Below are 72,089 nucleotides of genomic sequence, written 5' to 3' on the forward strand. Positions count from 1 at the left end.
TACACGGGTCACGATATTTAGTAATTAATTCGAATATTATATATTAAACTATATATAAATTATTAGACTGTTAACTGTGGACTATCGACTATGGACTAATAACATTGGACAATTAAAATGAATTAAAAATATTGATTATAACATATGAAACTAAACAATTCTTCAAGTTTGCCACTTGCTTTCGTCTTAAACCTCATTTGTATCTTCACGATTACATTCTGCGTTCAAACCTTTCATGATTCTTGAAAACACCTCAATCGATAGGATGAATCAACCGCACTTCATCTAAGGAAGGAAAGATGTATGCATATAGTTATGCACCTGAGAAACTCTCGGTAACTGAGTAAAAGTTTAACACGTAGCTGCGTCAAATCTTTTGGCATTTATTAGCAAAAATAACTTTGCGATCCCTTTTCAAAGTAGCAAATTTTGTCACAGCTTCAGCAAATCAACTTCGACTTTTCGTTCGAAACAACCTTATTATCACCTTGACTTATATGTATGTTCTTTTATTGTTACCGGGGAACCTTCTATATGCCACCATATTACCGTCAGCGTTTAATCATCTAAAAACACAATTCTCTTGAAATCACCTCGGACCGATAACTAATGATTCAGATATGGTAGCAGTAAATGTAGAGGAATCGGCAATCAGTACTTTGAAAACTCACAGCATGTCTACATCAACAGTTATATGTATAACATTTATCTTTTAGAATAATGATCGTTCATTCTGAAATTTTGAAAAGCACCCAGCCTACGAATTAATACATTGAACTTTGAAAAAGCTGAATGAAGCAGCATAAACTGTAGATAACCGTAAACGACCTTAATTGTCGAAAGTTTGATGATAGAGAATAATATGTTGGAAAAGCTCAGAAACGTTGGAAACTGGAAAACGAATAGAGTTAACCATGAAGGAGACCAAGGACAAATACAAGGACCATACCATATATTCAAAGAATCCAGGTAATTCTGGATCCGATGAAATCTTCAACGAATATCTTGCTCCGTACTCATGTTAAAATCTTGCGGAAAATCTTCCTCATCAACCATCGAACTTAGAAATTCAAAATATCATCATAAATATCTTCGATATTTCTGAAGATATTTTCATAAATATTCTCGTCCAAAATTATTTATCTCTTTGTGCTATCTATATTACATCATAAAGGAAACTACTTTAGTTTCTAAAATTCTTTAAAATTCGAGTTTAAATTATGAATGTTTTTGAAGTAGTGTTGGGAATTGATGCATGAATTAGTATAATATAACGACACTTGATCAACGTGATTATATTACAGTAAGTCATGCTAAGTTTCTAATGGAACGTAATGATTCACAGATCATAACATCATCATGTGCCATGTTACACGACTCGTTCATTCTACTTCACCTCCGAACATATCAAGAAAATATATTCTTGATAGTTCTATTCTCAGTGATTCTGGTAATTTGACAAATCAAATCGTGCCATTACGATTTCCTTCTTAGAACATTAACAATGTTCATTCCGAAGTTTATATCTACGAATTCTGAACCATTACAAGCGGTGTTTAATCGCAAGAAGAAGAAACGAAGGGACAAAACTCCAAAATATAAGAGAAAATATAAAGCCCAATAACAACACGGAGGTTACAAACCATGGATATAAATACGAATAACAATATAAAGACATGATATAATTAAGAATAGTGTTACCCCAAGGTAATAGTAGGAGTAAACAGATTCTTCTGATGGAAGATTGAAAAGAAGGATGACAGAAATGATAATTAAGAAAACATCAATGATTAGAACGGGATTAAGCATTTCACAATCTTTTGGATGTATGAACTAAGAAAGAAAGTATAGGAATGGTGAGAATAATGAAACGGAAGAGTTTGATTTATAATGGAAATATCAGACAGAGTAATCGAGGCAGATCACGGTATTTAATTATAGAGATCTTAATTTCCATAAATTCCGAAGAATCAGATCTTATAGATCTTCAAGATTTTCTTTTAAATCCCTTGAATTATGGAATTCAACCAAGGCAACGTCAAAAGTTAAGACGCACCTTATTTTCTAAATTCAACCCTCTACGTCAAAAGCTATGACGCACCATATCTTCTAAATTCAACCATGACTACATTAAAAATAAAGACGAATATCTATTACCTTATCTCCATCTTTTGTGATAGCTTCACTCGTACGCTTCGAGTAATCGAATCGTTTTATCCAAATTATTCAATAATGATAAAACTGTATTTATCAACTCATATTCGTCAGGAAAACATATTTATTGTTAGCCATGACGACCTCACTCAAATTTCGGGATGAAATTTCTTTTACGGGTAGGTACTGTGACGACCCGGGAATTTTCGACCAAATTTAAACTTAACCTTTATATAATTTCGACACGATAAGCTAAGTCTGTAATATTGAAGTCTCAAAAACTTTGAACTATGTTCATGTATACATTTATCCTTCGACTGCTCTCGACGATTCACGAACCACTATTTGTAAATAGATACATATATTTGTAGAATACATGAATTTAAAATATAAGTTGAAATAATATATGACGTAATTGTTAGAATTAATAATGTAAAATAAAATAATATATAATAACTATTATTTAAAAAATAACTATATATGTAAATAATGTATAATTAATATATATATATATATATATATATATATATATATATAGTTTTGAATTTATTTTGTAAGCAACAATAACGCTCAATTGTCATTCGCTCGATAATAAGTAAGTTAAAATCAAACTTATGTAATTTTGATATAAACGGTGATCCAAAAATAAGTTATATGAATTATAGCTTTGTTAAAAATATAATTAGAACCTATTTGATTAATTGTAACATTTAGTATTTTTACTTGGGGTTGGGAGCTAATAATTAATTTAATTTTTATTTAAATAATTGTATATAATTAATGACCAATTTTACACCCTAAAAGACTAAAATAAATAAAGTTATTTAATTTAAAATTTTAGGATTTTTCTGAAAACCTTTATCCTCCACTGAGTAACAACGGACACCGATATAATAGAACTGTCGGTAGATATATTTTCAAGTTTGATGATTATTATTATATATTAATTATTATGAGTTGTATGTCCACTTTCTATTTGTCTATCTAATTATGAGATTCATAACATCCGTGAACTGATTGATTGAGGATACAATATATTACTGTGTCATATTCCAATCATGTAATACTGCTTTTCCTTATTTCTCACTATCTCTTCTCTATATAGATAACATGAGAGATTGTAACACAATAAAAAAAAATCACACCCATACTCACTACCTTGTTTCCATTAATTCGATCACCATCCACTACCACCCTCAACAACCACCACCCAAACATAACCACCGTGAGATCACCATGATAACCACCTACGTAATATTTTTTTTCTTCCTGTTTCTTGTTCAAACCCACCACACCATCAATCATCTTGTTTAAACTTTAAGTTTCTACTCTAGTTTGGTTCAAATGTTAACATCAACCGCCACCATTTTGATTACCTAAAACGAATGTCCTCACTTCTATTTCATTCAATAAACCAAAAACCCATTTGCAAATTGCTATAAACTGCAGCTGCCATCTTCCTTTTCTGCTATAGTTCTATTCCTTTTCGCTGCTACCATTCTTATCCGTTTCTGTTTTGCTGTTCGAATGCCACACAAACCCACACCACAACTTCAACAGCTACTTCTACTATGTTCTTCTATTGGTTCATATTTTTTGATCCCTGCTGCTACAGCTATTCATCTTTCTGTTTATTCTTCAACCGAACCAAACCCACTTGAATATTTAAAGGGATAGTGGACAAATAAATAACCCCACTTGAATATTTAAAGGGATAGTGGACTACATGCTGTGACCTCTTTAAATATCTTGTCCAATTCCATTATCATATTTTTTTTTTTAGTAAACTAACAGCCATCACCAAATTTTTTTTATACATATATCGCTGCTGCCCACTTTTCAATTATGAATCATCCCCGTTACCTTTTGTTTTAAATAAATCGAAACCAGTTGGGCCAAATCTTGTTTGAATTATCATCAGACTTTGCTAAATATATCTGGGCCGAGGATTTCATTTTAAAACTTTGGGCTGTAAACTTATTTTGTCTTTTGGGCCGAGATCTTTAAGATTGCTGCTATAGTATGGTAAATAATACGAGGTTGCTACTGCATATAATGATGTACATGATACGTGATAACGATGGTGTAAAGTAAAGATGACGATGAAGATTAGAAACAATGATGAATGAAGAAATGTTAACTGCTCGCTACCCTTTTATTTTCCTATTTCTCATGTTTTCCAAAGTCATGTATAATGATACATGACATGAGGTTGAATGATGACATGATAGTTGTGATATTAAGAATGATGATGATAATCAGTTAGTAATTAAATGATAATAATTAGATAATGATAATTAGATGATGATAGGGGTTAAGTAATGATAATGGTGATGATCATGAGGAATGACATGATGTTTGATGTTAATGAGAATGATAAAACGGGTTCATATATTTATGAAATAATCGCGCAATTGAAAATAGAAACAAGCTTATGGGTCAATGGTTGGGAAGGGAGTTGTTTAACGAGAGGTCTTGGGTTCGAACCCAGGCCAATGCAGTCTGTTTTTAGCTTTTCCCATTTGAGGTAGTTAATTATTCATTTTATCATTAATATCTTATTATTATTATTATTATTATTATTATTATTATTATTATTATTATTATTATTATTATTATTATTATTATTATTGTTATTATTATTATTATTATTATTATTGTTATTATTATTATTATTAAGTATTAAGTATTATTATCAAAATTATTATTATTTTCATTATCATTATTATTAAATTTTTCATCTTCATTAAAACTACTAATATTATCATTATTTTTATTATTATTGTCAGTACTATCATTTTATGAATATTAATATTTTTTTCTATGAAAATTACTATTATTATTAACTTTATGAATATTATTATTATTATTATTATTATCATCATTATTTTTTTTCATTAAAATTATTATTAACATTATTTATCTAATGTACATAAAATAAAAATAGCTAATTAAAGTATTAATGAAACACATAATTTACTAAAATAACAATTAATAATAATATAAATAAATTGTTCGATTACGAATATATGTATTAATATATATACCTGATATAGGTTCGTGAATCCGAGGCCAACCCTGCATTGTTCAATATTGTCATATGTATTTTTACTACAAAATACACTAGGTGAGTTTCATTTGATCCCTTTTACTCTTTACGTTTTTGGGCTGAGAATACATGCAAATGCTTTATTAACTGTTTTACAATATTTATATGCGTGTGTTTCATTTGCCTTTTTACCCTTTATATTTTTGGGCTGAGAATACATGCGCAATTTTTATAAATGTTTTTACGAAATAGACACAAGTAATCAAAACTACATTATATGGTTGAATGATCGAAATCGAATATTCCCCTTTTTTATTAAGTCTGGTAATCTAAGAATTAGGGAACAGACACCCTAATTGACGCAAACTCTAAAGATAGATCTATCGGGCCCAACAAGCCCTATCCAAAGTAGCGGATGCTTTAGTACTTCGAAATTTATATCATGTCCGATGGAGGATCCCGGAATGATGGGGATATTCTTACATGCAACTTGTTAAGGTCGGTTACCAGGTGTTCAATCCATATGAATGATATTTTTGTCTCTATGCATGGGACGTATGTTTATGAGAAATGGAAATATGAAATCTTGTGGTCTATTAAAAATTATGAAATGATTATTTATGCTAAACTAATGAACTCACCAACCTTTTGGTTGACACTTGAAAGCATGTTTATTCTCAGGTACGAAAGAAATCTTCCGCTGTGCATTTGATCATTTTAAAGATATTACTTGGAGTCATTCATGACATATTTCAAAAGACGTTGCATTCGAGTCGTTGAGTTTATCAAGATCATTATTAAGTCAATTATAGTTGGATATATTATGAAATGGTATGCATATCTGTCAACTTTAGATGTAATGAAAGATTGTCTTTTCAAAATGAATGCAATTTTTGTAAAATGTATCATATAGAGGTCAAGTACCTCGCGATGTAATCAACTGTTGTGAATCGTTTATATCGATATGGACTTCGTCCGGATGGATTAGGACGGGTCCTTTCATTTTATGTGTATAGTTTATTGTTAATACACTTAATGATATACTTAATTATCATTTTATCATGTTAAACATAATGTATTAATATATCTTAATACAATGCATATGTTTTTATGTTAATTAAGACGTTATTACGTCGATAACCGTTACATATATATCTTGTTTCAAATTCCTTAATTTAGTAGTCTCATTTTATGTATATAACCCATTGTTAATATACATAATGAGATACTTACTTATCATTGTATCATGTTAAATATATACATATGTTCATATATATATCATCATGTTGTTTTTACAAGTTTTAACGTTCGTGAATCGTCGGACAAACTGGGTGGTCAAACGTTTACATAAAATCTGTTTCAATTAATCAAGTCTTAACAAGTTTGATTGCTTAACATGTTGGAAACATTTATATATATGTAAATATCAATCTCAAATATATACATATATTTATATACATATCTTATTTACAAATAGTGGTTCGTGAATCGTCCGAAAATGTCGAAGGTTACATGAACAAAGTTCCAAATTTTTGAATTTCAACTTAACAGACTTTGCTTATCGTGTCGAGATCATATAAATATTAAGTTTAAATTTGGTCGGAAATTTCCGGGTCATCACAGTATCTACCCGTTAAAGAAATTTCGTCCCGAAATTTGGTTAAGGAAAGTTTGATAACGAAAACCAGAATATTCTCGTATCAAGGAATATGATATAACTTGAATTCTCATCATGAATTCGATTGTTCCTATAATCATTATTAAGGAAATAGATTAATGGAGTATTTTGAATACCTTGAATGAGTCGAGTTCCGTTTATGAATAGCACGAGTTCAATAAATATAGAGTTTTTCATCTTTGCGAAAATATGGATAGAATAATTCGATTACGCGAAGAGTATGAATGAAGCTATCGTAAAAGATGGAATTGACAAAATAAAGTTTCGTCTTAACTTTTGACGTAGTCATAGTTGATTTCCGAATTTCAAGGAATGTAAAGAAAATCTTTGAAATTTATATAAGATTTGATTCTTCGGGATTTAAGGAAATTAGGATCCTCTTTAATTAAATCCGGTAACCTACCTCGATTGCTTTGTCTGATATTACCCCTATAAATTGACCTTTTCCGTCTCATTATTTCCACCATCCTTACCTTCTTCCTCAATTCATACATTCAAAAGATTGTGGAAATGCTCAATCCAATTCTAGTTCTTGACCTAATATTGACGTTCGCCACCATTATCCTTCTTTTCTAGCTCCCACCGAAGGAAACTATTTATTTCTATTATGCTCTCGGGATTGTTGTATTTATCATTCTCCCGTGTCTTTATATTGCTATACGCATTGATATACACGGTTTGTAATTTCTGTATTGTTATTGTGCTTTATATTTTGGAGCTCCATGCTTTTGCTTTCTCTTTTCGACTTTTAAGTAAAGCGATCAAGACATCTCGAATATGTAGGTATGAAATTTCGAATGAACATAACTAATGTTCTAAGCAGAAAGGAATTGTAATAGCATGATTTAATTTGGTAAAATACCGGTATCACGGAAAAGATAGAAATATCAAGAAAATATGTTCTTGATATGTTTAGAGGTTAAATAGAATGAAAGGATCGTGTAACATGGCATATGATGACGGTATAATTTGTGAATCATCACGTTCCATTAGAAACTAAGCATGACTTACTGTAATATAACCACGTTGATCAGGCGTCATTATATTATACTAACTCATGTTTCAATTCCAAACACTACTTCAAAACATTCATAATTTAAACTCGGAGTTTATAGAAATTTAGAAACTTAAACAGTTTCCTATAAGATGTAATACGGATAGCACGAAGAGATAAATAATTTTGGACAAGAATATTTATGAAAATATCCTCAGAAATATTGAGGATATTTATGATGATATTTTTGGAATTTCTAAGATCGAAGGTTGATGAGGAAAATTCTTTCGCAAGAATATAGAATAAGTAGGGAGCAAGATATTCGCTAAAGATTTCATCGGATATAGAATTATCTGGATTCTTTATGTACAAGTTTAGTCCTTATGATTTGTTCACCATCTCCTTCATAGTTTTGCTTAATCCGCTTTCCAGTATCAATTTTTCTGTTGAGCGTTTCCAACACTCTATTCTCTATCGTCAAACTTTTGACTGTTAAGGTCATTTACAGTTTTTGCTGCTTCATCAGCATTTTCAAACGCGGAGAGCTAATTCGCAGGTTGAGTGCTTTTCAGAATTTCAGAATTGGAGTTCGTAAGTCCAGGAGATAGACGTCATATGTATATATGTAACTGTTGACGTAGAAACACTGCGGAAATAATGATTGATGCTTCCCGGAATTGGTATGGCAGCTATCATTACAAGGCGTTTGATGAGTACATGATAAAATTTCAAGGAATAAATATAGTAATTTCTAGAGAGGTTTAAGTTGCAGAGTAACGGAGTCACTGGTACGTTTACCGCTAATATGGTGGAACATAAAAGGTTCCCCGGTAACAACTATAGAAAGACAATCGTATATGTCAAGGTTTAATTAAGGCTTGTCCGAATAAAAAGTTGAAGTTGACTTACTGAAGGTGTGACAAAACTGGATACTTGAAAAGGAAATGCAAAGTTATTTTCAGTAATAATAATGCCGAAGGATTTATTACGGATACGTGTTAAAGTCTTACTTAGATTTTGAGAGCTTTCCAAGTGTATGACTATAAGTATAACTCTTTTCTTCTATCGATATTGTGTGGTTGGTTCATCTTCTCGTTTGTTCAATAGTTGAGGTGTTGTCAAAAATCATGAAGGGTTTGAACGTAGGTTGTAATCGTTGATATACATGTGATGTTTAAAATGAATTCATTTAGGATTTTGAATTTATTTCTGGGTTTTATGAATAAGAGTGATGTTCTATTACAGTTTTGAATTCAATGTATGATTTTGAAAGGTGTAAGAATCTAAGAGTGATGTCATCTGTTATGTCTTGGATTCTGATCTGTCAAAATCAGAATATGTAATTGAATATGAATGAAAATGGTTGTTCTGATTTCTATGGAAGAATGTATATCGTTGTGAAAGTAGTGAGTATAGATAATGAATATCGAATAATTGAAGAGTGTATAGTGTAACATATTAATTGTGAACTTAAATATTTCTCTATGGAAGATGTTAGTGTTCGTGGAATTCTTGTGAACTTCGTAAGGTACGAATGATATTTTCCAAAAAGTTTCAGGTACATCTTAAATGAAAGTGTAAAATCAAACTTATAAATGAATAATACACTTGGTTTATTAGGGGGTAGAATTCTTTGAGGTGATGCAGAGATTTAGGTTGTTAACGAAGGATGTATATCATGGCATTTTAGTAATGTGAATTAATCGAGTAGTATTTACCCTTCAAAATTCACACGTATCAGATTAGTATGAAAAGATATAATATGATTTCAAAATTCATATATAAAATATATATATATATATATATATATATATATATATATATATATAAATTCTTTGGAATGAATGAGTAAATATTTCATAACCCGAGAGTATAATATTCTTATTGGTGATTGATGTGTTGATATCTGCTGTGGTTATGGAACTTGTGGAGCATGTGGTACTGTAGGTGTTGCTGATGATGGTGAAACTGCTGGTGATACAGGTGCTATTGATGGGGGTACTAGTGATGCCGGTGGTGTTGCTGGTGCTTGTAAGTTGTGCACCATATTCTCCAGATTGATTACTCGATCGCGAAGTTCGTTGACTTCTTCTATTACTTCGGGATGATGGGCGGTCAGAATGAGCGGATGAATAAGGTTTAGAATAGTAGATATGATATAATCGTTGCGAGCTATTCTGGAAATGAGGGTGAAGATGGTGTTTCGGACAGGTTCGCCGGTAAGTGCTTCAAGTTCTTCGCTAAGAGGGAAATTTGGTAGATGGAAGGGATCGCCTTCTTCTTGTCTCCACTGATTAAGCCGACTACGAACCCATCCCCAATTCAACCAGAATTGGTGATTGCTGATTGGTTGGTCCATCCCGGTTATACTGCTTTCGGAGCTCAGGTAGAAATCCATATCGGAATAGCTGTCGGAATCTGAGGAACTTGAACTAGTTGCAGGATTCATCTTACACAGTTAGATAAAGGATTTTTGATATGAAATGATTTTTGGATATCGGATGATATTCTATTTGCATAGAATACCTATATAAAGTACAAAGGAACCCGCAAATTACGGAGGAATTTTCGGAAGCTGTCAGACAAAGGTTACAGTATCAGATATGCTAAGATATGAATTTATCTATACACTATCTATGCAATAAATACAGTAAGACGTGTCTAGACTTAAGAATGATAAATAGGTTATTTTCGACAAGAAATGATAAGCAAAACTTTTTGACATGCAGACACGGTCGAAGTCTAGACTTACTAATGCATCATAACAACTATCAGTTAGACACACTAATGCAAGGCCTGGTTCGCTAAGACCAACGCTCTGATACCAACTGAAATGGCCCGTCCAAATCTATATGAACGAATACAATAACATTTGGTCCCATTGCGAGGTATTGACCTCTATATGATACGTTTTACAAACATTGCATTCGTTTTTAAAAGACAACTTTCATTACAATGATAGTTGACAAGTATGCATACCATTTCACAATATAACTAAACTATAAATGACTTAATCTGTCATTTACTTAATAATATAATATTTTTGAACTCAACGACTAGAATGCAACGTCTTTAGAAATATGTCAAGAATGACTCCACGTAATATCTTTAATTTGAGCAAATGCACAGCGGAAGATTTCTTTCATACCTGAGAATAAACATGCTTAAAAGTGTCAACCAAAAGGTTGGTGAGTTCATTAGTTTATCATAAATATTCATTTCTAACAATTTAATAGACCACAAGATTTTCATTTTCATTTTCATAAACATTATACAGGCATTTCGCAATCTGCATAAAGATAAAAATCATTCATATGGTGAACGCCTGGTAACCGAACTAACAAGATGCATATAAAATATCCCCCGCATACAGGAATTTCGCAATCTGCATACTATATACCGGCCGTCGCAATCAGTATATATCAATCGAAGTACTAAAACATTCGTAACCCGAATGGGACGTGTTAAGGTCCATAGATCTATCTTTAGGATTCGCGTCAATTAGGGGCCATTTCCCTAATTCTTAGACTACCAAGCAAAAAAGGGGCGATATTTGGTATTCGTAATCCAACCATAGAATATAGTTTAAGTACTTGTGTCCATTTCGTAAAATAGTTTATAAAAACAATGCATGTATTCTCAGCCCAAAAATATATATATAAAAAGGGAGTAATGAAACTCACTTTCACAAATTTTCAATTCGTGGAAAATCAGACTTAGCCACGGATTGATTCACGAACCTATAACAATTATATACATATATATATCAAAGTATGATAGAAATATATTCATATCATATTTTTTATTTACGTGTTGATGATTTAAGTTGTCAAGTTAGCAGTCCAACGTTAGTAATCCAATGTTAGCAGTCCAATGTTTGTAGTCCATATATATAGTCCAATATATCAATATATATCACCCTGGAATTTAATCAAAGCGTATTGTCTAAGACTCAATCACCAACCATTGTACAACTATTGTCTTTGAAGTAATCTCGACGTATTGTGTACATGTGTCTTATGATTTATCTGACGTATTGTATATGTATTGTCTAAGACTCAATCACAACCCATTGTACAACTATTGTCTTTGAAGTAATCTCGATGTATTGTATACATGTGTCTTACGATTTATCTGACGTATTGTATATGTATTGTCTAAGACTCAATCACGACCCATTGTACAACTATTGTCTTTGAAGTAATCTCGACGTATTGTGTACATGTGTCTTACGATTTATCCGACGTATTGTATATGTATTGTCTCGGGATTAACCAAGACTAGTATAGTACAAGGAAAATAGTCAAGACATGTATAAATACATGTATAATACAAAAAAAGTTAGCTAGGATATGGTTAACATAGATTTTATAAAAACAATCCCGTAGTCATTTTAGCCATTTTTAACCAATATTTTTTTTGCCCATAACTTCTTCGTTACAAATCGGTTTTGAGTGAATCAAATTGCTATGGTTTTGTAATGAACTCTAATTTATTAAACTAATCTGAAAAAGTGGTGGTTTATAGTCGGAGTTACAAGTTACAAGTCTATTTATAAAGAGTAGTCATATCTGTCGAAAGAACGATACCTTGATGACCATTTTGGAAAAAAAAAACATGTTTCTACTTTGAGTTTAACCACTATTTTTAGATATATTATTATGTTCATATTAAATATCATTTTTTCAGAAAACAAACTTTAAATTCAAAGTTTAAGATAGTTTTTTTTTTAATTATCCAACCCGAAACAGCCCCCGGTTTTACTATGACGACGTATGTCCAGTTTTACGGTGTTCTTCGTGTTTTCAAGTTTTAAATCCTTATGTTAGCATATCATATAGATATAGTACATGTTTGAAGTTGTTTTTAAAGTCAAGTTAGAAGTATTAAGTTTATTTGCGAACAAGTTTAGAATTAACTAAACTATGTTCTAGTGATTACAAGTTATTTTCTTCGAATAAGATAGTTATATATGTAAGAATCGAGCAAGGCTATGAACATCATTACTACCTCAAGTTTAGTAGGTAAACCTACTATAAATGACAAAAATTAATCTTGAGCTTCAAAGGATCTTTGATGGCTTGGAAGTTCTTGAAGTAGAATCATGGAATGAAAACAAGTTCAAGTAAGATTACTACTTGATTAAAGATAGTTATATTTATAGAAATTGAATCAAAGCTTGCATATAAATATTACCTTGATTTAGAATAATAACCTACCATAAATTACAATAGTTTCTTGATCTTAGATGATTACTTGGAATGGACTAGAAAGATTAAAAGTAATCTTGCAAACTTGAAAGGATTTTCGAATTGTTTTTGAAGTGTTCTTCCTATGATAATTATAGCTTGATTCTTGAAGTATTTTTTGATGAATATGATGATTAGTTTACTGAAAATTTCATTCTTGAGGGTGTGTGTGTATTTTGAGAGAGAATTAGAAAGAAAATTAGAAATGAAATGAAGTGAATGGTGAGTGGTGAGTGGTGAGTGGAGTTAAAGGAGTTCTTGTTTTGTTTTCTTGCTCATAAGTCATGCTAGTTGTCTAATGGTTGGTTCCAAATCTTTGTTGAATAATTTAGGGCTGCTAAGAGCTGATCATTTGAGTGTATATACCAATAGTATATACATCTAGAAGCTGGGTATTATACGGGTGAAAATACCGTATGAATACGAGTAGAATTCTTAATGAAAATGAATGGGAATACAATTATAACTATCTTTGTTAAGTATAAGTATTTTGATATATGTCTTTAAGTCTTTCAAATGTGTACTAATACTTCTTAATACATTACATATATATACATTTTAATTAAGTCGTTATTTCGTCGTTAATCGTTACATATATATATTGTTTCGAAACCCTTAAGTTAGTAGTCTCATTTTATGTATATAGTTCATTGTTAATACACTTAATGATATACTTAATTATCATTTTATCATGTTAAACATAATGTATTAATATATCTTAATACAATACATATGTTTTTATGTTAATTAAGACGTTATTACGTCGATAACCGTTACATATATATCTTGTTTCGAATTCCTTAATTTATTAGTCTCATTTTATGTATATAACCCATTGTTAATATACTTAATGAGATACTTACTTATCATTGTATCATGTTAAATATATACATATGTTCTTATATATATCATCATGTTGTTTTTACAAGTTTTAACGTTCGTGAATCGTCGGACAAACTGGGTGGTCAAACGTTTACATAAAATCCGTTTCAATTAATCAAGTCTTAACAAGTTTTATTGCTTAACATGTTGGAAACATTTATATATATGTAAATATCAATCTCAAATATATACATATATTTATATACATTTCTTATTTTCAAATAGTGGTTCGTGAATCGTCCGAAAAAGTCGAAGGTTACATGAACACAGACTTTGCTTATCGTCAACTTAACAGACTTTGCTTATCGTGTCGAGATTATATAAATATTAAGTTTAAATTTGGTCGGAAATTTTCGGGTCGTCACAGAATTATTATCTGAATCATTATTATTGTTATAGGTTCGTGAATCCAAGGACGACGGCCATATTTTTAATAAGTTGAAAACTTATTATTAATATACTTTTACTACCGTGAGTATATAGTCCCATTTTTAAACTATAAAAATATTTTGGGATGAGAATACATGCATTTTATGTTTTACGCTATAGACACAAGTACTTAAAATATATTCTACGTTGAGTTGTACCACCTTTCATATCTTCCCTAATAGCTTGGTAACTAATATTTACATGTTGTAAGAACATGTAAGCGCGAATCCTATTGATAGATCTATCAGTTTTGACAACCCCAACCGGGCTAGTCGCTCTAGTATCGTAAACGGTTGCATAATACTTCATTTTTACTACATTTGGAACAGTTTAGGGAGATTTCATAATAAAGGGAATATGCCACATTATTGGTTAAGTATGGTTACCGAAGCGCTCAACAACTTATAGAATATCGTTATTGAAATGTTTATAACTATGAAATCTTGTGGTCTATAATTATATCGATGCTAGCTTTAAACCTATATATCTCACCAACCTTTGTGTTGACTGTTTAAGCATGTTTATTCTCAGGTCCTTAAGAAAGTCTTCCGCTGTTGCATTATCTGAGCAAGCTGCGCATGGAGTCTCATGCTTTTGTTTAAATGAAGTGTTGCATTCAATAAAACCATTGTCATGTAATATATTCGACTTTTATGTCACGTGTGTAGTATTTGTAAACCGATGTAATATGGGGATTATTCCTTAAATAATCGCCCACTTGTTTAAAACATGCATTATGTATAATAATGGTGTGTTTTTTTATAAAACAAATGCAATATTTTCTAAAAACGTATCATATAGAGGTCAAATACCTCGCTATGGGACCAATGAATAGCGTACTGCGTTTATAGTAATATGGATGGGTCGTTTTAGATTCCGACTGTTGGTTTGCAGCCACTTATGTCTGAGATTGGCCAGGTTAATGCTAGGATTTGGTTTAGTGCAAAGGTTGTTAAGAGAGGAGCAGGTGAGAGTTTTGTCCCGTATGACCCGATGGTTGGTCAGTTGATGGATGTAGAGCAACAGCATGAGGCACCTCACACTGAGGCGTCGAGTAGCCGATCTAGGAGTGGTAGGAGAGGTGGTCATGGTGGTTCGGATGATTTGTCGAGGGTGATTGAGATGATGACTGTCATGAACACTAATCAGGGTCATATGTCCACTATGATGGGAGATCATCACCGAGAGTTACTGCCTAAGCACCAGGAGGATAGGACTGAGTTTGATGCATTTAGGAGGGAGACTACCTATGAGTTGGAGCGTATTGATTATTCAGTTCAGTGGGGAGTTCATAATGATGAGAGGTTCTATAGCCACTATCCGAGTTCTGACCCCTTTTAGCCCACCTACTATGAGCCGCCACCATATTATACTCCAGATGTTGCCTATCCACCAGCACATTATGATCGCACCTATGCTCTAGCCCATATCCAGCCTGCCGCTGACATTGATGAGGATGATGAGGAGTAGGGGATGTTGAGACCCCTGTGATGATTTTATTGGCTATGTTATGTTTGAGACATTATTATTATTATTTACACTCTGGTCTGTAATAACATTAACTATATTTAATTATCGTATGCTTGGGAACTTTTTATGATTATTATATATATATATGTGTTTGCTTGATTTATTATCATGTATATATGCGATGACGATTGAAGGACGAACAGGTTTAGAAGCAAAAGATGCTTCTTGTCTACGTTTAAAGCTCGAAAAAGGGGAGAATTACTTTTTCTCACTTACACTTATTTTCATTTTATTTATTTCATGCAATGAGGACATTGCAACTTTCTAAGTGTGGGGTGGGAGATGACTAAATGATTGAGTTAAAGTTAAAGTATTTGAAAAATGGGTACAAAATTTAAATTTGTGAAGTATAAATTCTTAGTCAAACTTATGTCTTTTTATCTAACTTAATCTTAATGCTAATAAAGAACTATTCTCAATTTCGAGATCGGATTACTTGTTTAAGATAAGAATTTAAAAGCCAAAAATTGTGAAACGAGTGCAGAATGGCTATAATAATCATGGACCACTAAGGCATCAAAAGAGTCCAAATACGGGCCAATTTAGAAAAAATTGCTAAAAGCAATTGCTATAAAAAGGAAAAAGAGCCCAATGAAGGCCAGCAAAAGAAAAGAGTTCCAATGAGAACCATACACTTATAAAATTCTCTAGAACACAAAAGAGTCCAATGATGACCAAACTGTAGAAATCTGATTTAATAAACATTAGGACTGCTTATATTCCTTGGTCTGGTTCAGACTAGTTCTTTTAATAATAAAAGCTAACTTATAATTAGACATTTGTTTGACTTTGCATTTTGCTCAAATTTTCTATACCCATTTAAAATTTGTTTCAGATTATTTATCCCCATTTAAAATAATATGATAAATTTACTTGAGGACAAGTAAAAGTTCAAGTGTGGGGTATTTGATAACTCCTAAATTATACAGTATTTTGATAATATTTTGAGGAGTTCTCTCGGTAATTTAAAGTCATTTTAATGCCAAAATACACTAAAATGGGTAAAAAAAAAAGAAGGGAAAATAGGTATTTCTCATATTTTGTTTACGTTATGTGCAAAATCGGAACAAAAACAGTGAAAAAAATGAAGAATGTGAGATGAAGCCGCCAGCCTGTGGGCTATAAAGCCGCTGGCTTCCTCAAAGATATCTAGAATGTTCCAGATTTGATTGTAAAAGGTGCTAAACTTGGAGCCAAATAAAAGTGAAGTAAAGCCGCCGGCTACACACTGAAGTTGCCGGCCTAATGAACACAGTTTCTCAACTTATCGACCAAGTTTAAGTAAAAATGGAAACAAGATCAGAAAGATTTGCCGGATCAATAAAGCCACCGGCCTGGCCTCAAAGCCGCCGGCTTAAGTTAGACGGTTACGCGTTTTAAACTTACGGATCAAGTATTACTTGGAGGAGAATTCACCACCGCAGGGAAGCTGTCGGCTTCACCCTGAATCCGCCAGCTTGGGCAACCATCTTGAAACATTATAAATATAGGCCTTAGGCCAGAGTTTTAGAGGCAGTTCAATTTTCTTTACTTTTCAGCATAAAAATACGAATTAGTTAGTCCTTTATTTCTTTTCAGCATTCAAGTTCATTAATCAATTGTTTGGTTTTCAATTTCTTCTATGTCAGTATGATTCTTTATCTTATTTCTTATCCTTTATTTTTTTTCTTTAATTATGGGCTAACAGCCTTACATATGCTTGAATCATGTAACATTTCGTGATTAATTGCCTAAATAATTAAATTGTATGAAAGAAAACAGAAATCCAGATTTGGGACATGAAGCTGCCGGCTTCATGGACCAAAGCCGCCGGCTTTATCTGGTATTTTTTGTATTCGTAAGTTATTTATGCTCAGATTAAATTAAAAAGTATTAGGTGGAGTTATTCAACAACTTCAACGAAGTCGTCGGCTTCGTTGATAAAGTCACCGGCTTTATATGCTAAAAACAGAATTTATGTTTTGACCAAATCTCTGGAATTATTGTTAAGTTTTATGTCTGATTAAAGCACCACCATTAGATTAATCTGGTTTACATCAATCAATTATTATTAGGATTTAACTAGAACATCACTAGGTTTAAAACTTGATAAACTTAAACATAATCGGATTGATTTAGTTGTGAGGATTATAGCTAGTAACTATAATTGGGGTTTGGTTAATCATACTAAATTCCTTATCAGGTCTTAATACAAGCAAGAAGTCTAGCCATCTATTTTAGGATTAACCTGATCAATTAATCTTGAAGTAGATATTCTTAGGTCAATTATTAATCTGAGTTTGATCTTAATTCAAAAAGGCAATTGTGAATGAAGTGTGAAAGATTCAAGCATGTGTTCTTTTTATCATCGTTTATCTTTTCTAGTTATTTATCTGCAATTTATTTGTTATTTTGTTTAATTGTTATTTAAAGTTTAAAACCCAAATTTATATTCTAAAATCCACTCGTTCTTTTGGGACGAACTTTAACTTACCTAATACTAAACTACATCTGATCGTGTTTTGTTGCTCGTTAGGATGTTAAAAGTAAACCGTAAATTAAGATTTCATAAATTTAAAAGTAGATTAAAAAGGCACGCATTATTGCACACACTTTTGACACATCATGTAGTTTCACTACATCTGGATCATTCAAAATCTTCAGAGTATTTGATACTCTATATATTAACAGTCATAATGTGATGACCCGGATTTTTCCGACTATTTTATTATACTATTTACATAATTTAATAATTCTGACATGATAAACAATGAATTTTAATAAGTCGTGAACCTCCGGAAAGAGTTTTATATAAGCATTTGACTACCCTTTTATTCCTACGATTCACGAACGTTATAACTTGTATTAATTATATATATATATATATATATATATATATATATATATATATATATATATATATATAACTTGAAAATATGATAATTAAATATCTCATTAAATATATTAACAAGGTATTATATATACATTTTCATACTATTAATTTAAAGAGTTTTTGGACAATATATATGTTACTTTTTAAACGACATAATTAATTTATGTTAAAATATATTTACATACAATGTATTATGAGTATAAATACATCCTTAAAAATATTGAATACACTTAATAATATACAAATATAGATAAGGGATAGCTATATTTGTATTTATATTCATTTTTCTCAAGAATTCTACTCGTATTTATACGGTATTTATATAGTATTTATACGGTATTTATACGCGTATTATATGTAGCTTCTAGAAGTATTTACTATTGGTATATACCAATAGAAATCTACAATTACGTATTTATACGGTATTTATACGCGTATTATACGCAGCTTCTAGAAATATTTACTGTTGGTATATACGAATAGTAATCTACAATTATTGATGTATTATGTCATGCACTACCTAATGGTTTTTAACTCATCTTCGATATTTTTCACTAAAAACCAAATTTATGAGCCTATAAATAAGCACCATTTCTAACTCATTTTTACACATTCATTTTCCAAATTTTACTTACAATTTTCACACACACTTGCAAGAACTCTCTCATTTTTTGTTCTACTACTTCTTTCCAGCAACTTTACATTCTAAACTTGAGGTAAAAACTCTACTTCAACTCTTGTTCAATACATATGTTTATAGCTATCTATATAAGAGTTTATAAACTAGAACATAGTTTAGTTGATTCTAAACTTGTTTGAAAAACTAATCTAATCTTTCTAAATTAACTCTAATAACACTTATTTACATGTATTATGATGTTATATTAAGTTAATATAAGAACTTATAACTTGTACATATGAAGAACACCTTGAAACTTAACATATATCGTTTAATCTCCATTCGGTAAAAAGCGGGCTGTTTTGGGTTGGGAATTAAAAACCTATCTTAGACTTTGAGTTCGAGGCTAAGGCTTTGGAAATATGTTAATATATGTAATTAAGACTTCCAGTAATTTTTTCATGATTTTAGACAAAGTGGAAGTATTTTATCAAAAATCATATATCGGGTGGATGCCGGGATTCTTCCAAATCTGACCACCGGTAAAAAAAGAGGGTAAAACTCTAAAGATTACTACTTGGGCTGAAATTTTCGAATTGGTTTTGAAAAATTAACTTCTTAAGAAATCCATAGCAATGGGATTCACTTTAAACGGAGTTGTAATGAATATTTGGTGAGCAAAACAAAATCAGCTAAAATTAACTTTATATGGACGAAATTTATATTATAAAAACTATATTAACCATATCCTTGCTAACTTTTCCTATATCCTATATATATTTGGACATGTTATCATTAGTGTAACAAAATATTATAATCTTGGTTAATTCCGAGATTGTATATATATAATAATCTTGGTACGTTCCATGACAATACGTATACAATACGTTCGGATAAATCGAAAGACACCATGTACACAATACGTCTGGATTAATTCTAAGACAATACGCTTACCATGGGTCATGATTGAGTCTATAAAAATACGTATACAATACGCCGTGGGGTAATTCTAAGATTATATATACATACCGATTATTGGACTGTTGGACTATTGGACTATTGGACTATTGGACTATTGGACTATATTTGGACTACTAACAAAGGACTACTAACAAAGGACAACTAACAAAGGACTACTAACATAAAAATGTTAAAAATTAATATATAAGTATTCTATGAACTTGCTTTATTTTATTCATATGTCGTATTATTATCTGAATCATTATTATTATTATAGGTTCGTGAATCCAAGGACGACGGCCATATTTTTAATAAGTTGAAAACTTATTATTAATATACTTTTACTACCGTGAGTATATTGTCCCATTTTTAAACTCTAAAAATATTTTGGGATGAGAATACATGCATTTTATGTTTTACGCTATGGAAACAAGTACTTAAAATATATTCTACGTTGAGTTGCACCACCTTGCATATCTTCCCTAATAGCTTGGTTACTAATATTTACATATTGTAAGAACATGTAAGCGCGAATCCTATTGATAGATTTATTGGGTTTGACAACCCCAACCGGGCTAGTCGCTCTAGTATCGTAAACGGTTGCATAGTACTTCGTTTTTACTACACTTGATACAGTGTAGGGAGATTTCATAATAAAGGGAATATGTCACATTATTTGTTAAGTATGGTTACCGAAGCGCTCAACAACTTATAGAATATCTTTATTGAAATGTTTATAACTATGAAATCTTGTGGACTATATTTATATCGATGCTAGCTTTAAACCTATATATCTCACCAACCTTTGTGTTGACTGTTTAAGCATGTTTATTCTCAGGTCCTTAAGAAAGTCTTCCGCTGTTGCATTATCTGAGCAAGCTGTGCATGGAGTCTCATGCTTTTGTTTAAATAAAGTGTTGCATTCAATAAAACCATTGTCATGTAATATATTCAACTGTTATGGCACGTATGTAGTATTTGTCAACCGATGTAATATGGGGATTATTCCTTAAATAATCGCCCACTTGTTTAAAACATGCATTATGTATAATAATGGTGTGTTTTTTTATGAAACGAATGCAATATTTTCTAAAAACGTATCATATAGAGGTCAAATACCTCGCTATGGGACCAATGAATAACATACTGCATTTATAGTAATATGGAAGGGTCATTTCAGTTGGTATCAGAGTAGAGGTCTTAGCGAACCAGGAATTGCATTAGTGTGTCTAACCGGTGTTTGTTAGGATGCATTAGTGAGTCTGGACTTTGACCGTGTCTGTTTTGAAAACCATTGCTTATCATTTTTGGTAGGAAATTGAATATTTTAACATGTAAATGTTATGTGGTATATTACTAACGTACTAGTTATTATCTGATAGATGTTTGCATTTAGCTTCGAATTAGTATTCACTTTTAGCGACTCCGAAATCGAGTCCAAATCTTCAGTAAAAGTATCGATCATCAATTTGTCTGATGATGATGAAGACCCGAAAGAGGACAAATTTTGGGAAGATTCACAATTTCCGAAAGAACCGGAAGTGAAAGAACCTAAAAACGATCCTGAGGAGGAGTAGGAAGTAAAAGAGATTACTGAGAAAGAATTTAAAAAGGGAAAGGAACCTGTAGTCACCAAACCAAAATTTCCAAATCCGGAAATTAATAAAGCATTTGTTGTACAAAATGCTCTTGACATTTCTACACCTAATCATCTTTGTCTTACCAACTCTATTGAGGTATCAAGTACCTCAGAACCTCGACCAAGATATAAACGTACCGCTCGAATAAGCGTTATGCCAGTACCTGATAACAAGAGGCCCCACCGTTTTTAAAACCATTTCCGCTGCGACATCACTTCACGCGTTGTATAATATTATCTAGTGTGCTTTACTTTATCCTACATATGTTTTATGTAAAATAAATTTTTGTGAATAAGTGGTATTGTATCGTTGTACCATAATGCATTGAAGAATAAAGCGTGAAATGATAATGCATTAGTTTTTCATGATAGAATATTATTTGGATGATAGTAGTTAATTGTTGTACTAAGCTATTAAGTATGAACTTTAACGGGTAGGCAATAACCTAGAAATAATTATAAAATGCTAATAAGAAGAAAAGGCTTTTATAATAATTGGTTCATATTATTAATATGCCACGATGTACCATTAATTACTCACTACATCTTTAATGTTCTATGTGATTAATTATCTTATATGTTTATTGAAGAAACATGGCTCGATTGAATCGAATGACGGAACAAGAAATTGAGGAGCTTATCAACCAAAGCGTAAATGACCGAATGCTTTGGGTCGAAGTGGCAAGAGCAGCAGCAAACAACACAAACCCTCGTGTTGGATGCACATATAAAGCATTTCAAGGTTGCAAACCTTCATCATTCAGCGGAACAGAAGGATCAGTCGGTTTAACCCGATGGTTCAAAAAGCTGGAGTCTGTATTTAAAATTAGTGGTTGTGCGGAAGGGGATAGGATAAAGTATGCTTCATGCACATTACAAGATGGTGCACTTACATGGAGGAAAAACTATGTAAAAGCTGTAGGGGGCGATGCAGCATATGATACTCCTTGGGAGGAGTTGAAAAATATGCTAATCAACGAATACTGCCCAAGGAACGAGGTTAGGAAGATGGAAGCCGACTTACGTAATCTGAAAGTTGTCGGCACGGAACTTACCAACTATAACAGGCGATTCACGGAATTAGCCTTGTTATGTCCTGAATTGGTACCAACTGAAGAGCGAAAGATTGAATTGTACAAGGATGGTCTGCCAAAAAAATCAAGGCCAATGTTACAGCATCCAAACTTAAGACAATTCATGAAGCTATCACCATGGCAAACGATCTAATGGATCAGATTATTCTGGATAAGAACGCATCAAATACTGATGCCAAGGTATCAGATAACAAAAGAAAGTGGGATAGAAACCGTGATCGAGGTAACCAACAACAATCTCTCAAGAAACAGGAAACTACGTAAGGTGCGGGTAGTGGTTCAAGCTCGGGTTACAAAGGATGAAATCCCTTATGTAACAGATGCCACAAACATCACTCTGGTTTTTGTAATGTGGTGTGCAAAAATTGTGATCGAAGGGGTCATCTTGCTGAAGATTGTAGGGTTCTCGTTACAAATACAAATGGCACCAAGACTCCTGCAACCAACGCAAATAGAACTGTCCTGGCTATTGTTACTTGTTACGGGTGTGGGAAACAGGGTCATATTAAGAGCCAGTGCCCGAATCCAGAGAAGAATAATGGATCTGCACGTGGAAGAGCGTTTAATATTAATGCTAGAGAGGCGTATGAAGACCCGGAGCTTGTTACAGGTACGTTTACCATTAATAACTTATCAGCATCTATAATATTTGATACTGGTGCCGATAGAAGTTACATGTGTAGAGACTTTTACGCTAAATTGAATTATTAATCATTACCTCTAGATGCTAAGTACATGATTGAGTTAGCTAATGGTAAACTAATTAAAGCCGATAAAATTTGCCGTGATTGTAAAATAAATTTAACCGGAGAAACGTTTAAAATTGATTTAATACCCGTAGAATTAGGAAGTTTTGACGTAATAGTTGGCATGGACTGGATGTTCAAAATAGGAGCTAAAGTTGTGTGTGCCAAGAAGGCAATTCACATTCCACGTAAGAATAAAACGTTAGTAATGATTTATGGAGAGAAGGGTAACTCAAAGCTAAAACTCATTAGCTGTTTGAAAGCCCAAAAGTTCTTGAATAAAGGGTGCTATGCTATCTTAGCACATGTTAATAAAGTCGAAATGAAGGAGAAAGAGAAGAGCATCAACGATGTGCCTGTGGTAAGAGATTTTCCTGAAGTCTTTCCGGAAGAGTTACCTGGATTACCTCCATTTAGATCTGTAGAATTTCAAATAGATCTAGTACCAGGAGCTGCACCAGTGGCTCGTTCTCCATACAGACTTGCACCGTCTGAGATAAAAGAGTTACAAAGCCAGTTAGAAGAACTACTGGACCGTGGATTCATTCGACCGAGCACTTCACCTTGGGGTGCTCTGATTTTATTCGTTAATAAGAAAGATAGATCCATCTGCATGTGTATAGATTACCGTGAACTAAACAAGTTAACTATCAAGAATTGGTACCCATTACCTAGAATTGACGACTTGTTTGATCAGCTGCAAGGATCACGTGTTTACTCCAAGATCGATCTAAGATCGGGTTATCATCTGTTGCGGGTTAAAGACGAAGATATTCCGAAAACCGCATTTCGGACACGCTACGGTCATTATGAATTTTTAGTCAAGCCGTTCGGGTTGACCAACGCACCAGCTGTATTCATGGACCTCATGAATAGGGTATTCAGTCCGTACTTAGATAAGTTTGTTATCGTCTTTATTGATGACATTCTTATTTATTCTAAGAATGAAACAGAACATGAACAACATTTAAGGTTGGTGCTGGAACTGTTAAAGAAAGAACAGTTATACGCAAAGTTTTCCAAGTGCACCTTTTGGCTGAAGGAAGTACAGTTCCTTGGTCATATTGTCAGCAGTGAAAGAATTCAGGTTGATCCAGCCAAGATTGAAGCTATTGAAAAGTAGGAGACCCCAAAGACCCCAATGCAAATGTGACGACTCGGATTTTTCCGACTACTTGATTATACTATCTACATGATTTAATAATTTCGACTTGATAAGCAATGAATTTTAATAAGTCTGGAACCTCCAGAAAGAGTTTTACACAAGCTTTTGGTCACCCTTTTATTCCTACGATTCACGGACGTCATAACTTGTATGTATATATATGTATATATATATATATATATATATATATATATATATATATATATATATATATATATATATATATATATATATTTAACTTGAAAATATGATAATTAAATATCTCATTAAGTATATTAACAAGGTATTATATATACATTCGCATACTACTAATTTAAAGAGTTTTTGAACAGTATATATGTTATTTTTTAAACGACGAAATTAACTTATGTTAAAATGTATTTACATACAATGTATTATGTTAAAATGTATTTACATACAATGAGTATAAACACACTTAATAATATACAAATACAGATAAGGGATAGCTATATTCGTATTTCCGTTCATTTTTCTCAAGAATGCTACTTGTATGTATACGGTATTTATACGGTATTTATACGCGTATTATACGCAGCTTCTAGAAGTATTTACTATTGGTATATACCAATAGAAATATGCATGATTGATATATTATGTCATGCATGACATTATCACTCTTATTATGTCATGCATGACAACATCAATTTAACTTTACTTGATATTAGTCAAAAATGGACAACATAAGTTGTCTATAAATACCCTAAAAACGTTTTTATGCATACACCCATTTTTCCATTCCATTTTCTCATTCATACTCTCTAAATTCTCTCTCAAAATACTCCCATCTTCATACTAGATCATCCCCAAGCATTTTCTTCATCTTTTAGCTTCAAAAACAATCTATAATCATCATATAAGAAGCAATCAAGAACACTTACTTTGATTCAAGTTTTGCTTCCAAGTTTGGTATCTTTAAGTACCAATTCAAGGAGTTTTTCAAGCTCTAGAAATCCTCTTCATATTCAGCTACTTATCTTTCTTAAATCAAGGTATTAGCCCTACCAAAACTCTTGTTCAATTCATATGATTATAGCTATATATATAAGAATTCATAACTAATAACTACTAGAACATAGTTTAGTTAATTTTAAACTTATTTGGAAAACTAATCTAATCTTTCTAACTTAACGCTAATAACACTTATTTATATGTATTATGATGTTATATTAAGATATTATAAGAACTTATAACTTGCACATATGAAGAACACCTTAAAAACTATATTAACCATATCCTTGCTAACTTTTCCTATATCCTATATATATTTGGACATGTTATCATTAGATTCCGAGATTGTACATATATAATAATCTTGGTACATTCCATGACAATACGTAAACAATACGTTTTGATAAATCCTAAGTCAATACGTCTCTGGATTGATGCAAGACAATATGTACATAATACGCCGTGGGGTAATTCTAAGATTATATATATACCGATTATTGGACTGTTGGACTTTTCGGACTATTTTGGACTTTTTGGACTATTTTGGACTACTACCAATGGACTACTAACATAAAATGTTAAAAATTATTATATAAGTATTCTATGAACTTGCTATATTAATTTTGTTCACATGTATTATTATCTGAATCGTTATTATTGTTATAGGTTCGTGAATCCAAGGACGTCGGCTGTATTTTAATAAGTTGGAAACTTGTTAAAACTATACTTTTACGACAGTGAGTATATAGTCCCATTTTTAACTCTATAAATATTTTGGGATGAGAATTCATGCAGCTTTTGTTTTTCAAAATAGACACAAGTACTTAAATATTTATTCTATATTGAGTTGTACCTTTGTATATATCCCTAATTGTCTAGTAACTATTTGTTACATATGGTTAATATGTAAGCGCGAATCCTATTGATAGATCTATCGGGTTTGACAACCCTACTCGGGCTAGTTAGCACTAGTTCATAACGGGTGTTTAGTACTTCGTTTTACTACACTTGGTACGGTGTAGAGATAACTTTGAAAAGGGAATATGCACGGAAAACATCTGTTAAGTATAGTTACTGGGTGCTCAACAACATATAGAATATCTTTTCAGAAACGTTTATAACATGAAATCTTGTGGTCTATTATTATATCTTATGCTGGTTTTAAAACCTATATCTCACCAACCTTTGTGTTGACAGTTTAAGCATGTTTATTCTCAGGTCTTTAAAAGTCTTCCGCTGATTGCTTGCTCATGGTGTTGCGTGGTGTCATTCATGCTTGTGTTTAAAGAAAGTTGCATTCTAATAAACGTTATCTTTGTCATGTAATATATTTGGCTATTATGGCCACGTTGTAATATTCCAAAACTTATGTATTCGGGGATCATTTCTCAAATGATCGCCCACATGTTTAAAACTTTCATTTATCTATGAAAGGTTTGGTCGTTATGAAATAAGAATGCAATATTTTATAAAACGTATCATATAGAGGTCAAATACCTCGCTATTGAGATCAATGAATAACGTACCTCGTTTATAGTAATATGGATGGGTCGTTTCAGTTAGTATCAGAGCAGAGGTCTTAGCGAACCAGAAATTGCATTAGTGTGTCTGACCGGTATTTGTTAGGATGCATTAGTGAGTCTGGACTTTGACCGAACTTGTTTTTGAAAACTATTGCTTATCATTTTTGGTCGGAAATTGAATATTATAGCATGTAAATATTATGTGATATATCTCTAATGTGGTAGTTAATGTGTGATAGATGTCTACTTCTAGCACCAATCTCATTATCACAATCAGTGACTCCGAAGATGAATCTCCAGCAAAGGTACCAGTCATCGACTTATCTGATGACGATGATCCGAAGGAAATTATCTATATAACTGATGACAATGATGACCTGGAGTTGGATGCATTTTGGGAAGATTCACAAATCCCAGAGGAACCGAAGGAGGAACCTGAGGAGAACGAAGTAAAAGAAATTACAGAGGCAGAATTTAATAAGGAAAAGGAACTTGTGGTCCGCCCACCATAATTTCCTGATCCGGAGTATAATAAAAGATTTATTGCTAAAAGTGAACCTAACACTTCTACCCCTAGTCATCCTCCTGTTATTAACTCTATTGAGGCACCATCCCGACCAAGGTACAAACATACCGCTAGAATGAGAACGATGTCAGTAGCTGAGACGCGAAAACTCTTTGGTTTCCCAGATCCCGCAGATTTCCCAGATTTGTCCCAAAACAATAAGAAGTCTCGTCATTTTTAATCTGTCCCATCAGCTGCCATACTTCACGTCTTGTATAATAGTTATCGTGTGCTATATTTTATCTTACCTATGCTTTATGTAAAATAGTGGTATTGTATTTTTGTAAAATATTGTACCAAAATTTTAAGCGTGAAGTACTTATGTATTAAGTTTTTCATGATAGAATATTATCTTGATTGTAGTAGTTAATTTGTGTACTGGCTATTAAGTATGAACTTTAACGGGTAGGTACTACCTGAACTGCAATTATAAAATGCCAATAAGAAGAAAAAGGCTTTTATAAAAATTAGTTCATATTATTAGTATGCTACAAAATACTATTAACTACTTATAATATTCTATATATGATTAATTTATATCATTTGGCTATTTTTGAAGGAAATGGCTCCAGTTAACAAACAGCACATGAACATGAGCGAGGAAGATTTTCGTAGTTTTCTTACTGCAAATGTAACTGCGGTATTGGATGCACTTAACAAAAACAACCAGTCAGGGTCTAGCAGTGGAACTCATCATGGTACAACAGAAAACCGTGTAAGATGTTCCTACAAAACTTTCATGAGTTGTAAACCCCATGAATTTGAAGGAACGGAAGGTCCAGTTAGACTAAAGCGTTGGATTGAAAAAGTAGAAGCTGTTTTTGCTATAAGTAATTGTGCAGAAGAAGACCGCGTAAAATACGCTTCTCATACTTTTAAAAATAACTCTTTAACATGGTGGAATACCTACCTAGCAAACGTGGGGGAGAATACTGAAATGTCCCGTTCTTATTGATTAAAAACGTTCCATATTAATTGATTTCGTTGCGAGGTTTTGACCTCTATATGAGACGTTTTTCAAAGACTGCATTCATTTTTAAAACAAACCATAACCTTTATTTCATAAATAAAGGTTTAAAAAGCTTTACGTAGATTATCAAATAATGATAATCTAAAATATCCTGTTTACACACGACCATTACATAATGGTTTACAATACAAATATGTTACATCGAAATCAGTTTCTTGAATGCAGTTTTTACACAATATCATACAAACATGGACTCCAAATCTTGTCCTTATTTTAGTATGCAACAGCGGAAGCTCTTAATATTCACCTGAGAATAAACATGCTTTAAACGTCAACAAAAATGTTGGTGAGTTATAGGTTTAACCTATATATATCAAATCGTAACAATAGACCACAAGATTTCATATTTCAATACACATCCCATACATAGAGATAAAAATCATTCATATGGTGAACACCTGGTAACCGACAATAACAAGATGCATATATAAGAATATCCCCATCATTCCGGGACACCCTTCGGATATGATATAAATTTCGAAGTACTAAAGCATCCGGTACTTTGGATGGGGTTTGTTAGGCCCAATAGATCTATCTTTAGGATTCGCGTCAATTAGGGTGTCTGTTCCCTAATTCTTAGATTACCAGACTTAATAAAAAGGGGCATATTCGATTTCGATAATTCAACCATAGAATGTAGTTTCACGTACTTGTGTCTATTTTGTAAATCATTTATAAAACCTGCATGTATTCTCATCCCAAAAATATTAGATTTTAAAAGTGGGACTATAACTCACTTTCACAGATTTTTACTTCGTCGGGAAGTAAGACTTGGCCACTGGTTGATTCACGAACCTATAACAATATATACATATATATCAAAGTATGTTCAAAATATATTTACAACACTTTTAATATATTTTGATGTTTTAAGTTTATTAAGTCAGCTGTCCTCGTTAGTAACCTACAACTAGTTGTCCACAGTTAGATGTACAGAAATAAATCGATAAATATTATCTTGAATCAATCCACGACCCAGTGTATACGTATCTCAGTATTGATCACAACTCAAACTATATATATTTTGGAATCAACCTCAACCCTGTATAGCTAACTCCAACATTCACATATAGAGTGTCTATGGTTGTTCCGAAATATATATAGATGTGTCGACATGATAGGTCGAAACATTGTATACGTGTCTATGGTATCTCAAGATTACATAATATATAATACAAGTTGATTAAGTTATGGTTGGAATAGATTTGTTACCAATTTTCACGTAGCTAAAATGAGAAAAATTATCCAATCTTGTTTTACCCATAACTTCTTCATTTTAAATCCGTTTTGAGTGAATCAAATTGCTATGGTTTCAAATTGAACTCTATTTTATGAATCTAAACAAAAAAAGTATAGGTTTCTAGTCGGAAAAATAAGTTACAAGTCGTTTTTGTAAAGGTAGTCATTTCAGTCGAAAGAACGACGTCTAGATGACCATTTTAGAAAACATACTTCCACTTTGAGTTTAACCATAATTTTTGGATATAGTTTCATGTTCATAATAAAAATCATTTTCTCAGAATAACAACTTTTAAATCAAAGTTTATCATAGTTTTTAATTAACTAACCCAAAACAGCCTGCGGTGTTACTACGACGGCGTAAATCCGGTTTTACGGTATTTTTCGTGTTTCCAGGTTTTAAATCATTAAGTTAGCATATCATATAGATATAGAACATGTGTTTGGTTGATTTTAAAAGTCAATTTAGAAGGATTAACTTTTGTTTGCGAACAAGTTTAGAATTAACTAAACTATGTTCTAGTGATTACAAGTTTAAACCTTCGAATAAGATAGCTTTATATGTATGAATCGAATGATGTTATGAACATCATTACTACCTTAAGTTCCTTGGATGAACCTACTGGAAAAGAGAAAAATGGATCTAGCTTCAATGGATCCTTGGATGGCTCAAAGTTCTTGAAGCAAAATCATGACACGAAAACAAGTTCAAGTAAGATCATCACTTGAAATAAGATTGTTATAGTTATAGAAATTGGACCAAAGTTTGAATATGATTATTACCTTGTATTAGAATGATAACCTACTGTAAGAAACAAAGATTTCTTGAGGTTGGATGATCACCTTACAAGATTGGAAGTGAGCTAGCAAACTTGAAAGTATTCTTGATTTTATGAAACTAGAACTTTTGGAATTTATGAAGAACACTTAGAACTTGAAGATAGAACTTGAGAGAGTTCAATTAGATGAAGAAAATTGAAGAATGAAAGTGTTTGTAGGTGTTTTTGGTCGTTGGTGTATGGATTAGATATAAAGGATATGTAATTTTGTTTTCATGTAAATAAGTCATGAATGATTACTCATATTTTTGTAATCTTATGAGATATTTCATGCTAGTTGCCAAATGATGGTTCCCACATGTGTTAGGTGACTCACATGGGCTGCTAAGAGCAGATCATTGGAGTGTATATACCAATAGTACATACATCTAAAAGCTGTGTATTGTACGAGTACGAATACGGGTGCATACGAGTAGAATTGTTGATGAAACTGAACGAGAATGTAATTGTAAGCATTTTTGTTAAGTAGAAGTATTTTGATAAGTGTATTGAAGTCTTTAAAAAGTGTATAAATACATATTAAAACACTACATGTATATACATTTTAACTGAGTCGTTAAGTCATCGTTAGTCGTTACATGTAAGTGTTGTTTTGAAACCTTTAGGTTAACGATCTTGTTAAATGTTGTTAACCCAATGTTTATAATATCAAAAGAGATTTTAAATTATTATATTATCATGATATTATGATGTACGAATATCTCTTAATATGATATATATACATTAAATGTCGTTACAACGATAAACATTACATATATGTCTCGTTTCAAAATCATTAAGTTAGTAGTCTTGTTTTTACATATGTAGTTCATTGTTAATATAATTAATGATATGTTTACTTATCATAATATCATGTTAACTATATATATAACCATATATATGTCATCATATAGTTTTTTACAAGTTTTAACGTTCGTGAATCACCGGTCAACTTGGGTGGTCAATTGTCTATATGAAACCTATTTCAATTAATCAAGTCTTAACAAGTTTGATTGCTTAACATGTTGGAAACATTTAATCATGTAAATATCAATCTCAATTAATATATATAAACATGGAAAAGTTCGGGTCACTACAGTACCTACCCGTTAAATAAATTTCGTCCCGAAATTTTAAGCTGTTGAAGGTGTTGACGAATCTTCTGGAAATAGATGCGGGTATTTCTTCTTCATCTGATCTTCACGCTCCCAGGTGAACTCGGGTCCTCTACGAGCATTCCATCGAACCTTAACAATTGGTATCTTGTTTTTCTTAAGTCTTTTAACCTCACGATCCATTATTTTGACGGGTTCTTCGATGAATTGGAGTTTTTCGTTGATTTGGATTTCATCTAACGGAATAGTGAGATCTTCTTTAGCAAAACATTTCTTCAAATTCGAGACGTGGAAAGTGTTATGTACAGCCGCGAGTTGTTGAGGTAACTCAAGTCGGTAAGCTACTGGTCCGACACGATCAATAATCTTGAATGGTCCAATATACCTTGGATTTAATTTCCCTCATTTACCAAATCGAACAACGCCTTTCCAAGGTGAAACTTTAAGCATGACCATCTCTCCAATTTCAAATTCTATATCTTTTATTTTAATGTCAGCGTAGATCTTTTGTCGACTTTGGGCGGTTTTCAACCGTTGTTGAATTTGGATGATCTTCTCGGTAGTTTCTTGTATAATCTCCGGACCCGTAATCTGTCTATCCCCCACCTCACTCCAACAAATCGGAGACCTGCACTTTCTACCATAAAGTGCTTCAAACGGCGCCATCTCAATGCTTGAATGGTAGCTGTTGTTGTAGGAAAATTCTGCTAACGGTAGATGTCGATCCCAACTGTTTCCGAAATCAAAAACACATGCTCGTAGCATGTCTTCAAGCGTTTGTATCGTCCTTTCGCTCTGCCCATCAGTTTGTGGATGATAGGCAGTACTCATGTCTAGACGAGTTCCTAATGCTTGCTGTAATGTCTGCCAGAATCTTGAAATAAATCTGCCATCCCTATCAGAGATAATAGAGATTGGTATTCCATGTCTGGAGACGACTTCCTTCAAATACAGTCGTGCTAACTTCTCCATCTTGTCATCTTCTCTTATTGGTAGGAAGTGTGCTGATTTGGTGAGACGATCAACTATTACCCAAATAGTATCAAAACCACTTGCAGTCCTTGGCAATTTAGTGATGAAATCCATGGTAATGTTTTCCCATTTCCATTCCGGGATTTCGGGTTGTTGAAGTAGACCTGATGGTTTCTGATGCTCAGCTTTGACCTTAGAACACGTCAAACATTCTCCTACGTATTTAGCAACATCGGCTTTCATACCCGGCCACCAAAAATGTTTCTTGAGATCCTTGTACATCTTCCCCGTTCCAGGATGTATTGAGTATCTGGTTTTATGAGCTTCTCTAAGTACCATTTCTCTCATATCTCCAAATTTTGGTACCCAAATCCTTTCAGCCCTATACCGGGTTCCGTCTTCCCGAATATTAAGATGCTTCTCCGATCCTTTGGGTATTTCATCCTTTAAATTTCCCTCTTTTAAAACTCCTTGTTGCGCCTCCTTTATTTGAGTAGTAATGTTATTATGAATCATTATATTCATAGATTTTACTCGAATGGGTTCTCTATCCTTCCTGCTCAAGGCATCGGCTACCACATTTGCCTTCCCCGGGTGGTAACGAATCTCAAAATCATAATCATTCAATAATTCAATCCACCTACGCTGCCTCATATTCAGTTGTTTCTGATTAAATATGTGTTGAAGACTTTTGTGGTCGGTATATATAATACTTTTGACCCCATATAAGTAGTGCCTCCAAGTCTTTAATGCAAAAACAACCGCGCCTAATTCCAAATCATGCGTCGTATAATTTTGTTCGTGAATCTTCAATTGTCTAGACGCATAAGCAATCACCTTCGTTCGTTGCATTAATACACAACCGAGACCTTGCTTTGATGCGTCACAATAAATCACAAAATCATCATTCCCTTCAGGCAATGACAATATAGGTGCCGTAGTTAGCTTTTTCTTCAATAACTGAAACGCTTTCTCTTGTTCATCATTCCATTCAAATTTCTTCCCTTTATGCGTTAATGCAGTCAAGGGTTTTGCTATTCTGGAAAAGTCTTGGATGAACCTTCTGTAGTAACCAGCTAGTCCTAAAAACTGGCGTATGTGTTTCGGAGTTTTCGGGGTTTCCCACTTTTCAACAGTTTCTATCTTTGCCGGATCCACCTTAATACCTTCTTTGTTCACTATGTGACCGAGGAATTGAACTTCTTCCAACCAAAATGCACACTTTGAAAACTTAGCGTACAATTCTTCCTTCCTCAATACTTCTAACACCTTTCTCAAATGTTCACCGTGTTCTTGGTCATTCTTTGAGTAAATAAGTATGTCATCAATGAAAACAATGACAAACTTGTCAAGGTATGGTCCACACACTCGGTTCATAAGGTCCATGAACACAGCTGGTGCATTAGTTAAACCAAACGGCATGACCATAAACTCGTAATGACCGTAACGTGTTCTGAAAGCAGTCTTTGGAATATCATCTTCTTTCACCCGCATTTGATGATACCCGGAACGTAAGTCAATCTTTGAATAAACAGACGAGCCTTGTAGTTGATCAAATAAGTCATCGATTCTCGGTAGTGGGTAGCGATTCTTGATGGTAAGTTTGTTCAACTCTCGGTAGTCGATACACAACCTGAATGTACCATCTTTCTTCTTGACAAACAAAACAGGAGCTCCCCACGGTGATGTGCTTGGTCGAATGAAACCACGTTCTAAAAGTTCTTGTAATTGGCTTTGCAGTTCTTTCATCTCGCTGGGTGCGAGTCTGTAAGGAGCACGAGCTATTGGTGCAGCTCCTGGTACAAGATCTATTTGAAATTCAACGGATCGATGTGGGGGTAATCCCAGTAATTCTTTCGGAAATACATCGGGAAATTCTTTTGCAATGGGAACATCATTGATGCTCTTTTCTTCAGTTTGTACTTTCTCGACGTGTGCTAGAACAGCATAGCAACCTTTTCTTATTAGTTTTTGTGCCTTCAAATTACTAATAAGATGTAGCTTCGTGTTGCCCTTTTCTCCGTACACCATTAAGGGTTTTCCTTTTTCTCGTATAATGCGAATTGCATTTTTGTAACAAATGATCTCCGCTTTCACTTCTTTCAACCAGTCCATACCGATTATCACATCAAAACTCCCTAACTCTACTGGTATCAAATCAATCTTAAATGTTTCGCTAACCAGTTTAATTTCTCGATTCCGACATATATTATCTGCTGAAATTAATTTACCATTTGCTAATTCGAGTAAAAATTTACTATCCAAAGGCGTCAATGGACAACTTAATTTAGCACAAAAATCTCTACTCATATAGCTTCTATCCGCACCCGAATCAAATAAAACGTAAGCAGATTTATTGTCAATAAGAAACGTACCCGTAACAAGCTCCGGGTCTTCCTGTGCCTCTACCTCATTAATATTGAAAACTCTTCCACGGCCTTGTCCATTCGTGTTCTCCTGGTTCGGGCAATTTCTAATAATGTGGCCTGGTTTTCCACATTTATAACAAACTACATTGGCATAACTTGCTCCGACACTACTTGCTCCGCCATTACTCGTTCCGACACCATTTGTTCCTTTCGTTCTATTAACCCCTGGTCCGTAGACCTCACACTTCGCCGCGCTATGACCATTTCTTTTACACTTGTTGCAAAATTTGGTGCAGAACCCCGAGTGATTCTTTTCACACCTTTGGCATAGTTGCTTCTGATTGTTGTTGTTGTTGCGGTTATTATTGTTGTTGGGATGATTGTTGTAGTTGCTGTTGTTGTTGTTGTTGGGCCGTTTGTTGTAGTTGCGATTGATGTTGCGATTGTTGGGATAATTGTTGCGATTATTGTTGTAATTGCTGTTGTTGTTGTATTGGTGATTCTTATCACCGTTTTCCTCCCACTTTCTTTTGACTTGCTTCACATTGGCCTCTTCAGCAGTCTGTTCTTTAATTCTTTCTTCAATCTGGTTCACTAGTTTGTGAGCCATTCTACATGCCTGTTGTATGGAGGCGGGCTCGTGTGAACTTATATCTTCTTGGATTCTTTCCGGTAATCCTTTCACAAACGCGTCGATCTTCTCTTCCTCATCTTCGAATGCTCCCGGACACAATAGGCACAATTCTGTGAATCGTCTTTCGTATGTGGTAATATCAAATCCTTGGGTTCGTAACCCTCTAAGTTCTGTCTTGAGCTTATTGACCTCGGTTCTGGGACGGTACTTCTCGTTCATCAAGTGCTTGAATGCTGACCACGGTAGTGCGTACGCATCATCTTGTCCCACTTGCTCTAGATAGGTATTCCACCATGTTAACGCAGAACCTGTGAAGGTATGCGTAGCGTACTTCACTTTGTCCTCTTCAGTACACTTACTTATGGCAAACACCGATTCAACCTTCTCGGTCCACCGTTTCAATCCGATCGGTCCTTCAGTTCCATCAAATTCCAAAGGTTTGCAGGCAGTGAATTCTTTGTAGGTGCATCCTACACGATTTCCTGTACTGCTAGATCCAAGGTTATTGTTGGTATGTAGCGCAGCCTGTACTGCGACTATGTTTGAAGCTAGAAAAGTACGGAATTCCTCTTCATTCATATTCACGGTGTGTCGAGTAGTCGGTGCCATTTCCTTCAAAATAGTTAAATGGAACAAGTTAATCATACAGAATATTAAGAGTAGTTAATAGTATTTCGTAGCATAATATGAACTCATTTATAAAAGCTTTTTCTTCATATTAGCGTTTTATAAGTTTAAATTCGGGTAGTACCTACCCGTTAAGTTCATACTTAGTAGCTAATATACAATTCAACTACTACAATTCTATATGAAAAACTGATTATAATAATATTTCGCGTTCAAACTTTTATACAATATTTTACAAACTTACAATACCGCTTATTTTACATAAAGCATGAAATATAGCACACAATAACTTTGATACAAGATAGTTGTGAAGACAATTCTAGCTAGTACACAAGTCGTTCAGCAAAGGCAATAAAGACACGTAATTCATACGTCCAGAAACAAGTCATGCATTCTGGTTTTACTAGGACTACTTCCCATCCTTGGTCTTGTGCAACATAACCATTATGGCCGTTGATAAGACAGCGTGTTGTAACGTCATCAAAGGGACGAGGGTTACGTAATGTCCAACAGTCCCGTAATAATCTAAAAACCTCATTTCTTACCCCAATTACCGACTCCGTCACTTGTGGAAACATTTTGTTTAATAGTTGTAGCCCGATGTTCTTGTTCTCACTTTGGTGAGAAGCGAACATTACTAATCCGTAAGCATAACATGCTTCTTTATGTTGCATGTTAGCCGCTTTTTCTAAATCACGAAGTCCAATATTCGGATATATTGAGTCAAAATAATTTCTTAACCCGTTGCGTAAAATAGCATTTGGGTTCCCCGCAATATATGCGTCAAAGTAAACACATCGTAACTTATGGGTTTCCCAATGTGATATCCCCCATCTTTCAAACGAAAGTCTCTTATAAACCAAGACATTCTTGGAACGTTCTTCGAATGTCTTACAAACTGATCTCGCCTTAAATAGTTGTGCCGAAGAATTCTGGCCGACTCTAGACAAGATTTCATCAATCATGTCTCCGGGTAGGTCTCTTAAAATATTGGGTTGTCTATCCATTTTGTGTTTTTAAACTGTAAAATAGACAAGAGTTAGATTCATAAAAAAATACTTATTAATACAAGCAATTTTTACATATATCATAAAGCATAAGAACACTATATTACATATATTACACCACACGAATACAACTATCTTATTCCGACTCGCTCGTTTCTTTTTCTTCGGTTTTGGTTCGTTTTGCCAAGTTTCTAGGGATATATGATGTTCCCCTAATACGAGCCGTCGTTGTCCACATTGGTTTAGAAAAACCTGGTGGTTTAGAGGTTCCCGGGTCATTGTTACAACTTAAGGACTTCGGGGGTTGACGATACATATAAAGTTCATCGGGGTTGGAATTAGATTTCTCTATTTTTATGCCCTTTCCCTTATTATTTTCTTTTGCCTTTTTAAATTCAGTTGGGGTAATTTCTATAACATCATCGGAATTCTCGTCGGAATCCGATTCATCGGAGAATTGGTAATCCTCCCAATATTTTGCTTCCTTGGCGGAAACACCATTGACCATAATTAACTTTGGTCGGTTGGTTGAGGATTTTCTTTTACTTAACCGTTTTATTATTTCCCCCACCGGTTCTATTTCTTCATCCGGTTCCGATTCTTCTTCCGGTTCCGATTCTTCTTCCGGTTCCGACTCTTCTTCCGGTTCCTCTTCGGGAACTTGTGAATCAGTCCACAAATCATTCCAATTTACATTTGACTCTTCATTATTATTAGGTGAGTCAATGGGACTTGTTCTAGAGGTAGACATCTATCACATAATATCAAACACGTTAAGAGATTAATATATCACATAATATTCATATGTTAAAAATATATAGTTTCCAACAAAAATGTTAAGCAATCATTTTTAAAGAAAACACGGTCGAAGTCCAGACTCACTAATGCATCCTAACAAACTCGATAAGACACACTAATGCAAATTTTCTGGTTCTCTAAGACCAACGCTCGGATACCAACTGAAATGTCCCGTTCTTATTGATTAAAAACGTTCCATATTAATTGATTTCGTTGCGAGGTTTTGACCTCTATATGAGACGTTTTTCAAAGACTGCATTCATTTTTAAAACAAACCATAACCTTTATTTCATAAATAAAGGTTTAAAAAGCTTTACGTAGATTATCAAATAATGATAATCTAAAATATCCTGTTTACACACGACCATTACATAATGGTTTACAATACAAATATGTTACATCGAAATCAGTTTCTTGAATGCAGTTTTTACACAATATCATACAAACATGGACTCCAAATCTTGTCCTTATTTTAGTATGCAACAGCGGAAGCTCTTAATATTCACCTGAGAATAAACATGCTTTAAACGTCAACAAAAATGTTGGTGAGTTATAGGTTTAACCTATATATATCAAATCGTAACAATAGACCACAAGATTTCATATTTCAATACACATCCCATACATAGAGATAAAAATCATTCATATGGTGAACACCTGGTAACCGACAATAACAAGATGCATATATAAGAATATCCCCATCATTCCGGGACACCCTTCGGATATGATATAAATTTCGAAGTACTAAAGCATCCGGTACTTTGGATGGGGTTTGTTAGGCCCAATAGATCTATCTTTAGGATTCGCGTCAATTAGGGTGTCTGTTCCCTAATTCTTAGATTACCAGACTTAATAAAAAGGGGCATATTCGATTTCGATAATTCAACCATAGAATGTAGTTTCACGTACTTGTGTCTATTTTGTAAATCATTTATAAAACCTGCATGTATTCTCATCCCAAAAATATTAGATTTTAAAAGTGGGACTATAACTCACTTTCACAGATTTTTACTTCGTCGGGAAGTAAGACTTGGCCACTGGTTGATTCACGAACCTATAACAATATATACATATATATCAAAGTATGTTCAAAATATATTTACAACACTTTTAATATATTTTGATGTTTTAAGTTTATTAAGTCAGCTGTCCTCGTTAGTAACCTACAACTAGTTGTCCACAGTTAGATGTACATAAATAAATCGATAAATATTATCTTGAATCAATCCACGACCCAGTGTATACGTATCTCAGTATTGATCACAACTCAAACTATATATATTTTGGAATCAACCTCAACCCTGTATAGCTAACTCCAACATTCACATATAGAGTGTCTATGGTTGTTCCGAAATATATATAGATGTGTCGACATGATAGGTCGAAACATTGTATACGTGTCTATGGTATCTCAAGATTACATAATATATAATACAAGTTGATTAAGTTATGGTTGGAATAGATTTGTTACCAATTTTCACGTAGCTAAAATGAGAAAAATTATCCAATCTTGTTTTACCCATAACTTCTTCATTTTAAATCCGTTTTGAGTGAATCAAATTGCTATGGTTTCAAATTGAACTCTATTTTATGAATCTAAACAAAAAAAGTATAGGTTTCTAGTCGGAAAAATAAGTTACAAGTCGTTTTTGTAAAGGTAGTCATTTCAGTCGAAAGAACGACGTCTAGATGACCATTTTAGAAAACATACTTCCACTTTGAGTTTAACCATAATTTTTGGATATAGTTTCATGTTCATAATAAAAATAATTTTCTCAGAATAACAACTTTTAAATCAAAGTTTATCATAGTTTTTAATTAACTAACCCAAAACAGCCTGCGGTGTTACTACGACGGCGTAAATCCGGTTTTACGGTATTTTTCGTGTTTCCAGGTTTTAAATCATTAAGTTAGCATATCATATAGATATAGAACATGTGTTTGGTTGATTTTAAAAGTCAAGTTAGAAGGATTAACTTTTGTTTGCGAACAAGTTTAGAATTAACTAAACTATGTTCTAGTGATTACAAGTTTAAACCTTCGAATAAGATAGCTTTATATGTATGAATCGAATGATGTTATGAACATCATTACTACCTTAAGTTCCTTGGATGAACCTACTGGAAAAGAGAAAAATGGATCTAGCTTCAATGGATCCTTGGATGGCTCAAAGTTCTTGAAGCAAAATCATGACACGAAAACAAGTTCAAGTAAGATCATCACTTGAAATAAGATTGTTATAGTTATAGAAATTGAACCAAAGTTTGAATATGATTATTACCTTGTATTAGAATGATAACCTACTGTAAGAAACAAAGATTTCTTGAGGTTGGATGATCACCTTACAAGATTGGAAGTGAGCTAGCAAACTTGAAAGTATTCTTGATTTTATGAAACTAGAACTTTTGGAATTTATGAAGAACACTTAGAACTTGAAGATAGAACTTGAGAGAGTTCAATTAGATGAAGAAAATTGAAGAATGAAAGTGTTTGTAGGTGTTTTTGGTCGTTGGTGTATGGATTAGATATAAAGGATATGTAATTTTGTTTTCATGTAAATAAGTCATGAATGATTACTCATATTTTTGTAATCTTATGAGATATTTCATGCTAGTTGCCAAATGATGGTTCCCACATGTGTTAGGTGACTCACATGGGCTGCTAAGAGCTGATCATTGGAGTGTATATACCAATAGTACATACATCTAAAAGCTGTGTATTGTACGAGTACGAATACGGGTGCATACGAGTAGAATTGTTGATGAAACTGAACGAGAATGTAATTGTAAGCATTTTTGTTAAGTAGAAGTATTTTGATAAGTGTATTGAAGTCTTTCAAAAGTGTATAAATACATATTAAAACACTACATGTATATACATTTTAACTGAGTCGTTAAGTCATCGTTAGTCGTTACATGTAAGTGTTGTTTTGAAACCTTTAGGTTAACGATCTTGTTAAATGTTGTTAACCCAATGTTTATAATATCAAAAGAGATTTTAAATTATTATATTATCATGATATTATGATGTACGAATATCTCTTAATATGATATACATACATTAAATGTCGTTACAACGATAAACGTTACATATATGTCTCGTTTCAAAATCATTAAGTTAGTAGTCTTGTTTTACATATGTAGTTCATTGTTAATATAATTAATGATATGTTTACTTATCATAATATCATGTTAACTATATATATAACCATATATATGTCATCATATAGTTTTTTACAAGTTTTAACGTTCGTGAATCACCGGTCAACTTGGGTGGTCAATTGTCTATATGAAACCTATTTCAATTAATCAAGTCTTAACAAGTTTGATTGCTTAACATGTTGGAAACATTTAATCATGTAAATATCAATCTCAATTAATATATATAAACATGGAAAAGTTCGGGTCACTACAAATACTGCTTACGCCCTACCTTGGGCAGCATTTAAACACTTGCTGTGTGAGCATTATCGCCCCCGGAATGAGATGAATAAATTGAAAGCAGAGTTGAGGGAATTGCGCACCAAGGGTGATAACATCACTGCCTACGAGCAACGGTTCACAGAGCTAGCGTTAATGTGTCCTGGAGTATTTGAAGATGAAGAAGCAAAAGTTGAACAGTTTGTGAAAGGATTACCTGAGATAATCTAAGAAAATGTAAGTGCATCTAATCCAACAACAATGTACGAAGCAAGCAAGATGGCCCATAAGTTAATAGACCAAATCAAAGAAAGAAACAAGGAAAAGGCGGCTGTCGAGGCCAAAACAAATGACCACAAGAGGAAGAACGACAATCGTGATAGGAATCACAGCTATCAACCCCACAACAAGAAGCAGGAAGTCTCGCAGGGTGTGAGTAACGAGAGGAACCAGAATACCTACCAGGGGAAACAACCCCAATGCCAGAAATGCAAGAAACACCACTTTGGGAATTGCACGGTGGTGTGTAAAAATTGCAACAAAGTAGGGCATCATATTCAAAATTGTAGGTTTCCTCTCACAGATGTTAATAAAGCCGCTCTTGAAGCTGTTGTTTGCTATGGGTGCGGGAAAAAGGGCCATTACAAGAACAAGTGCCCGAACCAAAAGAGTGAATATGGTACAGTCCGTGTAAGAGCATTTAATATAAATGCTAATGATGCACGAGAAGACCCGGAGCTTGTTACGGGTACGTTTACTATCGATGAATTACCTGCCTATATTTTATTTGATACTGGTGCCGATAGAAGTTATGTAAGTACAGAATTTTGCTCTAAACTAAATTGCCCCTTAGTGCCCCTGGAGGATAAATGTATTGTAGAATTAGCAAATGGTAAACTAGTTAAAGCTGATAAAATCTGTCGTAAACGTAAGCTTAAATTATCTGGTGAGACATTTGTAATTGATTTGATACCTGTTGAGTTGGGTAGTTTTGATGTAATTATTGGTATGGACTGGATTTCTAAGATGAGAGCGGAAATTGTTTGTTATAAAAAGGCGATTCGTTTTCCCTGCGTGAACGGGAAACCATTGATGGTGTTCGGAGAAAAGGGTAATCATAAGCTAAACTTTATTAGCTGTTTGAAGGCCCAAAAGTGCATAAAGAAGGGATGCTATGCTATCTTAGCACATATGAAGAAGATTGATACGAAGGAGAATAGCATTAGTGACATGCTTGTGGTAAGAGAATTTCTCGAAGTATTTCCGGAAGAATTACCGGGATTACCTCCGCACAGATCTGTATAATTTCGAATAGACCTAGTACCAGGAGCTGCACCGGTGGCTCGTGCTCCGTATAGACTCGCACCGTCTGAAATGAAAGAACTACAAAGTCAGTTGCGGGAATTGCTAGATCGTGGATTTATTCGACCGAGTACTTCACCATGGGGAGCTCCGATCCTGTTCGTTAAGAAGAAAGACGGATCCTTCCGAATGTGTATAGACTACCACGAGTTAAACAAGCTAACTATCAAGAATTGGTACCCATTACCGAGAATTGATGACTTGTTTGATCAGCTGCAAGGATCACGTGTTTACTCCAAAATTGACCTAAGATCGGGTTACCATCAGTTGCGAGTAAAAGAAGAAGATATTCCAAAGACCGCATTTAGAACACGCTATGGTCACTACGAATTTTTGGTCATGCCGTTCGGGTTGACAAACGCACCTGCTGTATTTATGGACCTCATGAATCGAGTATGTAGTCCGTATTTAGATAAATTTGTTACCGTCTTTATTGATGACATTCTTATTTACTCCAAGAACGAGCAAGAACACGAGCAACATTTAAGGTTGGTGCTGGAACTGTTAAGAAAAGAACAGTTATATGCCAAATTTTCTAAGTGCGCATTTTGGTTGAAGGAAGTACAATTCCTTGGTCACATCGTTAGCAGTCAAGGAATTAAGGTTGATCCCTCGAAGGTCGAAGCCATTGAAAAATGGGAAACCCCAAAGACTCCGACACAGATACGCCAATTTTTGGGCTTAGCTGGTTATTATAGAAGGTTTATTCAAGATTTTTCCCGAATAGCCAAACCATTAACCGCATTAACACACAAAGGGAAGAAGTATGAATGGACCTCCGAGCAGGAAACTGCATTCCAGCTATTGAAAAAGAAACTAACTTCGGCGCCTATTTTATCATTACCTGAAGGAAACGAAGACTTCATAATTTATTGTGACGCATCGAGACAAGGTTTTGGTTGTGTTCTCATGCAAGGAACAAAGGTTATTGCTTACGCTTCTCGACAGTTGAAAACTCATGAACGGAATTATACGACACATGATTTGGAGTTAGGAGCAGTTGTTTTTGCATTGAAAATGTGGAGACACTACTTATATGGGGTCAAATGTACAGTGTACACTGATCACAAAAGTCTTCAACACATATTCGATCAAAAACAATTGAATATGAGGCAACGACGATGGGTTGAGCTAATAAACGACTACGATTGTGAAATTCGTTATCATCCCGGGAAAGCAAATGTAGTAGCTGACGCTTTAAGCAGGAAAGAAAGAGAACCGATTCGAGTACGAGCAATGAATGTGAAAATTCGTACGAACCTCACCTCACAAATAAAGGAGGCTCAACGAGGAGCTCTTACTGAAGAAAACTTTGGAAATGAGGTGCTCAAGGGTTTAGACAAGCAACTTGATATACGAGAAGACGGAACCCGGTATTTTAATGGACGCATTTGGGTACCAAGGTTTAAAGGGTTAAGAAAATTGGTTTTGGACGAGGCGCATAAGACGAGATACTCGATACATCCCAGAGCAGGAAAGATGTATCAAGATCTTAAGGCACATTTCTGGTGGCCTAATTTAAAGGCGGATATTGCAACATATATAGGGGAGTGCTTAACTTGCTCCAAAGTTAAGGCGGAACACCAGAAACCGTCAGGGTTGCTTCAACAGCCAGAAATCCCAGAATGGAAATGGGAATGTATAACCATGGATTTCATCACGAAGCTACCAAAGACTGCATGGGGTTATGACACCATCTGGGTAATTGTCGATCGTCTCACCAAATCTGCACATTTCCTGCCTATGAAGGAAATGGATAAGATGGAGAAATTGGTACGATTATACATGAAGGAAGTCGTTTCAAGACATGGAGTACCTATCTCCATTATATCCGATCGTGACAGTAGGTTTACGTCAAGGTTCTGACAATCATTACATGAAGCTCTAGGAACTCGTCTGGATATGAGCACTGCATATCATCCTTAAACCGATGGGCAAAGCGAAAGGACCATTCAAACTCTTGAAGACATGCTTAGAGCATGTGTGATCGATTTTGGGAACGAATGGAATAAGTATTTACCATTGGTAGAATTCTCGTATAACAACAGTTATCATACGAGCATTAATGCTGCACCATTCGAAGCACTTTATGGAAGAAAGTGTAGATCCCCTATTTGTTGGAATGATGTAGGTGACAGACAACTTACTGGTCCTGAGATCATACATGAGACTACCGAAAAGATTGTACAAATCAAGGAGAGATTGAGAACCGCTCAAAGTCGACAAAAGAGCTACGCTGATGTTCGAAGAAAGCCATTGGCATTTCAGGTTGGCGACATGGTTATGTTAAAGGTGTCACCTTGGAAAGGTGTGATACGCTTTGGCAAGAGGGGTAAACTTAATCCAAGGTACGTAGGGCCGTTTAAAATCATCGAACGCATTGGACCGGTGGCCTATCGACTTGACTTACCTCAACAACTTGCCGGGGTACATAACACCTTTCATGTTTCAAACTTGAAGAAATGCCTTGCAAAAGAAGACCTCACTATTCCGCTCGAAGAAATCCAAATCGATGAAAAGTTACATTTTATCGAAGAACCCGTCGAAATTATGGACCGGGAAGTCAAGCGACTCAAGCAAAGCAACATACCGATTGTTAGAGTCCGATGGAATGCTCGGAGAGGACCCGAGTTCACTTGGGAACGAGAAGATCAGATGAAGCAGAAGTACCCACATCTGTTTACTGATATCATACGTTGAATAGGTACTACTTTAAATTTCGGGACGAAATTTCTTTAACGGGTAGGTACTGTGACGACTCGGATTTTTCCGACTACTTCATTATACTATCTACATGATTTAATAATTCCAACTTGATAAGCAATGAATTTTAATAAGTCTGGAACCTCCGGAAAGAGTTTTACACAAGCTTTTGGTCACCCTTTTATTCCTACGATTCACGAACGTCATAACTTGTATGTATATATATGTGTGTGTATATATATATATATATATATATATATATATATATATATATATATATATATATATATATATATATATATATATTTAACTTGAAAATATGATAATTAAATATCTCATTAAGTATATTAACAAGGTATTATATATACATTCTCATACTACTAATTTAAAGAGTTTTTGAACAGTATATATGTTATTTTTTAAACGACGAAATTAACTTATGTTAAAATGTATTTACATACAATGTATTATGTTAAAATGTATTTACATACAATGAGTATAAACACACTTAATAATATACAAATACAGATAAGGGATAGCTATATTCGTATTTCCGTTCATTTTTCTCAAGAATGCTACTTGTATGTATACGGTATTTATACGGTATTTATACGCGTATTATACGCAGCTTCTAGAAGTATTTACTATTGGTATATACCAATAGAAATATGCATGATTGATATATTATGTCATGCATGACATTATCAATCTTATTATGTCATGCATGACAACATCAATTTAACTTTACTTGATATTAGTCAAAAATGGACAACATAAGTTGTCTATAAATACCCTAAAAACGTTTTTATGCATACACCCATTTTTCCATTCCATTTTCTCATTCATACTCTCTAAATTCTCTCTCAAAATACTCTCATCTTCATACTAGATCATCCCCAAGCATTTTCTTCATCTTTTAGCTTCAAAAACAATCTATAATCATCATATCAGAAGCAATCAAGAACACTTACTTTGATTCAAGTTTTGCTTCCAAGTTTGGTATCTTTAAGCACCAATTCAAGGAGTTTTTCAAGCTCTAGAAATCCTCTTCATATTAAGCTACTTATCTTTCTTAAATCAAGGTATTAGCCCTACCAATACTCTTGTTCAATTCATATGATTATAGCTATATATATAAGAATTCATAACTAATAACTACTAAAACATAGTTTAGTTAATTTTAAACTTATTTGGAAAACTAATCTAATCTTTCTAACTTAACTCTAATAACACTTATTTATATGTATTATGATGTTATATTAAGATATTATAAGAACTTATAACTTGCACATATGAAGAACACCTTAAAAACTATATTAACCATATCCTTGCTAACTTTTCCTATATCCTATATATATTTGGACATGTTATCATTAGATTCCTAGATAGTACATATATAATAATCTTGGTACGTTCCATGACAATACGTAAACAATACGTTTTGATAAATCCTAAGTCAATACGTCTCTGGATTGATGCAAGACAATATGTACACAATACGCCGTGGGGTAATTCTAAGATTATATATATATACCGATTATTGGACTGTTGGACTTTTCGGACTATTTTGGACTTTTCGGACTATTTTGGACTACTAACAATGGACTACTAACATAAAATGTTAAAAATTATTATATAAGTATTCTATGAACTTGCTATATTAATTTTGTTCACATGTATTATTATCTGAATCGTTATTATTGTTATAGGTTCGTGAATCCAAGGACGTCGGCTGTATTTTAATAAGTTGGAAACTTGTTAAAACTATACTTTTACGACAGTGAGTATATAGTCCCATTTTTAACTCTATAAATATTTTGGGATGAGAATTCATGCAGCTTTTGTTTTTCAAAATAGACACAAGTACTTAAATATTTATTCTATGTTGAGTTGTACTTTTGTATATATCCCTAATAGTCTAGTAACTATTTGTTACATATGGTTAATATGTAAGCGCGAATCCTATTGATAGATCTATCGGGTTTGACAACCCCACTCGGGCTAGTTAGCACTAGTTCATAACGGGTGTTTAGTACTTCGTTTTACTACACTTGGTACGGTGTAGAGATAACTTTGAAAAGGGAATATGCACGGAAAACATCTGTTAAGTATAGTTACTGGGCGCTCAACAACATATAGAATATCTTTGCAGAAATGTTTATAACATGAAATCTTGTGGTCTATTATTATATCTTATGCTGGCTTTAAAACCTATATCTCACCAACCTTTGTGTTGACAGTTTAAGCATGTTTATTCTCAGGTCTTTAAAAGTCTTCCGCTGATTGCTTGCTCATGGTGTTGCGTGGCGTCATTCATGCTTGTGTTTAAAGAATGTTGCATTCTAATAAACGTTATCTTTGTCATGTAATATATTTGGCTATTATGGCCACGTTGTAATATTCCAAAACTTATGTATTCGGGGATCATTTCTCAAATGATCGCCCACATGTTTAAAACTTTCATTTATATATGAAAGGTTTGGTCGTTATGAAATAAGAATGCAATATTTTATAAAACGTATCATATAGAGGTCAAATACCTCGCTATTGAGATCAATGAATAACGTACCTCGTTTATAGTAATATGGACTGGTCGTTTCAGCAAATACGCCAATTTTTGGGTCTTGCTGGCTATTACAGAAGGTTTATTCAAGATTTTTCCCGGATAGCCAAACCATTGACAGCATTAACACACAAAGGGAAGAAGTACGAATGGACTTCTGAGCAGGAAACCGCATTTCAATTATTAAAGAAGAAGTTGACTACATCGCCTATTCTATCGTTACCTGAAGGAAACGATGATTTTGTAATTTATTGTGACGCTTCGCGACAAGGTTTTGGTTCTGTCCTCATGCAACGAAAGAATGTAATTGTATTTGCATCCCGACAACTAAAGATTCATGAACAAAATTATACGACTCATGATCTAGAATTGGGAGCAGTGGTGTTTGCATTAAAGATTTGGAGACACTACTTGTACGGGGTTAAATGTACTATGTATACCGATCATAAAAGCCTTCAACATATCTTCAACCAAAAACAACTGAACATGAGGCAACATAGGTGGATCGAGCTGATAAACGACTATGATTGTGAAATTCGTTATCATCTCGGGAATGCAAATGTAGTAGCAGATGCTTTAAGCAGGAAGGAAAGAAAGCCAATTTGAGTAAGAGCAATGAATATGAAGATTCGTACGAGCGTCACCACCCAAATTAAGGAGGCTCAACAAGGAGCTCTTTCTGAAGAAAACTTTGCAAATGAGATGCTTAAAGGGTTAGATAAGCAGCTTGTTACACGGGAAGACGGAACCCGATATTTTGCTGGACGCATTTAGGTACCGAAGTTTAAAGGGTTATGGAAATCGGTACTAGACGAAGCACATAAAACAAGATACTCGATACATCCCGGAGCAGGAAAGATATATCAAGATCTTAAGGCACACTTTTGGTGGCCAAATTTGAAAGCTGATATTGCAACGTACATCGGAGAATGTAAAGTCAAGGCGGAACATCAGAAACCGTCAGGTCTGCTTCAACAACCAGAAATCCCAGAATGGAAGTGGGAATGTATTACAATAGATTTCATCACGAAGCTACCAAAGACTACATGGGGTTACGACACCATTTGGGTAATTGTCGATCGTCTCACCAAGTACGCACATTTCCTACCTTTGAAGGAGAAGGATGGGATGGAGAAATTGGCACGACTATACTTGAAAGAAGTTGTCTCTAGACATGGAGTACCTATCTCCATTATATCCGACCGTGATAGTAGGTTTACGTCAAGGTTCTAGAAATCACTACAGGAGGCCCTAGGAACTCGTTTAGATATAAGCACCGTATAAGTATTAGAGGAAATGACAAACAAGTGGGGTGATGGGTGAAATGTCCCGTTCTTATTGATTAAAAACGTTCCATATTAATTGATTTCGTTGCGAGGTTTTGACCTCTATATGAGACGTTTTTCAAAGACTGCATTCATTTTAAAACAAACCATAACCTTTATTTCATCAATAAAGGTTTAAAAAGCTTTATGTAGATTATCAAATAATGATAATCTAAAATATCCTGTTTACACACGACCATTACATAATGGTTTACAATACAAATATGTTACAACAAAATAAGTTTCTTGAATGCAGTTTTTACACAATATCATACAAGCATGGACTCCAAATCTCGTCCTTATTTAAGTATGCGACAGCGGAAGCTCTTAATAATTACCTGAGAATAAACATGCTTAAAACGTCAACAAAAATATTGGTGAGTTATAGGTTTAACCTATATATATCAAATCATAATAATAGACCACAAGATTTCATATTTCAATACACATCCCATACATAGAGATAAAAATCATTCATATGGTGAACACCTGGTAACCGACATTAACAAGATGCATATATAAGAATATCCCCATCATTCCGGGACACCCTTCGGATATGATATAAATTTCGAAGTACTAAAGCATCCGGTACTTTGGATGGGGTTTGTTAGGCCCGATAGATCTATCTTTAGGATTCGCGTCAATTAGGGTGTCTGTTCCCTAATTCTTAGATTACCAGACTTAATAAAAAGGGGCATATTCGATTTCGATAATTCAACCATAGAATGTAGTTTCACGTACTTGTGTTTATTTTGTAAATCATTTATAAAACCTGCATGTATTCTCATCCCAAAAATATTAGATTTTAAAAGTGGGACTATAACTCACTTTCACAGATTTTTTACTTTCTTCGGGAAGTAAGACTTGGCCACTGGTTGATTCACGAACCTATAACAATATATACATATATATCAAAGTATGTTCAAAATATATTTACAACACTTTTAATATATTTTGATGTTTTAAGTTTATTAAGTCAGCTGTCCTCGTTAGTAACCTACAACTAGTTGTCCACAGTTAGATGTACAGAAATAACTCGATAAATATTATCTTGAATCAATCCACGACCCAGTGTATACGTATCTCAGTATTGATCACAACTCAAACTATATATATTTTGGAATCAACCTCAACCCTGTATAGCTAACTCCAACATTCACATATAGAGTTTCTATGGTTGTTCCGAAATATATATAGATGTGTCGACATGATAGGTCAAAACATTGTATACGTGTCTATGGTATCTCAAGATTACATAATATACAATACAAGTTGATTAAGTTATGGTTGGAATAGATTTGTTACAAATTTTCACGTAGCTAAAATGAGAAAAATTATCCAATCTTGTTTTACCCATAACTTCTTCATTTTAAATCCGTTTTGAGTGAATCAAATTGCTATGGTTTCATATTGAACTCTATTTTATGAATATAAACAGAAAAAGTATAGGTTTATAGTCGGAAAAATAAGTTACAAGTCGTTTTTGTAAAGGTAGTCATTTCAGTCGAAAGAACGACGTCTAGATGACCATTTTAGAAAACATACTTCCACTTTGAGTTTAACCATAATTTTTGGATATAGTTTCATGTTCATAATAAAAATCATTTTCTCAGAATAACAACTTTTAAATCAAAGTTTATCATAGTTTTTAATTAACTAACCCAAAACAGCCCGCGGTGTTACTACGACGGCGTAAATCCGGTTTTACGGTGTTTTTCGTGTCTCCAGGTTTTAAATCATTAAGTTAGCATATCATATAGATATAGAACATGTGTTTAGTTGATTTTAAAAGTCAAGTTAGAAGGATTAACTTTTGTTTGCGAACAAGTTTAGAATTAACTAAACTATGTTCTAGTGATTACAAGTTTGAACCTTCGAATAAGATAGCTTTATATGTATGAATTGAATGATGTTATGAACATAATTACTACCTTAAGTTCCTTGCATAAACCTACTGGAAAAGTGAAAAATGGATCTAGCTTCAACGGATCCTTGGATGGCTCGAAGTTCTTGAAGCAGAATCATGACACGAAAACAAGTTCAAGTAAGATCATCACTTGAAATAAGATTGTTATAGTTATAGAAATTGAACCAAAGTTTGAATATGATTATTAACTTGTATTAGAATGATAACCTACTGTAAGAAATAAAGATTTCATGAGGTTGGATGATCACCTTACAAGATTGGAAGTGAGCTAGCAAACTTGAAAGTATTCTTGATTTTATGTAACTAGAACTTGTAGAATATATGAAGAACACTTAGAACTTGAAGATAGAACTTGAGAGAGATCAATTAGATGAAGAAAATTGAAGAATGAAAGTGTTTGTAGGTATTTTTGGTCGTTGGTGTATGGATTAGATATAAAGGATATGTAATTTTGTTTTCATGTAAATAAGTCATGAATGATTACTCATATTTTTGTAATTTTATGAGATATTTCATGCTAGTTGCCAAATGATGGTTCCCACATGTGTTAGGTGACTCACATGGGCTGCTAAGAGCTGATCATTGGAGTGTATATACCAATAGTACATACATCTAAAAGCTGTGTATTGTACGAGTACGAATACGGGTGCATACGAGTAGAATTGTTGATGAAACTGAACGAGGATGTAATTGTAAGCATTTTTGTTAATTAGAAGTATTTTGATAAGTGTATTGAAGTCTTTCAAAAGTGTATAAATACATATTAAAACACTACATGTATATACATTTTAACTGAGTCGTTAAGTCATCGTTAGTCGTTACATGTAAGTGTTGTTTTGAAACCTTTAGGTTAACGATCTTGTTAAATGTTGTTAACCCAATGTTTATAATATCAAATGAGATTTTAAATTATTATATTATCATGATATTATCATGTATGAATATCTCTTAATATGATATATATACATTAAATGTCTTTACAACGATAATCGTTACATATATGTCTCATTTAAAAATCATTAAGTTAGTAGTCTTGTTTTTACATATGTAGTTCATTGTTAATATACTTAATGATATGTTTACTTATCATAGTATCATGTTAACTATATATATATATCCATATATATGTCATCATATAGTTTTTACAAGTATTAACGTTCGTGAATCACCGGTCAAATTGGGTGGTCAATTGTCTATATGAAACATATTTCAATTAATCAAGTCTTAACAAGTTTGATTGCTTAACATGTTGGAAACATTTAATCATGTAAATATCAATCTCAATTAATATATATAAACATGGAAAAGTTCGGGTCACTACAGTACCTACCCGTTAAATAAATTTCGTCCCGAAATTTTAAACAGTTGAAGGTGTTAACGAATCTTCTAGAAATAGATGCGGGTATTTCTTCTTCATCTAATCTTCACGCTCCCAGGTGAACTCGGGTCCTCTACGAGCATTCCATCGAACCTTAACAATTGGTATCTTGTTTTGCTTAAGTCTTTTAACCTCACGATCCATTATTTCGACGGGCTCTTCGATGAATTGAAGTTTTTCGTTGATTTGGATTTCACCTAACGAAATAGTGAGATCGTCTTTAGCAAAACATTTCTTCAAATTCGAGACGTGGAAAGTGTTATGTACAGTCGCGAGTTGTTGAGGTAACTCAAGTCGGTAAGCTACTGGTCCGACACGATCAATAATCTTGAATGGTCCAATATACCATGGATTTAATTTCCCTCGTTTACCAAATCGAACAACGCCTTTCCAAGGTGCAACTTTAAGCATGACCATCTCTCCAATTTCAAATTCTATATCTTTTCTTTTAATGTCAGCGTAGCTCTTTTGTCGACTTTGGGCGGTTTTCAACCGTTGTTGAATTTGGATGATCTTCTCGGTAGTTTCTTGTATAATCTCCGGACCCGTAATCTGTCTATCCCCCACTTCACTCCAACAAATCGGAGACCTATACTTTCTACCATAAAGTGCTTCAAACGGCGCCATCTCAATGCTTGAATGGTAGCTGTTGTTGTAGGAAAATTCTGCTAACGGTAGATGTCGATCCCAACTGTTTCCAAAATCAATAACACATGCTCGTAGCATGTCTTCAAGCGTTTGTATCGTCCTTTCGCTCTGCCCATCAGTTTGTGGATGATAGGCAGTACTCATCCCAACTGTTTCCTAATGCTTGCTGTAATGTCTGTCAGAATCTTGAAATAAATCTACCATCCCTATCAGAGATAATAGAGATTGGTATTCCATGTCTGGAGACGACTTCCTTCAAATACAGTCGTGATAACTTCTCCATCTTGTCATCTTCTCTTATTGGCAGGAAGTGTGCTGATTTGGTGAGACGATCAACTATTACCCAAATAGTATCAAAACCACTTGCAGTCCTTGGCAATTTAGTGATGAAATCCATGGTAATGTTTTCCCATTTCCATTCCGGGATTTCGGGTTGTTGAAGTAGACCTGATGGTTTCTGATGCTCAGCTTTAACCTTAGAACACGTCAAACATTCTCCTACATATTTAGCAACATCGGCTTTCATACCCGGCCACCAAAAATGTTTCTTGAGATCCTTGTACATCTTCCCCGTTCCAGGATGTATTGAGTATATGGTTTTATGAGCTTCTCTAAGTATCATTTCTCTCATATCTCCAAATTTTGGTACCCAAATCCTTTCAGCCCTATACCGGGTTCCGTCTTCCCGAATATTAAGATGCTTCTCCGATCCCTTGGGTATTTCATCCTTTAAATTTCCCTCTTTTAAAACTCCTTGTTGCGCCTCCTTTATTTGAGTAGTAAGGTTATTATGAATCATTATATTCATAGATTTTATTCGAATGGGTTCTCTGTCCTTCCTGCTCAAGGCATCGGCTACCACATTTGCCTTCCCCGGGTGGTAACGAATCTCAAAGTCGTAATCATTCAATAATTCAATCCACCTACGCTGCCTCATATTCAGTTGTTTCTGATTAAATATGTGTTGAAGACTTTTGTGGTCGGTATATATAATACTTTTGACCCCATATAAATAGTGCCTCCAAGTCTTTAATGCAAAAACAACCGCACCTAATTCCAAATCATGCGTCGTATAATTTTGCTCGTGAATCTTCAATTGTCTAGACGCATAAGCAATCACCTTCGTTCGTTGCATTAATACACAACCGAGACCTTGCTTTGATGCATCACAATAAATCACAAAATCATCATTCCCTTCAGGCAATGACAATATAGGTGCCGTAGTTAGCTTTTTCTTCAATAACTGAAACGCTTTCTCTTGTTCATCCTTCCATTCAAATTTCTTCCCTTTATGCGTTAATGCAGTCAAGGGTTTTGCTATTCTGGAAAAGTCTTGGATGAACCTTCTGTAGTAACCAGCTAGTCCTAAAAACTGGCGTATGTGTTTCGAAGTTTTCGGGGTTTCCCACTTTTCAACAGTTTCTATCTTTGACGGATCCACCTTAATACCTTCTTTGTTCACTATGTGACCGAGGAATTGAACTTCTTCCAACCAAAATGCACACTTTGAAAACTTAGCGTACAATTCTTCCTTCCTCAATACTTCTAACACCTTTCTCAAATGTTCACCGTGTTCTTGGTCATTCTTTGAGTAAATAAGTATGTCATAAATGAAAACAATGACAAACTTGTCAAGGTATGGTCCACACACTCGGTTCATAAGGTCCATGAACACAGCTGGTGCATTAGTTAAACCAAACGGCATGACCATAAACTCGTAATGACCGTAACGTGTTCTGAAAGCCGTCTTTGGAATATCATCTTCTTTTACCCGCATTTGATGATACCCGGAACGTAAGTCAATCTTTGAATAAACAGACGAGCCTTGTAGTTGATCAAATAAGTCGTCGATTCTCGGTAGTGGGTAGCGGTTCTTGATGGTAAGTTTGTTCAACTCTCGATAGTCGATACACAACCTGAATGTACCATGTTTCTTCTTGACAAACAAAACAAGAGCTCCCCACGGTGATGTGCTTGGTCGAATGAAACCACGCTCTAAAAGTTCTTGTAATTGGCTTTGCAGTTCTTTCATCTCGCTGGGTGCGAGTCTGTAAGGAGCACGAGCTATTGGTGCAGCTCCTGGTACAAGATCTATTTGAAATTCAACGGATCGATGTGGGGGTAATCCCGGTAATTCTTTCGGAAATACATCGGGAAATTCTTTTGCGATGGAAACATCATTGATGCTCTTTTCTTCAGTTTGTACTTTCTCGACGTGTGCTAGAACAGCATAGCAACCTTTTCTTATTAGTTTTTGTGCCTTCAAATTACTAATAAGATGTAGCTTCGTGTTGCCCTTTTCTCCGTACACCATTAAGGGTTTTCCTTTTTCTCGTATAATGCGAATTGCATTTTTGTAACAAACGATCTCTGCTTTCACTTCTTTCAACCAGTCCATACCGATTATCACATCAAAACTCCCTAACTCTACTGGTATCAAGTCAATCTTAAATGTTTCGCTAACCAGTTTAATTTCTCGATTTCGACATATATTATCTGCTGAAATTAATTTACCATTTGCTAATTCGAGTAAAAATTTACTATCCAAAGGTGTCAATGGACAACTTAATTTAGCACAAAAATCTCTACTCATATAGCTTCTATCCGCACCCGAATCAAATAAAACGTAAGAAGATTTATTGTCAATAAGAAACGTACCCGTAACAAGCTCCGGGTCTTCTTGTGCCTCTGCCGCATTAATATTGAAAACTCTTCCGCGGCCTTGTCCATTCGTGTTCTCCTGGTTCGGGCAATTTCTAATAATGTGGCCCGGTTTTCCACATTTATAACAAACTACATTGGCATAACTTGCTCCGACACTACTTGCTCCGCCATTACTCGTTCCGACACCATTTGTTCCTTTCGTTCTATTAACCCCTGGTCCGTAGACCTCACACTTCACCGCGCTATGACCATTTCTTTTACACTTGTTGCAAAATTTGGTGCAGAACCCCGAGTGATACTTTTCACACCTTTGGCATAGCTACTTCTGATTGTTGTTGTTGTTGTGGTTATTATTGTTGTTGGGATGATTGTTGTAGTTGCTGCTGTTGTTGTTGTTGTTGTTGTTGGGCCGTTTGTTGTAGTTGCGATTGATGTTGCGATTGTTGGGATAATTGTTGCGATTATTGTTGTAATTGTTGTTGTTGTTGTATTGGTGATTCTTATCACCGTTTTCCTCCCACTTTCTTTTGACTTGCTTCACATTGGCCTCTTCAGCAGTCTGTTCTTTAATTCTTTCTTCAATCTGGTTCACTAGTTTGTGAGCCATTCTACATGCCTGTTGTATGGAGGCGGGCTCGTGTGAACTTATATCTTCTTGGATTCTTTCCGGTAATCCTTTCACAAATGCGTCGATCTTCTCTTCCTCATCTTCGAATGCTCCCGGACATAATAGGCACAATTCTGTGAATCGTCTTTCGTACGTGGTAATATCAAATCCTTGGGTTCGTAACCCTCTAAGTTCTATCTTGAGCCTATTGACCTCGGTTCTGAGACGGTACTTCTCGTTCATCAAGTGCTTGAATGCTGACCACGGTAGTGCGTACGCATCGTCTTGTCCCACTTGCTCTAGATAGGTATTCCACCATGTTAACGCAGAACCTGTGAAGGTATGCGTAGCGTACTTCACTTTGTCCTCTTCAGTACACTTATTTATGGCAAACACCGATTCGACCTTCTCGGTCCACCGTTTCAATCCGAGCGGTCCTTCGGTTCCATCAAATTCCAAAGGTTTGCAGGCACTGAATTCTTTGTAGGTGCATCCTACACGATTTCCTGTTCTGCTAGATCCAAGGTTATTGTTGGTATGTAGCGCAGCCTGTACTGTGGCTATGTTTGAAGCTAGAAAAGTACGGAATTCCTCTTCATTCATATTCACGGTGTGTCGAGTAGTTGGTGCCATTTCCTTCAAAATAGTCAAATGGAACAAGTTAATCATACAGAATATTAAGAGTAGTTAATAGTATTTCGTAGCATAATATGAACTCATTTATAAAAGCTTTTTCTTCATATTAGCGTTTTATAAGTTTAAATTCGGGTAGTACCTACCCATTAAGTTCATACTTAGTAGCTAATATACAATTCAACTACTACAATTCTATATGAAAAACTGATTATAATAATATTTCGCGTTCAAACTTTTACACAATATTTTACAAACTTACAATACCGCTTATTTTACATATAGCATGAAATATAGCACACAATAAATTTGATACAAGATAGTTGTGAAGATAATTCTAGCTAGTACACAAGTCGTTCAGCAAAGGCAATAAAGACACGTAATTCATACGTCCAGAAACAAGTCATGCATTCTGGTTTTACTAGGATTACTTCCCATCCTTGGTCTTGTGGAACATAACCGTTATGGCCGTTGATAAGACAGCGTGTTGTAACGTCGTCAAAGGGACGAGGGTTACGTAATGTCCAACAGTCCCGTAACAATCTAAAAACCTCATTTCTTACCCCAATTACCGACTCCGTCACTTGTGGAAACGTTTTGTTTAATAGTTGTAGCCTGATGTTCTTGTTCTTACTTTGGTGAGAAGCGAACATTACTAATCCGTAAGCATAACATGCTTCTTTATGTTGCATGTTAGCCGCTTTTTCTAAATCACGAATTCCAATATTCGGATATATTGAGTCAAAATAATTTCTTAACCCATTGCGTAAAATAGCATTTGGGTTCCCCGCAATATATGCGTCAAAGTAAACACATCGTAACTTATGGATTTCCCAAAGTGATATCCCCCATCTTTCGAACAAAAGCCTTTTATAAACCAAGGCATTCTTGGAACGTTCTTCGAATGTCTTACAAACTGATCTCGCCTTAAATAGTTGTGCCGAAGAATTCTGACCGACTCTAGACAAGATTTCATCAATCATGTCTCCGGGTAGGTCTCTTAAAATATTGGGTTGTCTATCCATTTTGTGTTTTATACTGTAAAATAGACAAGAGTTAGGTTCATAAAAAAAATACTTATTAATACAAGCAATTTTTACATATATCATAAAGCATAAGCACACTATATTACATATATTACACCACACGAATACAACTATCTTATTCCGACTCGCTTGTTTCTTCTTCTTCGGTTTTGGTTCGTTTTGCCAAGTTTCTAGGGATATATGATGTTCCCCTAATACGAGCCGTCGTTATCCACATTGGTTTAGAAAAACCTGGTGGTTTAGAGGTTCCCGGGTCATTGTTACAACTTAAGGACTTCGGGGGTTGACGATACATATAAAGTTCATCGGGGTTGGAATTATATTTCTCTATTTTTATGCCCTTTCCCTTATTATTTTGTTTTGCCTTTTTAAATTCAGTTGGGGTAATTTCTATAACATCATCGGAATTCTCGTCGGAATCCGATTCATCGGAGAATTGGTAATCCTCCCAATATTTTGCTTCCTTGGCGGAAACACCATTGACCATAATTAACCTTGGTCGGTTGGTTGAGGATTTTCTTTTACTTAACCATTTTATTATTTTCCCCACCGGTTCTATTTCTTCATCCGGTTCCGATTCTTCTTCCGGTTCCGATTCTTCTTCCGGTTCCGACTCTTTTCCGGTTCCTCTTCGGGAACTTGTGAATCAGTCCACGAATCATTCCAATTTACATTTGACTCTTCATTATTATTAGGTGAGTCAATGGGACTTGTTCTAGAGGTAGACATCTATCACATAATATCAAACGCGTTAAGAGATTAATATATCACATAATATTCACATGTTAAAAATATATAGTTTCCAACAAAATTTGTTAAGCAATCATTTTTCAAGTAAACACGGTCGAAGTCCAGACTCACTAATGCATCCTAACAAACTCGATAAGACACACTAATGCAAAATTCTGGTTCTCTAAGACCAACGCTCTGATACCAACTGAAATGTCCCGTTCTTATTGATTAAAAACGTTCCATATTAATTGATTTCGTTGCGAGGTTTTGACCTCTATATGAGACGTTTTTCAAAGACTGCATTCATTTTAAAACAAACCATAACCTTTATTTCATCAATAAAGGTTTAAAAAGCTTTATGTAGATTATCAAATAATAATAATCTAAAATATCCTGTTTACACACGACCATTACATAATGGTTTACAATACAAATATGTTACAACAAAATAAGTTTCTTGAATGCAGTTTTTACACAATATCATACAAGCATGGACTCCAAATCTCGTCCTTATTTAAGTATGCGACAGCGGAAGCTCTTAATAATTACCTGAGAATAAACATGCTTAAAACGTCAACAAAAATGTTGGTGAATTATAGGTTTAATCTATATATATATCAAATCATAATAATAGACCACAAGATTTCATATTTCAATACACATCCCATACATAGAGATAAAAATCATTCATATGGTGAACACCTGGTAACCGACATTAACAAGATGCATATATAAGAATATCCCCATCATTCCGGGACACCCTTCGGATATGATATAAATTTCGAAGTACTAAAGCATCCGGTACTTTGGATGGGGTTTGTTAGGCCCGATAGATCTATCTTTAGGATTCGCGTCAATTAGGGTGTCTGTTCCCTAATTCTTAGATTACCAGACTTAATAAAAAGGGGCATATTCGATTTCGATAATTCAACCATAGAATGTAGTTTCACGTACTTGTGTCTATTTTGTAAATCATTTATAAAACCTGCATGTATTCTCATCCCAAAAATATTAGATTTTAAAAGTGGGACTATAACTCACTTTCACAGATTTTTTACTTCGTCGGGAAGTAAGACTTGGCCACTGGTTGATTCACGAACCTATAACAATATATACATATATATCAAAGTCTGTTCAAAATATATTTACAACACTTTTAATATATTTTGATGTTTTAAGTTTATTAAGTCAGCTGTCCTCGTTAGTAACCTACAACTAGTTGTCCACAGTTAGATGTACAGAAATAACTCGATAAATATTATCTTGAATCAATCCACGACCCAGTGTATATGTATCTCAGTATTGATCACAACTCAAACTATATATATTTTGGAATCAACCTCAACCCTGTATAGCTAACTCTAACATTCACATATAGAGTATCTATGGTTGTTCCGAAATATATATAGATGTGTCGACATTATAGGTCAAAACATTGTATACGTGTCTATGGTATCTCAAGATTACATAATATACAATACAAGTTGATTAAGTTATGGTTGGAATAGATTTGTTACAAATTTTCACGTAGCTAAAATGAGAAATTATCCAATCTTGTTTTACCCATAACTTCTTCATTTTAAATTCGTTTTGAGTGAATCAAATTGCTATGGTTTCATATTGAACTCTATTTTATGAATCTAAACAGAAAAAGTATAGGTTTATAGTCGGAAAAATAAGTTACAAGTCGTTTTTGTAAAGGTAGTCATTTCAGTCGAAAGAACGACGTCTAGATGACCATTTTAGAAAACATACTTCCACTTTGAGTTTAACCATAATTTTTGGATATAGTTTCATGTTCATAATAAAAATCATTTTCTCAGAATAACAACTTTTAAATCAAAGTTTATCATAGTTTTTAATTAACTAACCCAAAACAGCCCGCGGTGTTACTACGACGGCGTAAATCCGGTTTTACGGTGTTTTTCGTGTCTCCAGGTTTTAAATCATTAAGTTAGCATATCATATAGATATAGAACATGTGTTTAGTTGATTTTAAAAGTCAAGTTAGAAGGATTAACTTTTGTTTGCGAACAAGTTTAGAATTAACTAAACTATGTTCTAAGGATTACAAGTTTAAACCTTCGAATAAGATAGCTTTATATGTATGAATTGAATGATGTTATGAACATCATTACTACCTTAAGTTCCTTGGATAAACCTACTAGAAAAGTGAAAAATGGATCTAGCTTCAACGGATCCTTGGATGGCTCGAAGTTCTTGAAGCAGAATCATGACACGAAAACAAGTTCAAGTAAGATCATCACTTGAAATAAGATTGTTATAGTTATAGAAATTGAACCAAAGTTTGAATATGATTATTACCTTGTATTAGAATGATAACCTACTGTAAGAAACAAAGATTTCTTGAGGTTGGATGATCACCTTACAAGATTGGAAGTGAGCTAGCAAACTTGAAAGTATTCTTGATTTTATGTAACTAGAACTTGTAGAATATATGAAGAACACTTAGAACTTGAAGATAGAACTTGAGAGAGATCAATTAGATGAAGAAAATTGAAGAATGAAAGTGTTTGTAGGTGTTTTTGGTCGTTGGTGTATGGATTAGATATAAAGGATATGTAATTTTGTTTTCATGTAAATAAGTCATGAATGATTACTCATATTTTTGTAATTTTATGAGATATTTCATGCTAGTTGCCAAATGATGGTTCCCACATGTGTTAGGTGACTCACATGGGCTGCTAAGAGCTGATCATTGGAGTGTATATACCAATAGTACATACATCTAAAAGCTGTGTATTGTACGAGTACGAATACGGGTGCATACGAGTAGAATTGTTGATGAAACTGAACGAGGATGTAATTGTAAGCATTTTTGTTAATTAGAAGTATTTTGATAAGTGTATTGAAGTCTTTCAAAAGTGTATAAATACATATTAAAACACTACATGTATATACATTTTAACTGAGTCGTTAAGTCATCGTTAGTCGTTACATGTAAGTGTTGTTTTGAAACCTTTAGGTTAACGATCTTGTTAAATGTTGTTAACCCAATGTTTATAATATCAAATGAGATTTTAAATTATTATATTATAATGATATTATCATGTATGAATATCTCTTAATATGATATATATACATTAAATGTCTTTACAACGATAATCGTTACATATATGTCTCGTTTAAAAATCATTAAGTTAGTAGTCTTGTTTTTACATATGTAGTTCATTGTTAATATACTTAATGATATGTTTACTTATCATAGTATCATGTTAACTATATATATATCCATATATATGTCATCATATAGTTTTTACAAGTTTTAACGTTCGTGAATCACCGGTCAACTTGGGTGGTCAATTGTCTATATGAAACATATTTCAATTAATCAAGTCTTAACAAGTTTGATTGCTTAACATGTTGGAAACATTTAATCATGTAAATATCAATCTCAATTAATATATATAAACATGGAAAAGTTCGGGTCACTACAATGGGTGTGGACAAGATATCACAGGAATCAGGAAATAAGAAGAAAAAAATATAAAAGTTGATGTTGAAATTCAACTGATTTTGTTTCTATCTGTTGTATTATATTTACTAATTTAATAAATATAAATATATTAATAATACAAAAAATACTAATAATAATAATAATATTTATAATAGAAATAATAATAATATTAAAAATGATAATATCAAAATAATACTAATAATAATAAGAATAATGATAAAATAATGATAATAATAAAAATGAAAATTTTTAGTACTAATGTTAATAATGATAATAATAATATTAGTAATAATAATATTATAACACATTAAATGTATCAAATTTCATATCTGTATATTATATAGTAATATTAATAATACTGATATTAATCTTATTATTAATATTAATATTAATAAAAATAATGAAAGTAATAATATTAATAATCTTAATATAAATACTATATTTTAACTTGTAATTTAATTTATTATTATTACATATTATTAATTATGTAATATTTAATGTATTATATAATAACATATATGGGATATCCAATATTTATATATTTTATATATATTATAATATATATATATATATATATATATATATATATATATATATATATATATATATATATATATATATATATATATATATATATATATTTAAACTACTACATATATAATTATGTTTTATGTATCAAGTAGATAATTATATTTATTATATATTGAAACAAATATACTCAGAGTATAACATTTAATACTTTGTTAATGTTTTGAAAATTATTATATATATATATATATATATATATATATATATATATATATATATATATATATATATATATATATATACTGACATAAAATCATATACTACTGTTCGTGAATCGTCAGAAACAGTCAAAGGTTATATGAATTCATGAAAACAGTTCAAAAATTTTGAGACTCAACATTACAGACTTTGCTTATCGCGTCGAAATCATATAAAGATTAAGTTTAAATTTGGTCGAAAATTTCCGGGTCGTCATAGTACCTACTCGTTAAAGAAATTTCGTCCTGAAATTTGACAGAGATTGTCATGGCTAATAATAAGAATATTTTCATGACGAATATGAGTTGAAAACTAGAGTTTATCACCATTGAGTATTTTGAATAAATAATTAAATTACTCGAAGCGTATGAGAGAAGCTATCGCAAAAGATTTGAAATGATAAAATAAAGATTCGCCTTAGATTTTGAAGTAGTCACGGTTGATTTCCGAAATTCGAGGGATTTAATGAAAATCTTCAAAATCTATATAAGATCTAATTCTTCGGTAACAATGGAAATTATGCTCATTTTCAATTAAATGTGGTGATCTACCTTGATTGCTTTGTCTGATATTTCACTATAAATTTTCCTCTTCCGTTCCATTATTTTTACCATTCTAATACTGTCTTCATCAATTCATACTTTCAAAAGATTTGTGAAAATGCTTAATGCAGTTCCAATCTTTGATATTTTCCTGACTATCGCATCTGTCATTCTTCTTTTTCATTTACCACCAGAGGAATCTGTTTACTTCTACTACTACCTTGGGGTTATAATGTTTTTAATTCTCTCATGTCTTTTTGTTGCTATACACCTTGATGTACACGGTTTGTGATTTCCGTGTTGTTGTCGGGCTTTATATTTTCCCTTATATTTCGGAGCTCCATGCTTTTGTTTTCTCTTTTCGACTTTAAGTAAAGCAAGTAATGGTCCAGAATTCGTAGGTATGAAGTTTCGAATAAATCCTAACTAATGTTCTAAGCATAAAGGAAAGGTAATGGCACAAATTGATTTGTTAAATTACCAGAATCACGGAAGATAGAACTATCAAGAATATATTTTCTTGATATGTTCGGAGGTTAAGTAGAATGAAAGAGTTTTGTAACATGGCACATGATGAGGGTATGATCTGTGAACCATCATCACGTTCCATTAGAAATTCAGCATGGCTTACTGTAATATAACCACATTGGCTAGACATCATTATATTATACTAACTCATGCTTCAATTTCTAAACACTTCTCCAGAAATCATTCATAATTTAAACTCGAAGGTTATAGAAAGATAGAAACTAAACAGTTTCCTATATGATGTAACACAGATAGTACAAAGAGATAAATAATCTCTGTCATAACCCGTCCTTAACCGTAAGAACGTGTTAGATAACGTATGATTTCATTGCGAGGTATTGACCTCTATATGCGACATTTTTAAAAGAAAAACTGCATATATTATACATTACAAACCATGATTCTTATTTTTGATACAAGCTTTGGACGAAATAAAGATGATTATCGTTTAGCGATAATCTTCGACTTACAAACTTTACAAATGATAATAACAACCCGATTTCTAGCATATTTTACAACACAAGTTCTTGGATATGCAGTTTTGTTTTTGACACATATATGCGTACGCAAGATCTTGCTCAAATTCAACATAATGCAGCGGAAGCTTCTAATTATCACCTGAGAATAAACATGTTTAAAACGTCAACATAAAGTTGGTGAGATATAGGTTTAGTGCCGGCAGCAATATATATATATATATATATATATATAGACCACAAGATTTCATATATAAACATTTTCATAAAAATATTCTAAGTGGTTGAGCACTTGGTAACCATACTTAACATTTAATCACGTCGCATATTCCCTTTAATATGAAATCTTACTACACCGTACCAAGTGTAGTCACAAAACGAAGTACTGTGCAACCGTTGAATACTGGTCGTCCAGTCCGGTTGGGGTTGTCAGGCCCGATAGATCTATCAACAGGATTCGCGTTTACAATACCGCTGTAAATATTAGTTACCAAGCTACAGGGAAGTATGCCAGTGGTACAACTCAACGTAGAATATATTTTCAGTTACTTGTGTCCATAACGTAAAACATAAAATACATGTATTCTCATCCCGAAATATTTAGAGTTTAAAAGTGGGACTATATACTCACTTTCGTCTTGAAGATATATATAATTTGACTTGGTCTCCGGTTGATATCACGAACCTATCCATATATAATATATCAATACCTTTTCTTTTTAAACAAACGTCACATATATATACTTGTTATACTTTTAATACTTTTAATAATTCCTTAGTCCGTAGTTAGCAGTTCGTTGTTAGTAATTCAATTTTAATGGTTCATTTTTAGATGTTTAATATACCCGCAATGAAATAAATAAAACCCCCAACGAAATAAATAAAACCCCATCGTATATGTATTGGTCGAGATTAATCTTGACCCATGGTACCGGTGTTGTCAAATGACGTGTTGCGTACATAAAGTACCGGTGTTGTCAAATGACATGTTGCGTACAATCATGGGATCTTATGATTAATCTTCTCGTATTGTTTACGGGTGATCCTGAACCATATAAAATTAAATTATGAGTACATATATATAAAATATCATGTTATTTTAAAAAGATGTGATTTATTTAATTTTCTCCAATTATTTTCGTAGCTAAACTAGTCTTAGATATCCGATCTCGTTTTGGTCATAGTTTCTTCGTTACAACTCCGTTTTCGTTGATTCAACTTGCCACTTCCTTGGATCGAGTCCCTCTTTAAGACTATGAACTGTAAATACCTTAGTTTGTATTCAAAATCACAGGTCATAGGTCAAACTTTAGTGAAACTTATGAAGTTAATCATTTTCCATCATGTAAACAACCTTAAATGATTATTTTTCTAAAAATACTTATACTTTGAGTTAAATCATGAAATTTTTATGTGTTATCATATTTATAGTAAAAATCATTTTTCCAGAAAATAAACCTCCAATTCAAAGTTTAAGATGGTTTTTAATTATCCAACCCAAAACAGCCCCCGGTTGCACTCCGATGTCGTAAATTCAGTTTTTAAGGTGTTCTTTGAAAAACCAAGTTATACCTTGTTAAATTAGCATATATTTAAGATATATTACAGGTCTTGAAGTATTTTAAAAGTTAAGTTAGAAGGATCTATTTAGTTTGCAAACAAGTTTGAAAACTTTCAAACTATGTTCTTGTTGTTAAACTTTTATACCACAAAATAAGATAGCTATATATATATGAATCGAATAAGGTTATGAACATAGATTCTACCTCAAGTTCCTTGGACAAGGTTGCTGTAAAAGAGGAGTAAGAACCTAGAACCAAAAGGGTGATGGAAGTGGATGAAAGATTGGAAGTAAGTTGGTGTTCTTGGAAGGATTTCTTGAAGTGTTTTTGTAAGGTTTTCTTATGAGGTTTAAGTGTTGTTTTTGAAGCTAAATGATGGGGAAAATGCTTGGAGATGATCAAGTATGAAGTTAAGAGTATTTTGAGAGAGAAATGGAAGTGTAAGTATGAGAAAATGGGGTGAAGAAATGGTGTGCATGCATAAAAACGTTTTTAGGTTATAAAGGAAAAAAAAGATACCTAACTTTGTTTTCTTGCTAAATAATTCATGCTACTTGACAAATGGTTGGTTCTACATGTTTCTTAATCATTTAAGGCTGCTAAGGAGCAGATTTTTATTGGTATATACCAATAGTAAATACATCTCGAAGCTGCGTATGATACGGGTACATATACCCTAGGTATACGTATAGAAATCTTTGAGAAAACGGAACGAGGATTCAAATATAGCTATCTTTTGTAAATATACTTATATTGTTTTATGTATGTAAGCCCTTTAAAAGTGATTAAATACATTACTTATACGATATATGTATAAACATTATAGGTTATAAGTATTTAAGTCAAATAACGTTACGTATGGTTATCGTTTTGAAAACTTAAGTTCGTAGTTTCAAAATATACTTATAACTTATTGTTATTAATACAAAATGAGATATTAAAACATTCTTAGATCATGTTAAATATGTATATATACATATATATACACAAACATATAATTATCATATATTGTATAGTTCGTGATATCATCGGTCAAACTAGACGGTCAAACGTTGTGTAAAACTCTTTTCGAAAACATAAGTCTCAACAATTTGGATTGCTTATCATGTTGGTAAGGTTTAATTTATGTAAATATTAATCTTATAAGTATAGAACGATCGAAAAAGTGCGGGTCGTTACATTACCTCCCCGTTAAATAAATTTCGTCCCGAAATTTTAAAATTGTACCTATTTTGCGTCATCGAGAAACAAGTGTGGATACTTTTGTTTCATCTGATCCTCTCGTTCCCACGTAAACTCGGGACCTCTTCTAGCACTCCAACGAACCTTAACGATCGGTATGTTGCTCTGCTTGAGCTGTTTAACTTCACGATCCATGATTTCGATTGGTTCTTCGATGAATTGTAGTTTCTCGTCGACATGGATTTCTTCAAGAGGAATGGTGAGGTCTTCCTTTGCAAGACACTTCTTAAGATTCGAAACGTGAAATGTATTATGTACTCCGGCGAGTTGTTGCGGTAACTCGAGTCGATAAGCTACCGGTCCAATGCGTTCAATGATCTTGAACGGGCCTACATATCTTGGGTTCAGTTTACCTCTTTTACCGAAACGTATCACACCTTTCCAAGGTGACACCTTTAGAATAACCATGTCACCGATCTGAAACTCTAATGGTTTCCTTCGGACATCGGCGTAGCTCTTTTGGCGACTACGGGCTGTTTTCAATCTCTCCTTAATTTGTACTATCTTCTCAGTCGTTTCGTGTATGATCTCGGGACCAGTTAATTGTCGATCTCCTACTTCATTCCAACAGATAGGAGATTTACACTTCCTTCCATACAATGCTTCGAATGGTGCAGCTTTAATGCTCGCATGATAACTATTATTATACGAGAATTCTGCTAACGGTAAATACTTATCCCATCCGTTTCCAAAGTCGATCACACATGCCCTGAGCATGTCTTCGAGAGTCTGAATCGTTCTTTCACTCTGCCCGTCGGTTTGCGGATGATATGCGGTACTCATATCCAAACGAGTTCCTAGTGCCTCCTGTAGTGATTGCCAGAATTTTGAGGTAAATCTACTATCACGATCGGATATAATGGAAATAGGTATTCCATGCCTTGAAACAATTTCCTTTATATACAATCGTAATAGTTTCTCCATTCTATCCGTTTCCTTTATAGGCAAGAAATGTGCAGACTTGGTGAGACGATCAACAATCACCCAAATGGTGTCGTATCCCCAGGCAGTCTTAGGTAACTTCGTGATGAAATCCATGGTAATACCATCCCATTTCCATTCTGGGATTTCTGGTTGTTGAAGTAACCCTGACGGCTTCTGGTGTTCAGCTTTGACTTTGGAACAAGTTAAACATTCCCCAACATATGTTGCAACGTCTGTCTTTAAATTAGGCCACCAATAATGTGTCTTAAGATCTTGGTACATCTTTCCAACTCCAGGATGTATCGAGTATCTTGTCTTATGTGCCTCATTCAATATCAACTTCCTTAATCCACCCAACTTCGGTACCCAAATACGGTTTGCAAAATATCGAATTCCATCTTCCCGTATAACGAGTTGCTTCTCATACTTCTTCATTATTTCATTTCCTATATTTTCTTTAGTAAGTGCTTCTCGTTGAACTTCTTTGATTTGTGAGTTGAGATTCATGCGGATTTTTATGTTCATCGCTCGTACTCGAATTGGTTCTCGTTCCTTTCTGCTTAAAGCGTCAGCCACCACATTCGCTTTCCCGGGATGATAACGAATTTCACAATCATAGTCGTTTATTAACTCGACCCACCTACGTTGCCTCATGTTCAGCTGTTTTTGATCGAAAATATGTTGAAGGCTTTTATGATCAGTAAACACAGTGCATTTAACCCCATACAAGTAGTGTCTCCATATCTTCAATGCAAACACGACTGCTCCCAGTTCTAGATCATGCGTCGTATAATTCCGCTCGTGAATCTTTAATTGTCGGGATGCGTATGCAATAACTTTCTTACGTTGCATAAGAACGCAACCAAAACCTTGTCGCGAAGCATCACAATATATTTCAAAATCATCGTTCCCTTCTGGTAACGATAAAATAGGCGCCGTAGTCAACTTCTTTTTCAGTAATTGAAATGCACTCTCCTGCTCAGAAGTCCATTCATATTTCTTCCCTTTTTGCGTTAACGCTGTCAACGGCTTAGCTATTCGGGAAAAATCTTGAATAAACCTTCTATAATAACCGGCTAAACCCAAAAATTGGCGTATCTGCATTGGTGTCTTAGGAGTCTCCCATTTTTCAATGGCTTCAATTTTTGCTGGATCAACCTGAATTCCTTTGCTACTAACAACGTGGCCAAGAAATTGCACTTCTTTCAACCAGAAAGCACATTTAGAAAATTTAGCATATAGCTGTTCTTTTCTCAATAACTCTAATATCAACCTTAAATGTTGTTCATGCTCTTGCTCACTCTTGGAATAGATAAGAATATCATCAATGAAAACGATAACAAACTTATCTAAATATGGACTACAAACTCGATTCATGAGGTCCATGAATACAGCTGGCGCATTCGTCAATCCAAACGGCATGACCAAAAATTCGTAATGACCGTAGCGTGTCCGAAAAGCAGTTTTCGGTATATCTTCTTCTTTGACACGTAATTGATGATAACCCGATCTTAGGTCAATTTTCGAGTACACACATGATCCTTGGAGTTGATCAAATAAGTCGTCAATTCTCGGTAGTGGATACCGATTCTTGATAGTTAACTTATTTAATTCACGATAATCTATACACATTCGGAAAGATCCGTCTTTCTTCTTGACGAATAAAATTGGAGCTCCCCACGGTGAAGTGCTTGGTCGTATGAATCCACGGTCTAGTAATTCTTTTAACTGACTTTGAAGTTCTTTTAACTCGGACGGTGCAAGTCTATAGGGAGCACGAGCCACTGGTGCAGCTCCTGGTACTAAATCTATTTGAAATTCTACAGATCTAAATGGAGGTAATCCCGGCAACTCTTCCGGAAATACTTCAGGAAAATCTCTTGCCACAGGCACGTCATTGATACACTTCTCTTTTTCTTTCTTTTCGACTTTATTAACATGTGCTAAGATAGCATAGCACCCTTTCTTCAAGCACTTTTGAGCTTTCAAATAACTAATGAGTTTTAGCTTTGAGTTACCCTTCTCTCCATAAATCATTACTGGCGTTTTATTCTTACGAGGAATGCGAATTGCCTTCTTGGCGCACACAACTTCAGCTCCTATTTTGGACATCCAGTCCATGCCGACTATTACATCAAAACTTCCTAATTCTACGGGTATTAAGTCAATTTTAAACGTTTCTCCGGCTAAATTTATTTTACAATCGCGGCAAATTTTATCAGCTTTAATTAGTTTACCATTAGCTAACTCAATCATGTACTTAGCATCTAGAGGTAATGATGAACAATTCAATTTAGCGTGAAAGTCTCTACACACGTAACTTCTATCAGCACCAGTATCAAATATAATAGATGCGGATAAGTTATTAATGGTAAACGTACCCGTAACAAGCTCCGGGTCTTCACATGCCTCTCTAGCATTAATAACAAATGCTCTCCCACGTGCAGGTCCGATATTCTTCTCTGGATTCGGGCACTGGCTCTTATAGTGACCTTGTTTTCCACACCCAAAACAAGTAATGGTAGCCAAAGCAGTTCTATTTGTATTGGTGGCAGGAGTCTTGGTACCATTTGTATTTGTAACGAGAGCCCTACAATCTTCAGCAAGATGACCCTTTCGATTACATTTGTTGCATACCACATTACAGTAACCAGAGTGATGTTTGTGGCATCGGTTGCATAAAGGATTTTGTCCTTTATAACCAAAGCTTAAACCACTACCCGCACCTTGCGTGTTTTCTTGTTTCTTAAAAGATTGTTGTTGGTTACCTCGATCATAATTTCCATTCCACTTTCTTTTGTTACCTGATACCTTCACA

Source organism: Rutidosis leptorrhynchoides, chromosome 1 (genome assembly GCF_046630445.1).
Source record: "Rutidosis leptorrhynchoides isolate AG116_Rl617_1_P2 chromosome 1, CSIRO_AGI_Rlap_v1, whole genome shotgun sequence".
Classification (NCBI taxonomy): domain Eukaryota; kingdom Viridiplantae; phylum Streptophyta; class Magnoliopsida; order Asterales; family Asteraceae; genus Rutidosis; species Rutidosis leptorrhynchoides.